This window comes from Rutidosis leptorrhynchoides, chromosome 3 (assembly GCF_046630445.1).
Source record: "Rutidosis leptorrhynchoides isolate AG116_Rl617_1_P2 chromosome 3, CSIRO_AGI_Rlap_v1, whole genome shotgun sequence".
NCBI lineage: Eukaryota > Viridiplantae > Streptophyta > Magnoliopsida > Asterales > Asteraceae > Rutidosis > Rutidosis leptorrhynchoides.
The window spans coordinates 413,732,524-413,804,612 of NC_092335.1; the positions used below are offsets into that span (position 1 = coordinate 413,732,524).

The following is a 72,089-nucleotide window of genomic DNA, read 5'->3' on the forward strand; positions in this document are numbered from 1 at the left end:
ACATGTATTGGTAGTGTGTAAGTGTCATATTTTTAGATTATCATTTCTGATAATCTAGGTGGTGTCCTTTTAACCTTGTTGATAAAATAAAGGTTATGATTTATTTTAAAAACGAATGCAGTCTTTGAAAAACGCCTCATATAGAGGTCAAAACCTCGCAACGAAATCAATTTATATGGAACGTTTATAATCAATATGAATGGGACATTTCAGTTGGTATCAGAGCGTTGGTCTTAGAGAACCAGAAAATTGCATTAGTGTGTCTTACCGAGTTTGTTAGGATGCATTAGTAAGTCTGGACTTCGACCGTGTTTTCTTTAAAAACGATTGCTTAACATTTTTTTTTTTTAGAAACTATATATTATTAACATGTAAATATTATGTGATATATTAATCTCTTAACGTGTTTGATATTGTGTGATAGATGTCTACCTCTAGTACAAATCCTATCGACTCACCTAATAATAATGAAGAGTCGAATATATTTTGGGAAGATTCACAAATTCCCGAGGAGGAACCGGAAGAGGAGGAACCGGAAGAGGAGGAACCGGAAGAAGAGGAATCAAAAGAAGAAGAGGTTTCAGAGGATGAAATATTAATACCTACAGTAAAACGATTAAATAAAAGAAAATCCTCAACCAATGGACCAAAGTTAAAAATGGTCAATGGTGTTTCCGCCAAGGAAGCAAAATATTGGGAAAATTACCAATTATCTGATGAATCGGATCCTGACGAGGATTCCGATGATGTTATAGAAATTACCTCGACCCAATTTGAAAAAGCAAAAGAAAATAATAAGGGAAAGGGAATCAAAATAGAGAAACCTGATTCCAACCCCGATGAACTTTATATGTATCGGCAACATCCGTATTTCCTAAAATGTAACAATAACCCGAGAACCTCTAAACCACCAGGTTTTTCTAAACCATTATGGAAAACGACGGCTCGTATTAGAGAAACACCATATATCCCTAGAAAATTAGGAAAACGAACCAAGTCCGAAGAAGAAGAAATCAGTGATTCAGATTAGAGGGTTGTAATCATGTTGTGTATTGTAGTGTGCTTGTATTTTTATGTTCTATGTAAAATTGCTTGTATTGTTTGTTAATTAATTTTTTTTACGAATCTAATCCTTGTCTATTTTTTCAGTATAAAAACACAAAATGGACGTTAAGGGTAGACAACCGAATATTTTAGAAGACCTACCAGAGGATATGATTGATGAAATCTTGTCTAGAGTCATTCAGAATTCATCAGCACAATTAGTTATGGCGAAATTAACTTGTCAAACATTTGAAAGACTTTCCAAAAATGCCTTAGTTTATAAAAGGCTTTCCTTTGATAGGTGAGGTATATCACATTGGGGAGATCGTAAGTTACGTCGTGTTTTCTTTAAATCGTTAAATGCGGGGATCCCAAATGCAATTTTACGCTACGGGTTAAGAACCTATTTTGACTCAACATATCTCAACATAGGATTTCGTGAATTAGAAAGAGCTTCTAACATGCAACATAAAGAAGCATGTTATGCTTACGGTTTGGTGATGTTCGCTTCTTACCAAAGTGAGAAAAAGAACATCGGATTACAACTTTTAAATAAAACCTTCCCACAAGTGACGGACTCGGTAGTTGAGGTGAGAAACAAGGTTTTTAGATTATTACGGGGCTGTTGGACATTACGAAACCCTCATCCTTTTGACGACATTACAAGATGCTGCCTAGCCAATGGTCATAACGGTTACTTTCTACAAGACCAAGGATGGGAAGTCGTCTTAGTAAAACCAGAATGCATGACTTGTTTCTGGACTTATGAATTACGTGTCTTTATTTCTTTTACTGAACGACTTGCGTATTAACTAGAATTGCCTTTATAGCTGGCGAGTAGCAATGTTATTATATGCTATATTTCATCCTATATGTATAATAGCGGTATTGTAAGTTTGTAATATATTGTATAAAGTTTGAACGCGAAATATTATTGTAATAAGTTTTTCATATAGAATCGTAGTAGTTGAATTGTATAATAGCTACTAAGTATGAACTTAACGGGTAGGTACTACCCGAATTAAAACTATAAAATGCTAATATAAAGAAAATGCTTTTATAAATGAGTTCATACTATGCTACGAAATTCTATTGACTACTCTTAAAATTCTATACGATTAACTCAATTCTTTTGGCTATTTTTGAATGAAATGGCACCGACGACTCGTCAGAACTAGAACATGAGTGAGGAAGACTTCCGTGTTTTCCTTGCTGCGAACATAGCCGCAGTACAATCCAAAATGCAAAATAATAACAATAACTCTGGATCTAGCAGTGGAACTAATTTCACAAGAAATCGTGTAGGATGCTCCTACAAAGAATTCACTGCCTGCAAACCTTTGAAATTTGATGGAACCGAAGGACCAATTGGATTGAAACGGTGGACCGAGAAGGTCAAATCGGTGTTTGCCATAAGTAAGTGTACTGAAGAGAACAGAGTAAAGTACGCTACGCATACCTTCATAGGTACGTCGTTAACATGGTGGAATACCTATCTCGAGCAGGTAGGACAAGATGTTGCTTACGCACTACCGTGGTCAGCATTCAAGCAATTGATGAACGAGTAGTATCGTCCCAGAAACGGGGTCAATAAGCTCAAGGTAGAGCTTAGAGGATTACGAACGCAAGGTTTCGATATCACCACGTACGAACGACGATTCACAGAATTATGCCTATTGTGTCCCAGAACGTTCGAAGACGAAGAAGAGAAGATCGACGCATTTGTAAAAGGGTTACCGAAAAGGATTCAAGAAGATGTGAGTTCACACGAGCCCGCCTCCATACAAAAGGCAAGTCGAATGGCTCACAAATTAGTGAACCAGATCGAAGGAAGGATTAAAGAGCAGGTGACCGAAGAGGCTAACATGAAACAAGTCAAGAGAAAGTGGGAAGAAATCAATGACAAGAGTCACCAATATAACAACAACAATCACAACCACAATCGCAATAACTATCCCAACAACCGCAACATCAATCACAATAACAACTTCAACAAATGTCCCAACAACAACTACAATAACCGTCCCAACAATAACAACAACAACAACAACAACAACAATAATAACAATCCCAACAACAATCTCAATAACAACAATGACAACAAAAATTAAAAAATAGGCATGCCAAAAATGTGAAGAGCGTCACCAGGGGTTCTGCACGACATTTTGTAACAGGTGTAAAAGAAATGGTCATAGCACGAAGAAGTGCGAGATCTACGGACCAATGCATAACAGAACTAAAAGAACAAATAATGTCGGAACAAATAACACCGCCATAGTTTGTTTTGGATGTGGAAAACCGGGCCACTTTAGTAGAAATTTCCCGAATCAGGGGAATACTAATGGGCAGGGCCGAGGAAGAGTTTTCAATATTAATACGGCAGAAGCACATGAAGACCCGGAGCTTGTTACGGGTACGTTTCTTATTGACGATAAATCTGCTTATGTTTTATTTGATTCGGGTGCGGATAGAAGCTATATGAGTAGAGATTTTTGTGCTAAATTAAGTTGCCCATTGACACCTTTGGATAGTAAATTTTTACTCGAATTAGCAAACGGTAAATTAATTTCAGCAGATAATATATGTCGGGATAGAGAAATTAAACTGGGGGATGAAACGTTTAAAATTTATTTAATACCAGTCGAGTTAGGGAGTTTTGATGTAATAATTGGCATGGACTGGTTGAAAAAGTTGAGAGCAGAGGTAGTTTCTTACAAAAATGCGATTCGCATTATGCGTGAAAAATGAAAACCTTTAATGGTGTACGGAGAAAAGAACAACGCGAAATTAAATCTTATTAGTAGTTTGAAGGCGCAAAAACTAATAAGAAAAGGTTGTTACGTCATTCTAGCACACATCGAGGAAGTTAAACCTGAAGAAAAGAACATCAGTGATGTTCCCGTCGCAAAAGAATTTCCCGATGTATTTTCGAAAGAATTACTGGGATTACCACCACATCGATCCGTTGAATGTCAAATAGACCTTGTACCAGGAGCTGCACCAATAGCTCGTGCCCCATACAGACTCGCACCCAGCGAAATGAAGGAACTTCAGAACCAATTACAAGAACTTTTAGAGCGTGGTTTCATTCGACCAAGCACATCACCGTGGGGAGCTCCTGTTTTGTTTGTTAAGAAGAAGGATGGTACATTTAGGTTGTGTATCGACTACCGAGAGTTGAACAAACTTACCATCAAGAACCGCTACCCACTACCGAGAATCGAAAAATTATTTGATCAACTACAAGGCTCGTCGGTTTATTCGAAGATTGATTTACGTTCTGGGTATCATCGAATGCGGGTGAAGGAGGATGATATTCTAAAGACTGCTTTTAGGACGCGTTACGGTCATTACGAGTTTATGGTTATGCCGTTTGGGTTGACTAACGCACCAGCTGTGTTCATGGACCTCATGAACCGAGTGTGTGGACCATACCTTGACAAGTTTGTCATTGTTTTTATCGATGACATACTTATTTACTCAAAAAATGACCAGGAGCATGAAGAACATCTGAGAAAAGTGTTAAGAGTTGTTGAGGAAAGAAAAATTGTACGCTAAGTTCTCAAAGTTTGCATTTTGGTTGGAAGAAGTTCAATTCCTCGGCCACATAGTGAACAAAGAAGGTATTCAGGTGGATCCGGCAAAGATTGAAACCGTTGAAAAGTGGGAAACCCCAAAAACTCCGAAGCATATACGCCAATTTTTAGGACTGGCTGGTTACTACAGAAGGTTCATCCAAGATTTTTCCAAAATAGCAAAACCCTTGACTGCATTAACGCATAAAGGGAAAAAGTTTGAATGGAAGGATGAGCAGGAGAAAGCGTTTCAATTGTTGAAGAAAAAGTTAACTACGGCACCTATATTGTCATTGCCTGAGGGGAATGATGATTTTGTGATATATTGTAACGCCTCAAAGCAAGGTCTCGGTTGTGTATTAATGCAACAAACGAAGGTAATTTCTTATGCGTCCAGACAATTGAAGATTCACGAGCAAAATTATACGACTCGCGATTTGGAATTGGGCGCTGTTGTTTTTGCATTAAAGACTTGGAGACACTACTTATATGGGGTCAAAAGTATTATATATAACGACCACAAAAGTCTCCAACATATATTTAATCAGAAACAACTGAACATGAGGCAACATAGGTGGATTGAATTGTTAAATGATTACGATTTTGAGATTCGTTACCACCCGGGGAAGGCAAATGTGGTAGCTGATGCTTTGAGTAGAAAGGACAGAGAACCTATGCGAGTAAAAGCTATGAATATAATTATTCGTACTAACATTACTACTCAAATAAAGGAGGCACAGCAGGGAGTTGTAAAAGAAGGAAAGTTGAAGAATGAAATACCCAAAGGATCAGAGAAACATCTTATTATTCGGGAAGACGGAACCCGGTATAGGGCTGAAAGAATTTGGGTACCAAAGTTTGGAAATGTGAGAGAAATGGTACTTAAGGAAGCACATAAAATCAGATACTCAATATATCCCGGAGCGGGAAAGATGTACAAAGATCTCAAGAAACACTTTTGGTGGTCGGGTATGAAAGCCGACATCGCTAAATACGTAGGAGAATGTTTGACGTGTTCTAAGGTCAAAGCTGAACATCAGAAACCATCAGGACTACTTCAACAACCTGAAATCCCGGAATGGAAATGGGAAAACATTACTATGGATTTCATTACTAAATTGCCAAGGACTGCAAGTGGTTATGATACAATTTGGGTAATAGTCGATCGTCTTACCATATCAGCACACTTTCTGCCAATAAGAGAAGATGATAAAATGGAGAAGTTGGCGCGATTATACTTAAAGGAAGTTGTCTCCAGACATGGAATACCAGCCTATATTATCTCAGATAGGGATGACAGATTTGTTTCAAGATTTTGGCAGACATTGCAACAAGCATTGGGGACTCGTCTAGATATGAGTACTGCTTATCATCCACAAACTGATGGGCAAAGTGAAAGGACGATACAGACCCTTGAAGACATGCTACGAGCATGTGTTATCAATTTCGGAAACAGTTGGGATCGACACCTACCGTTAGCAGAATTTTCCTACAACAACAGTTACCATTCGAGTATTGAGATGGCGTCGTTTGAAGCACTTTATGGTAGAAAGTGCAGGTCTCCGATTTTTTGGAGTGAAGTGGGGGATAGACAGATTACGGGTCCAGAGATAATTCAAGAAACTGCCGAGAAAATCATCCAGATTCAACAACGATTGAAAACTGCCCAAAGTCGACAAAAGAGTTACGCGGACATTAAAATAAAAGATATAGAATTTGAGACTGGAGAGATGGTCATGCTTAAGGTTTCACCTTGGAAAGGCGTTGTTCGATTTGGTAAACGGGGGAAACTAAATCCAAGGTACATTGGACCATTCAAGATTATAGATAGTGTCTGACCAGTAGCTTACCGACTTGACTTACCGCAACAACTCGTCAGGGTACCTAATACTTTTCATGTCTTGAATTTGAAGAAATGTTTTGCTACAGAAGATCTCACCATTCCATTAGGCGAGATTACAATTAAGGAAAAACTATAATTCATTGAAGAACCCATCAAAATAATGGATCGTGAGGTTAAAAGACTTAAGCAAAACAAGATGCCAATTGTTAAGGTTTGATGGAATGCTCGTAGAGGACCCGAATTCATCTGGGAGCGTGAAGATCAGATGAAGCTGAAATACCCTCACCTATTTCCAGAAGATGCGTCAACACCTTCAACAGCTTAAAATTTCGGGATGAAATTTATTTAAAGGGTAGGTACTGTAGTGACCCGAATCTTTCCATGTTTATATATTAATTAAAAACTATATTTTCATGATTAAATGTTTCCAACATGTTAAGCAATAAAACTTGTTAAGACTTGATTAATTGAAATGAGTTTCATTTGCTCCCTTTTTAAATGCTTTTGCAATATATATATTTTTGGGACTGAGAATACATGCGCTTTTATAAATGTTTTATGAAATAGACACAAGTAATTGAAACTACATTATATGGGTGAATGATCAAAGCCGAATATGCCCCTTTTGCTTGGTATCCTAAGCATTAGTAAACCGATCTACTAATTGACGCGAATCCTAAAGATAGATCTATTGGGCCTAACGAACCCCATCCAAAGTACCGGATGCTTGTACTTCGAATTCGTTTTTATCATGTCCGAAGGATTTCCCAGAATGATAGGGGATATTCTTATATGCATCTTGTTAATGTCGGTTACCATGTGTTCACCATATGAATGATTTTTATCTCTATGTATGGGATGTATATTGAAATATGAAATCTTGTGGTCTATTATTATGATTTGATAAATATATAGGTTAAACCTATAACTCACCAACATTTTTGTTGACGTTTAAAGCATGTTTATTCGCAGGTGATTATTAAGAGCTTCCGCTGTTGCATGCTAAAATATGGACACGATATGGTGTCAGCATGCTTGTATAATATTGTTTAAAACTGCATTCCAGATTTACTTTGTTGTAACATATTAATATTGTAAACCAACATGTATTGGTAGTGTGTAAGTGTGATATTTTTAGATTATCATTTCTGATAATCTAGGTGGTGTCCTTTTAACCCTGTAGATAAAATAAAGGTTATGATTTGTTTTAAAAACGAATGCAGTCTTTGAAAAACGTCTCATATAGAGGTCAAAATCTCGCAACGAAATCAATTAATATGGAACGTTTATAATCAATATGAATGGGACATTTCAAACTCGGTATTGGAATGTGTCTGATTGTTCGAGCATTTCCCTTCGTGCGTCCATTTTACGCATTTATGACATTTTTCAAGATGTCTTGCTCTTCTTTTTGCTGCGGATAATGATTTTCCTCTACCGAAATGTATCTTATTATGATTGTTCCTGAGTTCTTTTCTCACTTTGTCACCTTTTCCTCTTATTACTGACACCAGGTCACTCGGGAGGGTGCTATTATTACGTTTAGCAATCAAAGCGTGTATAGTAGACCATGGTTCAAATCAAAGGAATTCTTCATCTCGTAAAACCTAACAAAAATAAAAAATTCAGAATGGGGGGAGAAGACTAGTTCTTTAGGATCTGCTAGGGAAAGACCATTCGGATTCCAATCTCGAGAACTACACAAAAAAAGAAAATCCAACTCTAGACAAAATAATTTCTTAGAATATTTGAATCTCCCCACACTTAGGTAGCTGTGGTGTTGAAATTGTGATTAACTTCATCTCCGAATACGCATCGGCGTATTATTCCATCGGGACATCTCTTAGAATATTTGTATGGTTGATTCATTTAGAACTTCTAATTCAGGGTTTTCAAGGCTAGAAAGATGATCAACGGCGAGATTTTCTGCTCCATTTTTATCTCTGATTTCAATATCGAACTCTTGTAAGAGTAAGATCCAACGGATTAATCGTGGTTTAGCATCTTGTTTCGAAAATAGGTATCTAAGAGCATAATGATCATATAGACCACCGTTTTGGCTAGAACGAGATATGAACGAAAATTGTCAAAAGCAAAGACAATAGCAAGAAGTTCTTTTTCAGTAGTTGTGTAATTCGTTTGTGCTCCTTGTAATGTCTTACTAGCGTAATATATAGGTTGAAATCATTTTTCAATCCTTTGACCTAAAATGGCTCCCATTGCAAAATCACTTGCATCGCACATGAGTTCAAATGGTAGATTCCAATTTGAAGTTATCATGATCGGCGCATTAGTGAGTTTTTCTTTAAGAATATTAAAAGATTTGATGCATTCATCCGAAAAGATGAATGGAGCATACTTTTCTAGGAGTTTCTTCATAGGAGTGGCAATTTTAGAAAAATCTTTTATGAAACGTCGGTAAAAACCGGAATGCCCTAGAAAACTCCTAACTCCTCTAACATTGGTGGGATGCGGAAGTTTAGCAATTACATCTACTTTAGCTCTATCCACTTCAATTCCTTCACTTGAAATTTTATGTCCAAGAACGATGCCTTCTTTAACCATGTTATGGCATTTCTCCCAATTAAGTACTAGATTTGATTTTTCGCATCTAATAAGCATTAGTTCAAGATTAACTAGACATGTTTCAAAAGTATCACCGAAGACTGAAAAGTCATCCATGAAAACTTCCATGCATTCCTCTATCATGTCGTGAAAAATCGCCATCATGCACCTTTGAAAGGTTGCAGGGGCGTTGCAAAGTCCAAATGGCATGCGTTTGTAAGCAAAAGTACCATAAGGGCACGTGAAGGTGGTTTTTTCTTAGTTCTCGGGTGCGATTGGAATTTGAAAGTATCCGGAGAAACCGTCAAGAAAATAATAGTAACTGTTCCCAGCTAACCTTTCCAACATTTGATCAATGAAATGTAAGGGAAAGTGATCTTTTCTGGTGGCGTCATTTAATTTTCTATAATCAATACAAACACGCCATCCTGTTACAGTCCTAGTAGGAATAAGCTCATCTTTTTCATTTGTGATGACAGTGATGCCACCCTTCTTAGGTACGCATTGAACTGGGCTCACCCATGGACTATCAGAGATTGGATAAATTAAACCTGCATCAAGCAGTTTAATAATTTCTTTCTTAACAACATCTTGCATATTTGGATTTAGTCTTCGTTGGCGTTGCACATACATTTTATGACCTTCTTCCATAAGGATTTTATGTGTGCAATACGAAGAACTTATACCTTTAATGTCATGAATCTTCCATGCAATAGCTGGTTTATGAGCTTTTAGCATAGAAATGAGTTGAGATTTTTCATTTTTTGTAAGAGAAGTCTAGATTATTACAGGTAATTCAGATTCACTATGTAAATAAGCGTATTCCAAATGGTTTGGAAGTGGCTTTAACTCTAATATCGGTGGTTCTTCTATCGATGATTTGTATCGATATCCGTCTTCCTCTTTCAGTACTTAAAGTTCTTCTACTATTGGTTCGTATTCATTAGCCATGAGTGTGGCTAACATTTCAGCTTCATCAATTGGTTCAGTTCCTTCTCCTAAAGAACATTCTCATGTTCCTTGTAATTCTGGAAATTCTTGTAACAATTCTTCTTGTGAATCTATAGTTTGAACATAATAACATGTATCATCTGTAGATTGCAGTTGTTGCATGGCTCTATCAACAGAAAAAGTAACACTCTCGTTCTCTATACTTAGGGTTAGTTTCTTACCAAACACGTCTATTATTGCTTTAGCCGTGTTTAAGAATGGTCTTCCTAATATAAGAGGAACTCGAGAATCTTCTTCCATGTCTAGAATAATAAAGTCTACTGGAAATACTAAAGTACCAACTTTAACTAGCATATTCTCCATTATCCCTATAGGATATTTTACTAATAGATCGGCTAGTTGTATGCTTATTCATGTTGATTTTAATTCTCCGAGGTTTAGTTTAGCGTATAATGAATACGTCATTAAATTTATACTAGCACCTAAATCTTCCAATACTTCTATTGAACTAAGACTACCCAGAAAATATGGAATTGTGAAACTTCCTGGATCTGATAATTTTTCGGGTATCTTATTCAACAACACTGCAGAACAATTAGCATTCATAGTGATAGCCGAGAGTTCTTCCATTTTCTTTCTATTTATGATTAGATCTTTTAGGAATTTAGCATATCTTGGCATTCCTGAAATCACATCAATGAAAGGAAGATTGACATTTATTTGTTTAAACATATCCAAGAATTTGGATTGCTCGGCTTCAAGTCTTTCTTTTCTCATTTTACTCAGGTAAGGAAGCGGTGGTTGGTATGGTTTAACATAAGGCTTTGCCTTAACTGTGTTATCTTCGTTAACCTTTTCAACTACCGGTTCTTTTTCCTTCTCTTGCTCAGGCTGTGGTGCCTGTGTAGTAGGAATAGAGTCATCAGAACTTACAGGTATTTCAGGTGGGTTAAGTGTCATACCACTTCATGTAGTAATGGCTTTAGCTGTTTCATTTCAGGGGTTAGCATTTGTATCGCTAGGTAGACTCCCCGGTTATCTTTCACTTATTAACCTGGCTAGGTTACTTACTTCTTGTTCCAGATTTTGGATTGAAGCTTGTTAATTTCTAAATGCTTGAGCATTTTGTTCATTAGTTTGTTTCTGAGATGTAAATAACTGGTTTTGAGATTCCATTTGTAGTGACCCGAACTTTTCCATGTTTATATAAATATTAAATGAAATTGTTATTTACATGATTAAGTGTTTCCAACATGTTAAGCAATCAAACTTGTTAAGACTTGATTAATTGAAATAGGTTTCATATAGACAATTGACCACCCAAGTTGACCGGTGATTCACGAACGTTAAAACTTGTAAAAACTATACGATGACATATATATGGTTATACATATAGTTAACATGATTTTATTATAATTATGTATCTCATTAGGTATTTTAACAATGAGTTATATACATAAAAATGAGACTATTAATTTAAGAAACTCGAAAACGATATATATAACGATTATCGTTATAACAACGTCTTACTAGGTACATATGAATCATATTAAGATATTGATACACTTGGTTAATTATGTTAAATGATAAGTAAATATATTATTAAGTGTATTAACAATGAAATACATATGTAAAAATAAGACTACTAACTTAATGATTTCGAAACGAGACATATATGTAACGATTATCGTTGTAATGACATTTAACTTTATATATCATACTAAGATATATTATATATCATAATATCATGATAATATAACAATTTAACATCTCATTTGTAATAATAAATAATGGGTTAACAACATTCAACAAGATCGTTAACCTAAAGGTTTCAAAACAACATTTACATGTAACGACTAACGATGACTTAACGACTCAGTTAAAATGTATATACATGTAGTGTTTTAATATGTATTCATACACTTTTGAAAGACTTCAAGACACTTATCAAAATACTTCTACTTAACAAAAATGCTTACAATTACATCCTCGTTCAGTTTCATCAACAATTCTACTCGTATGCACCCGTATTCGTACTCGTACAATACACAGCTTTTAGATGTATGTACTATTAGTATATACACTCCAATGATCAGCTCTTAGCAGCCCATGTGAGTCACCTAACACATGTGGGAAACATCATTTGGCAACTAGCATGAAATATCTCATAAAATTACAAAAATATGAGTAATCATTCATGACTTATTTACATGAAAACAAAATTACATATCCTTTATATCTAATCCATACACCAACGACCAAAAAAACCTACAAAAACTTTCATTCTTCAATTTTATTCATCTAATTGATCTCTCTCAAGTTCTATCTTCAAGTTCTAAGTGTTCTTCATAAATTCCAAAAGTTCTAGTTTCATAAAATCAAGAATACTTCCAAGATTGCAAGTTTACTTCCAAGTTTTCTAAATCCATTCCAAGTAATCATCCAAGATCAAGAAACCTTTGTTACTTACAGTAGGTTATCTTTCTAATACAAGGTAATAATCATATTGAAGCTTTAATTCAATTTCTATAACTATAACAATCTTATTTCGAGTGAAAATCTTACTTGAAATTGTTTTCGTGTCATGATTCTGCTTCAAGAACTTTCAAGCCATCCAAGGATCCTTTGAAGCTAGATCTATTTTTCTCATTTCCAGTAGGTTTATCCAAGGAACTTAAGGTAGTAATGATGTTCATAACATCATTCAATTCATACATATAAAGCTATCTTATTCGAAGGTTTAAACTTGTAATCACTAGAACATAGTTTAGTTAATTCTAAACTTGTTCGCAAACAAAAGTTAATCCTTCTAACTTGAATCTTAAAATAAACTAAACACATGTTCTATATCTATATGATATGCTAACTTAATGATTTAAAACCTGGAAACACGAAAAACACCGTAAAACCGGATTTACGCCGTCGTAGTAACACCGCGGGCTGTTTTGGGTTAGTTAATTAAAAACTATGATAAACTTTGATTTAAAAGTTGTTATTCTGAGAAAATGATTTTTATTATGAACATGAAACTATATCCAAAAATTATGGTTAAACTCAAAGTGGAAGTATGTTTTCTAAAATGGTCATCTAGACGTCGTTCTTTCGACTGAAATGACTACCTTTACAAAAATGACTTGTAACTTATTTTTCCGACTATAAACCTATACTTTTTCTGTTTAGATTCATAAAATATAGTTCAATATGAAACCATAGCAATTTGATTCACTCAAAACGGATTTAAAATGAAGAAGTTATGGGTAAAACAAGATTGGATAATTTTTCTCATTTTAGCTACGTGAAAATTGGTAACAAATCTATTCCAACCATAACTTAATCAAATTGTATTGTATATTATGTAATCTTGAGATACCATAGACACGTATACAATGTTTCGACCTATCATGTCGACACATATATATATATTTCGGAACAACCATAGACACTCTATATGTGAATGTTGGAGTTAGCTATACAGGGTTGAGGTTGATTCCAAAATATATATAGTTTGAGTTGTGATCAATACTGAGATACGTATACACTGGGTCGTGGATTGATTCAAGATTATATTTATCGATTTATTTCAGTACATCTAACTGTGGACAACTAGTTGTAGGTTACTAACGAGGACAGCTGACTTAATAAACTTAAAACATCAAAATATATTAAAAGTGTTGTAAATATATTTTGAACATACTTTGATATATATGTATATATTGTTATAGGTTCGTGAATCAACCAGTGGCCAAGTCTTACTTCCCGACGAAGTAAAAATCTGTGAAAGTGAGTTATAGTCCCACTTTTAAAATCTAATATTTTTGAGATGAGAATACATGCAGGTTTTATAAATGATTTACAAAATAGACACAAGTACGTGAAACTACATTCTATGGTTGAATTATCGAAATCGAATATGCCCCTTTTTATTAAGTCTTGTAATCTAAGAATTAGGGAACAGACACCCTAATTGACGCGAATCCTAAAGATAGATCTATTGGGCCTAACAAACCGCATCCAAAGTACCGGATGCTTTAGTACTTCGAAATTTATATCATATCCGAAGGGTGTCCCGGAATGATGGGGATATTCATATATATGCATCTTGTTAATGTCGGTTACCAGGTGTTCACCATATGAATGATTTTTATCTCTATGTATGGGATGTGTATTGAAATATGAAATCTTGTGGTCTATTGTTACGATTTGATATATATATGTTAAACCTATAACTCACCAACATTTTGTTGACGTTTAAAGCATGTTTATTCTCAGGTGAATACTAAGAGCTTCCGCTGTTGCATACTAAAATAAGGACAAGATTTGGAGTCCATGTTTGTATGATATTGTGTAAAAACTGCATTCAAGAAACTGATTTCGATGCAACATATTTGTATTGTAAACCATTATGTAATGGTCGTGTGTAAACAGGATATTTTAGATTATCATTATTTGATAATCTACGTAAAGCTTTTTTGAACCTTTATTTATGAAATAAAGGTTATGGTTTGTTTTAAAAATGAATGCAGTCTTTGAAAAACGTCTCATATAGAGGTCAAAACCTCGCAACGAAATCAATTAATATGGAACGTTTTTAATCAATAAGAACGGGACATTTCAGTTGGTATCCGAGCGTTGGTCTTAGAGAACCAGAATTTTGCATTAGTGTGTCTTATCGAGTTTGTTAGGATGCATTAGTGAGTCTGGACTTCGACCGTGTTTACTTGAAAAATGATTGCTTAACAAATTTTGTTGGAAACTATATATTTTTAACATGTGAATATTATGTGATATATTAATCTCTTAACGCGTTTGATATTATGTGATAGATGTCTATCTCTAGAACAAGTCCCATTGACTCACCTAATAATAATGAAGAGTCAAATGTAAATTGGAATGATTCGTGGACTGATTCACAAGTTCCCGAAGAGGAACCGGAAGAAGAGTCGGAACCGGAAGAAGAATCGGAACCGGAAGAAGAATCGGAACCGGATGAAGAAATAGAACCGGTGGGGGAAATAATAAAACGGTTAAGTAAAAGAAAATCCTCAACCAACCGACCAAGGTTAATTATGGTCAATGGTGTTTCCGCCAAGGAAGCAAAATATTGGGAGAATTACCAATTCTCCGATGAATCGGATTCCGACGAGAATTTCGATGATGTTATAGAAATTACCCCAACTGAATTTAAAAAGGCAAAAGAAAATAATAAGGGAAAGGGCATAAAAATAGAGAAATCTAATTCCAACCCCGATGAACTTTATATGTATCGTCAACCCCCGAAGTCCTTAAGTTGTAACAATGACCCGGGAACCTCTAAACCACCAGGTTTTTCTAAACCAATGTGGAAAACGATGGCTCGTATTAGGGGAACATCATATATCCCTAGAAACTTGGCAAAACGAACCAAAACCGAAGAAGAAGAAACAAGCGAGTCGGAATAAGATAGTTGTATTCTTGTGGTGTAATATATGTAATATAGTGTGCTTATGTTTTATGATATATGTAAAAATTGCTTGTATTAATAAGTATTTTTTTTTTATGAATCTAACTCTTGTCTATTTTATAGTATAAAAACACAAAATGGATAGACAACCCAATATTTTAAGAGACCTACCCGGAGACATGATTGATGAAATCTTGTCTAGAGTCGGTCAGAATTCTTCGGCACAACTATTTAAGGCGAGATCAGTTTGTAAGATATTCGAAGAACGTTCTAAGAATGCCTTGGTTTATAAAAGGCTTTCGTTCGAAAGATGGGGGATATCACATTGGGAAATCCATAAGTTACGATGTGTTTACTTTGACGTATATATTTCGGGGAACCCAAATGCTATTTTACGCAATGGGTTAAGAAATTATTTTGACTCAATATATCCGAATATTGGACTTCGTGATTTAGAAAAAGCGGCTAACATGCAACATAAAGAAGCATGTTATGCTTACGGATTAGTAATGTTCGCTTCTCACCAAAGTGAGAATAAGAACATCGGGCTACAACTATTAAACAAAACGTTCCCACAAGTGACGGAGTCGGTAATTGGGGTAAGAAATGAGGTTTTTAGATTGTTACGGGACTGTTGGACATTACGTAACCCTCGTCCCTTTGACGAGGTTACAACACGCTATCTTATCAACGGCCATAACGGTTATGTTCCACAAGACCAAGGATGGGAAGTAATCCTAGTAAAACCAGAATGCATGACTTGTTTCTGGACGTATGAATTACGTGTCTTTATTGCCTTTGCTGAACGACTTGTGTACTAGCTAGAATTATCTTCACAACCATCTTGTATCAAATTTATTTTGTGCTATATTTCATGCTATATGTAAAATAAGCGGTATTGTAAGTTTGTAAAATATTGTGTAAAAGTTTGAACGCGAAATATTATTATAATCAGTTTTTCATATAGAATTGTAGTAGTTGAATTGTATATTAGCTACTAAGTATGAACTTAACGGGTAGGTACTACCCGAATTTAAACTTATAAAACGCTAATATGAAGAAAAATCTTTTATAAATGAGTTCATATTATGCTACGAAATACTATTAACTACTCTTAATATTCTGTATGATTAACTTGTTCCATTTGACTATTTTGAAGGAAATGGCACCGACTACTCGACACACCGTGAATATGAATGAAGAGGAATTCCGTACTTTTCTAGCTTCAAACATAGCCGCAGTACAGGCTACGCTACATACCAACAATAACCTTGGATCTAGCAGTACAGGAAATCGTGTAGGATGCACCTACAAAGAATTCACTGCCTACAAACCTTTGGAATTTGATGGAACCGAAGGACCGATCGGATTGAAACGGTGGACCGAGAAGGTCGAATTGGTGTTTTCCATAAGTAAGTGTACTGAAGAGGACAAAGTGAAGTACGCTACGCATACCTTCACAGGTTCTGCGTTAACATGGTGGAATACCTATCTAGAGCAAGTGGGACAAGATGATGCGTACGCACTACCGTGGTCAGCATTCAAGCACTTGATGAACGAGAAGTACCGTCCCAGAACCGAGGTCAATAAGCTCAAGACAGAACTTAGAGGGTTACGAACCCAAGGATTTGATATTACCACGTACGAAAGACGATTCACAGAATTGTGCCTATTGTGTCCGGGAGCATTCGAAGATGAGGAAGAGAAGATCGACGCGTTTGTGAAAGGATTACCGGAAAGAATCCAAGAAGATATAAGTTCACACGAGCCCGCCTCCATACAACAGGCATGTAGAATGGCTCACAAACTAGTGAACCAGATTGAAGAAAGAATTAAAGAACAGACTGCTGAAGAGGCCAATATGAAGCAAGTCAAAAGAAAGTGGGAGGAAAACGGTGATAAGAATCACCAATACAACAACAACAGCAATTACAACAATAATCACAACAATTATCCTAACAATCGCAACATCAATCGCAACTACAACAAATGGCCCAACAACAATAACAACAACAACAACAGCAACTACAACAATCATCCCAACAACAATAATTACCGCAACAACAACAACAATCAGAAGAAGCTATGCCAAAGGTGTGAAAAGTATCACTTGGGGTTCTGCACCAAATTTTGCAACAAGTGTAAAAGAAATGGTCATAGCGCGGCGAAGTGTGAGGTCTATGGACCAGGGGTTAACAGAACGAAAGGAACAAATGGTGTCGGAACGAGTAATGGCGGAGCAAGTAGTGTCGGAGCAAGTTATGCCAATGTAGTTTGTTATAAATGTGGAAAATCGGGCCACATTATTAGAAATTTCCCGAACCAGGAGAACACGAATGGACAAGGCCGCATAAGAGTTTTCAATATTAATGCGGCAGAGGCACAGGAAGACCCGGAGCTTGTTACGGGTACGTTTCTTATTGACAATAAATCTGCTTACGTTTTATTTGATTCGGGTGCGGATAGAAGCTATATGAGTAGAGATTTTTGTGCTAAATTAAGTTGTCCATTGACGCCTTTGGATAGTAAATTTTTACTCGAATTAGCAAATGGTAAATTAATTTCAGCAGATAATATATGTCGGACTCGAGAAATTAAACTGGTTAGCGAAACATTTAAGATTGATTTGATACCAGTAGAGTTAGGGAGTTTTGATGTGATAATCGGTATGGACTGGTTGAAAGAAGTGAAAGCAGAGATCGTTTGTTACAAAAATGCAATTCGCATTATACGAGAAAAAGGAAAACCCTTAATGGTGTACGGAGAAAAGGGCAACACGAAGCTACATCTTATTAGTAATTTGAAGGCACAAAAACTAATAAGAAAAGGTTGCTATGCTGTTCTAGCACACGTCGAGAAAGTACAAACTGAAGAAAAGAGCATCAATGATGTTCCCATTGCAAAAGAATTTCCCGATGTATTTCCGAAAGAATTACCGGGATTACCCCCACATCGATCCGTTGAATTTCAAATAGATCTTGTACCAGGAGCTGCACCAATAGCTCATGCTCCTTACAGACTCGCACCCAGCGAGATGAAAGAACTGCAAAGCCAATTACAAGAACTTTTAGAGCGTGGTTTCATTCGATCAAGCACATCACCGTGGGGAGCTCCTGTTTTGTTTGTCAAGAAGAAAGATGGTACATTCAGGTTGTGTATCGACTACCGAGAGTTGAACAAACTTACCATCAAGAACCGCTACCCACTACCGAGAATCGACGACTTATTTGATCAACTACAAGGCTCATCTGTTTATTCAAAGATTGACTTACGTTCCGGGTATCATCAAATGCGGGTGAAAGAAGATGATATTCCAAAGACTGCTTTCAGAACACGTTACAGTCATTACGAGTTTATGGTCATGCCGTTTGGTTTAACTAATGCACCAGCTGTGTTCATGGACCTTATGAACCGAGTGTGTGGACCATACCTTGACAAGTTTGTCATTATTTTCATTGATGACATACTTATTTACTCAAAGAATGACCAAGAACACGGTGAACATTTGAGAAAGGTGTTAGAAGTATTGAGGAAGGAAGAATTGTACGCTAAGTTTTCAAAGTGTGCATTTTGGTTGGAAGAAGTTCAATTCCTCGGTCACATAGTGAACAAAGAAGGTATTAAGGTGGATCCGGCAAAGATAGAAACTGTTGAAAAGTGGGAAACCCCGAAAACTCCAAAACACATACGCCAGTTTTTAGGACTAGCTGGTTACTACATAAGGTTCATCCAAGACTTTTCCAGAATAGCAAAACCCTTGACTGCATTAACGCATAAAGGGAAGAAATTTGAATGGAATGATGAACAAGAGAAAGCGTTTCAGTTATTGAAGAAAAAGCTAACTACGGCACCTATATTGTCATTGCCTGAAGGAAATGATGATTTTGTGATTTATTATGACGCATCAAAGCAAGGTCTCGGTTGTGTATTAATGCAACGAACGAAGGTGATTGCTTATGCGTCTAGACAATTGAAGATTCACGAACAAAATTATACGACGCATGATTTGGAATTAGGAGCGGTTGTTTTTGCATTAAAGACTTGGAGGCACTACTTATATGGGGTCAAAAGTATTATATATACTGACCACAAAAGTCTTCAACACATATTTAATCAGAAACAACTGAATATGAGGCAGCGTAGGTGGATTGAATTATTGAATGATTACGACTTTGAGATTCGTTACCACCCAGGGAAGGCAAATGTGGTAGCCGATGCCTTGAGCAGGAAGGACAGAGAACCCATTCGAGTAAAATCTATGAATATAATGATTCATAATAACCTTACTACTCAAATAAAGGAGGCGCAACAAGGAGTTTTAAAAGAGGGAAATTTAAAGGATGAAATACCCAAAGGATCGGAGAAGCATCTTAATATTCGGGAAGATGGAACCCGGTATAGGGCTGAAAGGATTTGGGTACCAAAATTTGGAGATATGAGAGAAATGGTACTTAGAGAAGCTCATAAAACCAGATACTCAATACATCCTGGAATGGGGAAGATGTACAAGGATCTCAAGAAACATTTTTGGTGGCCAGGTATGAAAGCCGATGTTGCTAAATACGTAGGAGAATGTTTGACGTGTTCTAAGGTCAAAGCTGAGCATCAGAAACCATCAGTTCTACTTCAACAACCCGAAATCCTGGAAAGGAAATGGGAAAACATTACCATGGATTTCATCACTAAATTGCCAAGGACTGCAAGCGGTTTTGATACTATTTGGGTAATAGTTGATCGTCTCACCAAATCAGCACACTTCCTGCCAATAAGAGAAGATGACAAGATAGAGAAGTTAGCACGACTGTATTTGAAGGAAGTCATCTCCAGACATGGAATACCAATCTCTATTATCTCTGATAGGGATGGCAGATTTATTTCAAGATTCTGGCAGACATTACAGCAAGCATTGGGAACTCGTCTAGACATGAGTACTGCCTATCATCCACAAATTGATGGGCAGAGCGAAAGGACGATACAAACGCTTGAAGACGTGCTACGAGCTTGTGTTATTGATTTCGGAAACAGTTGGGATCGACATCTACCGTTAGCAGAATTTTCCTACAACAACAGCTACCATTCAAGCATTGAGATGGCGCCGTTTGAAGTACTTTATGGTAGAAAGTGCAGGTCTCCGATTTATTGGAGTGAAGTGGGGGATAGATATATTACGGGTCCGGAGATAATACAAGAAACTACCGAGAAAATCATCCAAATTCAACAAAGATTGAAAACCGCCCAGAGTTGACAAAAGAGCTACGCGGACAGTAAAAGAAAAGATATAGAGTTTGAAATTGGAGAAATGGTCATGCTTAAGGTTTCACCTTGGAAAGGCGTTGTTCGATTTGGTAAACGGGGGAAACTAAATCCAAGGTACATTGGACCATTCAAGATTATAGATCGTGTCGGACCAGTAGCTTACCAACTGGAGCTACCTCAACAACTCGCGGCTGTACATAACACTTTCCACGTCTCAAATTTGAAAAAAAAAATTTGCTAAAGAAGATCTCACTATTCCGTTGGACGAAATCCAAATCAATGAAAAACTTCAATTCATTGAAGAACCCGTCGAAATAATGGATCATGAGGTTAAGAGACTTAAACAAAACAAGATACCGATTGTTAAGGTTCGATGGAATGCTCGTAGAGGACCCGAGTTCACCTGGGAGAGTGAAGATCAGATGAAGAAGAAATATCCGCATTTATTTCCAGAAGATACGTCAACACCTCCAACTGCTTAAAATTTCGGGACGAAATTTATTTAACGGGTAGGTACTGTAGTGACCCGAACTTTTCCATGTTTATATAAATATTAAATGAAATTGTTATTTACATGATTAAGTGTTTCCAACATGTTAAGCAATCAAACTTGTTAAGACTTGATTAATTGAAATAGGTTTCATATAGACAATTGACCACCCAAGTTGACCGGTGATTCACGAACGTTAAAACTTGTAAAAACTATACGATGACATATATATGGTTATATATATAGTTAACATGATTTTATTATAAGTATATATCTCATTAGGTATTTTAACAATGAGTTATATACATAAAAATGAGACTATTAATTTAAGAAACTCGAAAACGATATATATAACGATTATCGTTATAACAACGTCTTACTAGGTACATATGAATCATATTAAGATATTGATACACTTGGTTAATTATGTTAAATGATAATTAAATATATTATTAAGTGTATTAACAATGAAATACATATGTAAAAATAAGACTACTAAGTTAATGATTTCGAAACGAGACATATATGTAACGATTATCGTTGTAACGACATTTAACTGTATATATATCATACTAAGATATATTATATATCATAATATCATGATAATATAACAATTTAACATCTCATTTGTTATAATAAATAATGGGTTAACAACATTCAACAAGATCGTTAACCTAAAGGTTTCAAAACAACATTTACATGTAACGACTAACGATGACTTAACGACTCAGTTAAAATGTATATACATGTAGTGTTTTAATATGTATTCATACACTTTTGAAAGACTTCAAGACACTTATCAAAATACTTCTACTTAACAAAAATGCTTACAATTACATCCTCGTTCAGTTTCATCAACAATTCTACTCGTATGCACCCGTATTCGTACTCGTACAATACACAGCTTTTAGATGTATGTACTATTGGTATATACACTCTAATGATCAGCTCTTAGTAGCCCATTTGAGTCACCTAACACATGTGGGAACCATCATTTGGGAACTAGCATGAAATATCTCATAAAATTACAAAAATATGAGTAATCATTCATGACTTATTTACATGAAAACAAAATTACATATCCTTTATATCTAATCCATACACCAACGACCAAAAACACCTACAAAAACTTTCATTCTTCAATTTTCTTCATCTAATTGATCTCTCTCAAGTTCTATCCTCAAGTTCTAAGTGTTCTTCATAAATTCCAAAAGTTCTAGTTTCAGAAAATCAAGAATACTTCCAAGATTGCAAGTTTACTTCCAAGTTTTCTAAATCCATTCCAAGTAATCATCCAAGATCAAGAAACCTTTGTTACTTACAGTAGGTTATCTTTCTAATACAAGGTAATAATCATATTGAAACTTTAATTCAATTTCTATAACTATAAGAATCTTATTTCGAGTGGAAATCTTACTTGAAATTGTTTTCGTGTCATGATTCTGCTTCAAGAACTTTCAAGCCATCCAAGGATCCTTTGAAGCTAGATCTATTTTTCTCATTTTCAGTAGGTTTATCCAAGGAACTTAAGGTAGTAATGATGTTCATAACATCATTCGATTCATACATATAAAGCTATCTTATTCGAAGGTTTAAACTTGTAATCACTAGAACATAGTTTAGTTAATTCTAAACTTGTTCGCAAACAAAAGTTAATCCTTCTAACTTGACTTTTAAAATCAACTAAACACATGTTCTATATCTATATTATATGCTAACTTAATGATTTAAAACCTGTAAACACGAAAAACACCGTAAAACCGGATTTACGCCGTCGTAGTAACACCGCGGGCTGTTTTGGGTTAGTTAATTAAAAACTATGATAAACTTTGATTTAAAAGTTGTTATTCTGAGAAAATGATTTTTATTATGAACATGAAACTATATCCAAAAATTATGGTTAAACTCAAAGTGGAAGTATGTTTTCTAAAATGGTCATCTAGACGTCGTTCTTTCGACTGAAATGACTACCTTTACAAAAATGACTTGTAACTTATTTTTTAGACTATAAACCTATACTTTTTCTGTTTAGATTCATAAAATATAGTTCAATATGAAACCATAGCAATTTGATTCACTCAAAACGGATTTAAAATGAAGAAGTTATGGGTAAAACAAGATTGGATAATTTTTCTCATTTTAGCTATGTGAAAATTGGTAACAAATCTATTCCAACCATAACTTAATCAACTTGTATTGTATATTATGTAATCTTGAGATACCATAGACACGTATACAATGTTTCGACCTATCATGTCGACACATCTATATATATTTCGGAACAACCATAGACACTCTATATGTGAATGTTGGAGTTAGCTATACAGGGTTGAGGTTGATTCCAAAATATATATAGTTTGAGTTGTGATCAATACTGAGATACGTATACACTGGGTCGTGGATTGATTCAAGATTATATTTATCGATTTATTTCAGTACATCTAACTGTGGACAACTAGTTGTAGGTTACTAACGAGGACAGCTGACTTAATAAACTTAAAACATCAAAATATATTAAAAGTGTTGTAAATATATTTTGAACATACTTTGATATATATGTATATATTGTTATAGGTTCGTGAATCAACCAGTGGCCAAGTCTTACTTCCCGACAAAGTAAAAATCTGTGAAAGTGAGTTATAGTCCCACTTTTAAAATCTAATATTTTTGGGATGAGAATACATGCAGGTTTTATAAATGATTTACAAAATAGACACAAGTACGTGAAACTACATTCTATGGTTGAATTATCGAAATAGAATATGCCCCTTTTTATTAAGTCTGGTAATCTAAGAATTAGGGAACAGACACCCTAATTGACGCGAATCCTAAAGATAGATCTATTGGGCCTAACAAACCCCATCCAAAGTACCGGATGCTTTAGTACTTCGAAATTTATATCATATCCGAAGGGTGTCCCGGAATGATGGGGATATTCATATATATGCATCTTGTTAATGTCGGTTACCAGGTGTTCACAATATGAATGATTTTTATCTCTATGTATGGGATGTGTATTGAAATATGAAATCTTGTGGTCTATTGTTACGATTTGATATATATAGGTTAAACCTATAACTCACCAACATTTTTGTTGACGTTTAAAGCATGTTTATTCTCAGGTGAATACTAAGAGCTTCCGCTGTTGCATACTAAAATAAGGACAAGATTTGGAGTCCATGTTTGTATGATATTGTGTAAAAACTGCATTCAAGAAACTGATTTCGATGTAACATATTTGTATTGTAAACCATTATGTAATGGTCGTGTGTAAACAGGATATTTTAGATTATCATTATTTGATAATCTACGTAAAGCTTTTTAAACCTTTACTTATGAAATAAAGGTTATGGTTTGTTTTAAAAATGAATGCAGTCTTTGAAAAACGTCTCATATAGAGGTCAAAACCTCGCAACAAAATCAATTAATATGGAACGTTTTTAATCAATAAGAACGGGACATTTCACCATTAGCTTTGCCATCATTTCGTCAAGGTTTGTCTTTTTCTCATCGGGTTGAGGCGGTTTATTAAAATAACCAGGTCTTTGCTGATTGTAAGTATTGTTGGATACTTGTTGATTGCTAGGACCTTATTGGTTGTTTTGCTGAGCATTTGGATTGTACGGAATGTTTTGATTTCGATTGTAGTTTGGCCTTGGCGGTTGATAATTATTTTGATAATTATTTTTTGGCCTTTGGTTCATGTATGAAACATTCTCTCTTTGCTCCATTGTTTGTTCAACACTGAGACAATCTTTTGCAAATGTGGTCCTCTACACTGCTCACAACTAATGCGTATTGCGTGAATATCTTTAGTCATCTTTTCCATTCATCTCTCGAAAGCATCTAGCTTTGCGGAAATGGAATCAAAGTCATGGCTAGAATCGGCTCTAGCCGCTTTAGATGAACGAAAAATATCTTTTTTGTGATGCCACTTATGTGAGTAAGATGCTGTATTATCAATAATTTTCTGAGCCTCGGTTGCGGTTTTCTTCATAATGAAACCACCAGCTGCTGTGTCGATGTCTTTTCGTGCAGCGACGTCGACTCCTTTGTAAAATATTTGAACTATTTAATAAGTATCTAGACCGTGTTGAGGACATCCTCTCAACATTTTTCCGAATCTTGTCCATGCCTCATATAACGTTTCATTTGGCTTTTGTGCGAATGTGGAAATTTCTCCTTGAAGTCTCACGGCTTTAGATGCCGGAAAGAATCTTTTAAGAAATTTCTCAACTAAAACATCCCATGAATCAATCGCTCCTTCGGGTAGCGATTCTAACCAATCTTTGGCTTCTCCCTTTAAAGTCCAGAGGAACAACATGAGAATGATCTGTTCATCCTCAATTTCTCTGATTTTGAATAGAGTACAGATCCTATTAAAGGTTCGAAGATGTTCGTTTGGATTCTCTTTTGGCGTACCACTAAATTGGCACTGTTTAGTTACCATGTGTAGGATTTGTCCTTTGATTTCTTAATCTGACGCATTAACGTCTGGTTGAATAATTGCATGACCTTGGCCAGTGCGTGTAGCTTTCATTCGATCCTCCATGCTTTGAGGTTCTGTTTCTTCCATATCTGAATTTGTTGAATCTGAATCACTAGAAGATTCTGATTTAACGGTTTCTTCTTTGATAATCTCTAGATGAATAATTTGTGGATCAGGAGGAATGATTAGTCGTTCAGGATCTCTGAATTGTCCTTGAATATCCTCCGGGTCCTCAATTGTACAGTCGGGTTCAAAAAATGGATTATTGGAAATTTGAGTTGGAGTACTTGTTCGACTATATGATGATTCTAAAGAAATATCAATGGCGACTATATTGGCTAGATGTCTTGATCGAGTTACAGGTGGTGAACTGATGTCGTAGGGGGTGTATACAAAATAGTATTATTGTTAGTGCGAAATACTATTAAATATGCTACAATTTTACACAAGATATTTATTTATTTATAGAATGGATATACTTAAACCTTGCTACAACACTTGTAAGCAGTGTACCTAATCGTAGAGTAGTGTAGTTTTTAGCAAGTCCGGTTCGTTCCACAGGGAGCTAGTGAAGTTTAACGCTATATTTTTACACACAATATTTGTAAAAAATACAAAAAAATATATATGTACTAGTAGTATTATTATTATAAAAGGGGGGTTTTTTACCGTTTAATGACCGGTTTGTCGATTCTATATTTTAAGCGTAAAGATAAATGACGATAATTAAAGTGCGTAAAATAATGACAATAAATAAAATGACAGTAAATAAAATTGCGAGTAATAAAATGACAGTAAATAAAGATACGATGAGAAATATAATAAAAGAATTATGCTTATTTAAACTTCCGTAATCATGATGTTTGACGTGTTGATTTTAATTTATTACCATGGGTTAATTATCCTTTGTCCTGGTTTATTTGATACGTCTATCTGGTTTTTGTCCATAATAGTCCATCGGTCATAAATATAAAGTGCGAGTATCCTCGTCAAATTACCCTTATACCCGAAGTCAAATATTCCAACTGATTAAGGATTTAAACTGTGACGCAGTTATCACTTCTGTCAACAATTACACCAGTTATCACTGTATGTAATCCACCCCTGTTTTAATTAGTTTATGAATATTAATTCATCCACTTGATCAGAATGAATAATCAATTACCCAACTCAATTGATTAATTAAATGATTATAACAGATTCCATATGAACGTCACTAAATAGGACAACCATAATCATTATTAATTATTAGGTTAATTAATTTGAAGATAGGTTCGACAGACTCCAATGAGTTGTCACTCAATTAGACAATACCCCCCATCTATTAATAGTCAATAGTCCAATTTCCACAAGTGTCGTTCTTTTGTCCAAACCCCAATTATGGTACAAAGCCCAATTATCCAATTTTAGTAATTAGCCCAACATCATGATTACTTCGTTTTAAATAAGCATAATAATAACTTAGCTACGAGACATTAATATAAAAAGGTTGAACATAACTTACAATGATTAAAAATAGCGTAGCGTTACACGGACAGAATTTCGACTTACATACTCAAAAGATCTCTATCATAAATCTTATTATTATCATAATTTAAAATTAAAATTAAGATTATTGTTATATCTGATTACATTAACATTATGATAGAGAATTATAAATATAGATATTGATATTTGATATAGAAAAGTAAGAAAAAGATAGAAAAAAATGATCGAAGAAAAAAAAAAGTCGTCCCAAATTTTGATCGTAAATCATCGCTTTTATAGCGAAATTAGAAATTGAATTTTCATTTACGACCCCTGAACTATGCTCAATTAACAACTTTTTATTATTTAATATTATTCTTATTATGAATTATTTAAATATTATATTTTATTCTTGTGCATAGTTGACTCGTAATTTTTACACCGTTGCGTCGAGCGCTGAAAGTTGGTTCATGCCTCGGTTCCGGATTTTCGAACGCCCTTTCGTACAATTTTATATCGTGTACTTTGCGTTTTATAACTTGTACTCTTGTCATTTTTAGACGTTCTTCATCAATAATTTGAACCTTTTTGATTGTATCTTGTACTTTTGAGCTTTTTGGACCTTTGCGTCTTCAAATCTTCGTTTTCGCCTTTTGTCTTCGCACTTATTTAAAATAAACGAATATTACTCGAAAATGGAACAATTGCAACTAAAATCTTGTCTTTCTTGGGGGATTTTGCTATGAAATATATGTTCCTTTTTAGCCTTATCAATATCCCCACACTTGAGCGTTGCTTGTCCTCAAGCAATACAGTCTTGAAATAATATAATACATCACACGAATCACTTCTTTATTCTTCACACTTTGTACATCAGTGATTTTGATAGAGCGGTATAAACAATGATATTAACAATAGAACCATGGTTAAAGGTGGGTGTGTCATCCACAGTTGCCTCGGGTTTAGGTCAACGACACTTGCAATCAAATAGCCGATTTACTTTCGGTTTCCAAAGCAAAGTGCACATTTGAAAGGCGGTTTACAGTCCCACATGACTATAAAAATTTAGATCCTTTAGGAAATAGGATCTTTATGAAAACATTTGATCTTTTGAAAATTCAATCTAGCTTTTACCCTAGATAAGTTTTCTGATTTGATCCACCATTGGTGTTGCAAAATATATTTGTGGATCAATATTTTGGCTAAAAACATTTAGGTTCGTGTAATCCACTGCTATCCCGGTATCGGAAAGCACACATCCAGTTTACTTGTTCCGTATATTACCTTTCGGCAAACTACCGTCCGGTTGTAAAGGAAAGCGATGAACAAGAAACTGTTAAGGCAATGTCTAATGACATGCTTTTGGTTATGGTTTTTTAACGTGTCGGATGCTAGAACTATCCTTGGTAGGAGCGATAGTAAAGATCATCCTATGATTTTTCGGTCTGGCACAAGGTCCTGTCTCCGACCATGCTATGCAACCACCGTTCTTACGGTTGACACCCGATTTGGTTCAGGTGACCTAATGAATTCCAGGTGAATTCCTAGGATTTTACGTTCAATGGTAATGAACGCATTGAAAATGGATTTTCAGAAAACAAATCGGTTTGCAATTTTGATCAAAATATTTTCTCGTTCAAGCTCGAGTTTAGATATCATTGAATTTCATGAGTTTGAATTCTCAATCTTTAAGGTCAATCTCTAGGATTGAGTAATATCAGTCTTAAAAGCTGATTTTTAATCTTTAAGGAGATTATCCTTTCTGGGGATCTGATTCATTAGTCTTATCAAGCTAATTTGCACGGTGCCCCCCCATTGTACGAGATAAATCCTTCTCATGGTTAGGATAAATCTGACCACATGGCGACCCTGTTTGATGCTGAGGTCCGTGGATTTCCTGCTGATTTTAGAGATGACTTTTCTAGATTTTTCGTCAACCTACAGCTGGTCTAGACGACAACTTCATGACCTAAATCAAGAAGCGCGTTTCTTTTTCGGAAGACTTTACTTCCTTTTAATGATGGAATTGATTCATCGTGTAGATCCATCTTTCTTACAGTAAATCGGGTAAAACTGATTAAAATCGTCCAAAGCAAAAGTACCTGCAATAATCTTGTACAAAAATATGTGATATATGTTTTAAATTGAATAACTTGGTACATTCTTCCCACACTTAGTTTCTTTCTTTGCCTTTTTATTTTCTTCTATTTCATTTTAAATGAATTCAAGCGTTTTAGGGTGTTTCTCAATTTATGTCCTTTTCGAGGTAACGATAATTTCGGTATTATCACCTAGTTTTCATCGTTCATAAATATGTATAAACATGATTTTGAGTTCATTTAATTGAAAATTTTTCAAATTTTCACAAAATTTGGCAAATAAACTAAGTATAAACCTGAGAGAATTTATAACCCTTCCCCACACTTAAGATCATGCAATGTCCTCATTTGCATGAAATCAGACTATAATTTAAATTCATGAGGGTGATTAGCGTAGAAAAGTGATTAAAAATACCGAGTTTGCAAACATATTGTTATTTCACATTTGATTTTTTGCGTCTTGTCAAAATCAGTAGCTTTTGCTGAACTTCATGACAGTCTTTGAAAGTGCGCTGTTTTTACCCTGTTTTGTACATAACATAAAATACAAACATATATACATATTTTTGAAGTTTGGTATATAACCCCACGTTCAAAAATTTATAAAACATAGTATTTTTTGGCATACTTTAAATCAATAAAATTAAAAATAATGATAACAAAATTTTTCGTCCCGCCCTCGGGTAAAGTAATTTCGGCTTAATGACCTAGTCTTCAACTCACGACGAATTTTAGAAATCATTTTTTTCAACTTAATGAATTAAAGTAAATTTTGTTTTTTAAAATTCACACAAAACTTAAATTAAAAAAAACATATTAATTTTATATAAAACCTACTAAATAAAAAGATTCAGAATGGAGGGAGAAAACTAATTCTTTAGTGTCTGCTAGCGGAAAAGACCAATCGGGTTCCATTCTCGGAACTACACGAGAACAGAACAACTAACTCTAGATAGCATTTTCTTTTTAGAACATTTGAATCTCCCCACACTTAGGTAGCCGTGGTGTCAAAATTGTGATTAACTTCATCGTTAATTTCTCTTGGTCCATAATCAACTTGCATATCCGTGACTTTTTCTTTAAGCCAGTGCCCGACTTCTTCCGTAATATCCCATAATTCAACTAGCTTCGCCCTTTCTTTAGGCGACAGATTGGATACTAACCGGTTACATAACTTAAAGTTCCCCTTACTTCTAGCATCAATAGCCCGTTTAAAAAGTTTCTTCATTGAACTGTTAATAACGGGGTCATTTAATTTCGTATCAATAACGGGGTTCTTTGTTATCATGTCATCATTAGGTGTTACTTCATTTTCCCCACACTTAGGCGTTTTATTATTATTAAGTATTACCGTTGGAGTTGGTAAAACCACATGGTTCTTACCAATTGTATTTACTGGTTCAACGGTTTTGGCTGGTGGAGATTTAGACTTTCGAATCATAAAGGTGATCGATTTGTCACCACTTTTAAGTGTCATTCTTCCATTTCCTACATCAAATAACGCCTTGGTGGACGCTAAGAATGGCCGACCTAAAATTAGAGGAATGTTTGGGTCCTCTTCTATGTCAATGACAATAAATTCGACTAGAAAGGTTAAATTGCCTACTTGAACGGGTAGGTTGTCAGCAATTCCAACTGGGTGCTTAATGGTTTGATCAAAGAGTCGAACACTCATATCCGTTGGACTTAACTTACCTACACCTAATCTTTTATATAATGAAAGAGGCATAACACTTACACTTGCACCTAAATCTGCTAGTGCATCATACATGACACAATCACTAAGTAGACAAGGAACAATAAATTCACCCGGATCACCTATCCTAGGAGGAGGTTTTGGTGGAACTGTCTTCACCGGGTTTACTTCTACGGCTTTTGTTTCTTGTACTTTCTTATTCTTTTTCTTCTTCTTTCCAGAGGTATCACAAACTTTATTACCTATTACTTGCTCATACTCAACTCCTTTTCTTGGAAACGGGATGGGTGGTCTGTATGGTGCCACCACTGGCTTTACATACTCGGGTGATGGTGGTGGTGTAACTTCTTCATTGTTACTTACATCTAAAACCTTCCCATCTTCTGATGCTGGTTTTTCAGAATTTGTTGAAACCATATTAACATTTTCATTCCGAGGATTTACTTCAGTATTACTCGGTAGCTTTCCTTGTTTACTTTCACTCATCATGCTAGCAAGAGTACCTACGTGTTTTTCTAGATTCAAAATGGAAGCTTGTTGAGTTCTTAATGACTGATCAAACCTCTCATTCGTTTGGGTTTGAGATGTAATAAATTGTGTTTGAGATTCAACTAGCTTGAATACCACGTCTTCCATATTTGACTTTTTCTCTTCAGTTTGTTGTGGTGTTTTATACAAGCCATGTCTTTGTTGATTGAAAGTGTTGGTTTGAGTTGGTTGGTTATTTGGACCTTGTTGGTTGTACGAGTTATTGTTTGGTCCATTTGGATTGTAAAGAATGTTTTGATTTCGATTTAAGTTTAGCCTTGGCGGTTGATAATTATTTTGATAATTATTTCCTGGCCTTTGGTTCATATAGAAAACATTCTCTCGTTGTTCCATGGTTGGTTCAATGTGACAATCTTTCAATAAGTGTGGTCCACCGCATTGCTCACAACTGATTCGTATTGCGTGAATATCTTTATTCATCTTTTCCATTCGTCTTTCGAAAGCATCTATTTTTGCGGAAACGGAATCAAAGTCATGGCTAGAATCAGCTCTAGCCGCTTTAGATGATCGAAAGATATCTTTTTCTTGGTGCCACTCATGAGAGTGGGAGGCTGTGTTATCAATAATTTTGTAAGCTTCAGTTGCGGTTTTCTTCATAATGGAACCACCGGCTGTTATGTCGATGTCTTTTCGTGTAGCAACGTTGACACCTTGGTAGAATATTTGTACTATTTGGTAAGTGTCTAAACCGTGTTGAGGACATCCTCTCAACATCCTTCCGAATCTTGTCCACGCCTCATATAATGTTTCATTTGGCTTTTGCGCGAACGTAACAATTTCTCCTTGAAGTCTCACGGCTTTGGATGCCGGAAAGAATTGTTTAAGAAATTTTTCAACTAAATCATCCCATGTAGTAATCGCCCCTTCAGGTAACGATTCTAACCAATCTTTGGCTTCTCCCTTTAAAGTCCAGGGAAATAACATGAGATAGATTTGTTCGTCTTCCACTTCTCGGATTTTGAATAGTGTACAAATTCTATTGAACGTACGAAGGTGTTCATTCGGATCTTCATTCGGCGCACCACTGAATTGGCATTGATTAGTCACCATATGTATAATTTGTCCTTTAATTTCATAATCTGGAGCATTAACGTTTGGTTGAGTAATTGCATGACCTTGGCCAGTGCGTTTAGCCCTCATTCAGTCTTCCATACTTAGAGGTTCTAGATTTTCCATGATTGGAAGTGTTGTATCCGAATCACTAGAGGTTTCTAATTTAATGGTTTCTTCCTCAACAATCTCTGTTTGAATGATTGGTGGTTCTGGAGGAATAATTAGTGGATCAGGGTCTTGGAATTGTCCTTGAATATCCTCCGAGTTCTTAGTTGTGAAGTCGGGTTCAAAAATTGGATTATCGGAAATTTGAATTGGAGTACTTGGTCGACTAGATGACGATTCTAAAGAAAAATCAACGGCGGCGATATTTGTTAAACGATGTCTTGATCGAGTTACAGGTGGTGAACGTATGAAAGGTGGTGAACGTTTTGCTCGGTGCATTCACAGAATATCCTATTAGTTATAAAAATAAGAAAAACTTATATAAGTTGTCTAATTAATAGACTTTTCTGATTTTGCTCACGTTTCGAATAGCCAAAAGATGCAGCAGAGGGGCAGCATTCGTTTGGTCTCAATATAATTGAGTACTGTTTGGCTCCAATAACCCGGTCCACGTACAAATCCAACTATTACTACGAACCAGAAAATTTTGATGTCTATCAATTTAACCACTTAAAATAAATTTTCGTAATTTTAAGAAATTTAGAGAAGAAGTAGAAAAAAATCTAAGTCCTAAAAACTAGAATGGCGAGAAATAAGAGAGAAAAAGAGTGCGCGTCGAAAAGTGTCGAAAAATGAAAAAGACGAAGAGTGGTTTGTAAACACGCGGTTAATCCAACCTTATAACGATCACTATCTTAAAATTAAAGCTACAAATGGAGATCACTAATTGGAATTGTAATTGATACATAGGTAAACGCGTCGAAAAATAAAAATAAGAAAATAGCGCGAAAAATGGCGTCGCAAAATTCTAAAGCACCTAAAACTTAGTCTAAGGAATAAGCACTTAAGGGATTTTACGGCAAAGCCTAAAAATCTAAAAATGAAAATAACTATGGCAAAACTAAACTTAATACTAAAAGTTGTGACTGAGTCTAAAAATCTAAAGGTAATAAAACTTAAAATAATTTTTTTTTTTACGTTTTTTTTTTTTTTTTTTGCGTTTTTTTCTTTTTTTTTGCGTTTTTTTTTTTTACGTTTTTTTTTTTTTTATTTTACGTTTTTTTTTTTTACGTTTTTGTTTTTTTTTTTGCGTTTTTTTTTTTTTTTTTATATTTTTGCAAATATAAATTAAAAATATAGCGTTTTAGTGCTCCCCGGCAGCGGCGCCAAAAACTTGATGTCGTAGGGGGTGTATACAAAATAGTATTATTTTTAGTGCGAAATACTATTAAATATGCTACAATTTTACACAAGATATTTATTTATTTATAGAATGGATATACTTAAACCTTGCTACAACACTTGTAAGCAGTGTACCTAATCGTAGAGTAGTGTAGTTTTTAGTAAGTCCGGTTCGTTCCACAGGGAGCTAGTGAAGTTTAACGCTATATTTTTACACACAATATTTGTAAAAAATACAAAAAAATATATATGTACTAGTAGTATTATTATTATAAAAGGGGGGTTTTTTACCGTTTAATGACCGGTTTGTCGATTCTATATTTTAAGCGTAAAGATAAATGACGATAATTAAAGTGCGTAAAATAATGACAATAAATAAAATGACAGTAAATAAAATTGCGAGTAATAAAATGACAGTAAATAAAGATACGATGAGAAATATAATAAAAGAATTATGCTTATTTAAACTTCCGTAATCATGATGTTTGACGTGTTGATTTTAATTTATTACCATGGGTTAATTGTCCTTTGTCCTGGTTTATTTGATACGTCTATCTGGTTTTTGTCCATAATAGTCCATCGGTCATAAATATAAAGTGCGAGTATCCTCGTCAAATTACCCTTATACCCGAAGTCAAATATTCCAACTGATTAAGGATTTAAACTGTGACGCAGTTATCACTTCTGTCAACAATTACACCAGTTATCACTGTATGTAATCCACCCCTGTTTTAATTAGTTTATGAATATTAATTCATCCACTTGATCAGAATGAATAATCAATTACCCAACTCAATTGATTAATTAAATGATTATAACAGATTCCATATGAACGTCACTAAATAGGACAACCATAATCATTATTAATTATTAGGTTAATTAATTTGAAGATAGGTTCGACAGACTCCAATGAGTTGTCACTCAATTAGACAATACCCCCCATCTATTAATAGTCAATAGTCCAATTTCCACAAGTGTCGTTCTTTTGTCCAAACCCCAATTATGGTACAAAGCCCAATTATCCAATTTTAGTAATTAGCCCAACATCATGATTACTTCGTTTTAAATAAGCATAATAATAACTTAGCTACGAGACATTAATATAAAAAGGTTGAACATAACTTACAATGATTAAAAATAGCGTAGCGTTACACGGACAGAATTTCGACTTACATACTCAAAAGATCTCTATCATAAATCTTATTATTATCATAATTTAAAATTAAAATTAAGATTATTGTTATATCTGATTACATTAACATTATGATAGAGAATTATAAATATAGATATTGATATTTGATATAGAAAAGTAAGAAAAAGATAGAAAAAAATGATCGAAGAAAAAAAAAGTCGTCCCAAATTTTGATCGTAAATCATCGCTTTTATAGCGAAATTAGAAATTGAATTTTCATTTACGACCCCTGAACTATGCTCAATTAACAACTTTTTATTATTTAATATTATTCTTATTATGAATTATTTAAATATTATATTTTATTCTTGTGCATAGTTGACTCGTAATTTTTACACCGTTGCGTCGAGCGCTGAAAGTTGGTTCATGCCTCGGTTCCGGATTTTCGAACGCCCTTTCGTACAATTTTATATCGTGTACTTTGCGTTTTGTAACTTGTACTCTTGTCATTTTTAGACGTTCTTAATCAATAATTTGAACCTTTTTGATTGTATCTTGTACTTTTGAGCTTTTTGGACCTTTGCGTCTTCAAATCTTCGTTTTTGCCTTTTGTCTTCGCACTTATTTAAAATAAACGAATATTACTCGAAAATGGAACAATTGCAACTAAAATCTTGTCTTTCTTGGGGGATTTTGCTATGAAATATATGTTCCTTTTTAGCCTTATCAATATCCCCACACTTGAGCGTTGCTTGTCCTCAAGCAATACAGTCTTGAAATAATATAATACATCACACGAATCACTTCTTTATTCTTCACACTTTGTACATCAGTGATTTTGATAGAGCGGTATAAACAATGATATTAACAATAGAACCATGGTTAAAGGTGGGTGTGTCATCCACAGTTGCCTCGGGTTTAGGTCAACGACACTTGCAATCAAATAGCCGATTTACTTTCGGTTTTCAAAGCAAAGTGCACATTTGAAAGGCGGTTTACAGTCCCACATGACTATAAAAATTTAGATCCTTTAGGAAATAGGATCTTTATGAAAACATTTGATCTTTTGAAAATTCAATCTAGCTTTTACCCTAGATAAGTTTTCTGATTTGATCCACCATTGGTGTTGCAAAATATATTTGTGGATCAATATTTTGGCTAAAAACATTTAGGTTCGTGTAATCCACTGCTATCCCGGTATCGGAAAGCACACATCCAGTTTACTTGTTCCGTATATTACCTTTCGGCAAACTACCGTCCGGTTGTAAAGGAAAGCGATGAACAAGAAACTGTTAAGGCAATGTCTAATGACATGCTTTTGGTTATGGTTTTTTAACGTGTCGGATGCTAGAACTATCCTTGGTAGGAGCGATAGTAAAGATCATCCTATGATTTTTCGGTCTGGCACAAGGTCCTGTCTCCGACCATGCTATGCAACCACCGTTCTTACGGTTGACACCCGATTTGGTTCATGTGACCTAATGAATTCCAGGTGAATTCCTAGGATTTTACGTTCAATGGTAATGAACGCATTGAAAATGGATTTTCAGAAAACAAATCGGTTTGCAATTTTGATCAAAATATTTTCTCGTTCAAGCTCGAGTTTAGATATCATTGAATTCCATGAGTTTGAATTCTCAATCTTTAAGGTCAATCTCTAGGATTGAGTAATATCAGTCTTAAAAGCTGATTTTTAATCTTTAAGGAGATTATCCTTTCTGGGGATCTGATTCATTAGTCTTATCAAGCTAATTTGCACGGTGCCCCCCCATTGTACGAGATAAATCCTTCTCATGGTTAGGATAAATCTGACCACATGGCGACCCTGTTTGATGCTGAGGTCCGTGGATTTCCTGCTGATTTTAGAGATGACTTTTCTAGATTTTTCGTCAACCTACAGCTGGTCTAGACGACAACTTCATGACCTAAATCAAGAAGCGCGTTTCTTTTTCGGAAGACTTTACTTCCTTTTAATGATGGAATTGATTCATCGTGTAGATCCATCTTTCTTACAGTAAATCGGGTAAAACTGATTAAAATCGTCCAAAGCAAAAGTACCTGCAATAATCTTGTACAAAAATATGTGATATATGTTTTAAATTGAATAACTTGGTACATTCTTCCCACACTTAGTTTCTTTCTTTGCCTTTTTATTTTCTTCTATTTCATTTTAAATGAATTCAAGCGTTTTAGGGTGTTTCTCAATTTATGTCCTTTTCGAGGTAACGATAATTTCGGTATTATCACCTAGTTTTCATCGTTCATAAATATGTATAAACATGATTTTGAGTTCATTTAATTGAAAATTTTTCAAATTTTCACAAAATTTGGCAAATAAACTAAGTATAAACCTGAGAGAATTTATAACCCTTCCCCACACTTAAGATCATGCAATGTCCTCATTTGCATGAAATCAGACTATAATTTAAATTCATGAGGGTGATTAGCGTAGAAAAGTGATTAAAAATACCGAGTTTGCAAACATATTGTTATTTCACATTTGATTTTTTGCGTCTTGTCAAAATCAGTAGCTTTTGCTGAACTTCATGACAGTCTTTGAAAGTGCGCTGTTTTTACCCTGTTTTGTACATAACATAAAATACAAACATATATACATATTTTTGAAGTTTGGTATATAACCCCACGTTCAAAAATTTATAAAACATAGTATTTTTTGGCATACTTTAAATCAATAAAATTAAAAATAATGATAACAAAATTTTTCGTCCCGCCCTCGGGTAAAGTAATTTCGGCTTAATGACCTAGTCTTCAACTCACGACGAATTTTAGAAATCATTTTTTTCAACTTAATGAATTAAAGTAAATTTTGTTTTTTAAAATTCACACAAAACTTAAATTAAAAAAAACATATTAATTTTATATAAAACCTACTAAATAAAAAGATTCAGAATGGAGGGAGAAAACTAGTTCTTTAGTGTCTGCTAGCGGAAAAGACCAATCGGGTTCCATTCTCGGAACTACACGAGAACAGAACAACTAACTCTAGATAGCATTTTCTTTTTAGAACATTTGAATCTCCCCACACTTAGGTAGCCGTGGTGTCAAAATTGTGATTAACTTCATCGTTAATTTCTCTTGGTCCATAATCAACTTGCATATCCGTGACTTTTTCTTTAAGCCAGTGCCCGACTTCTTCCGTAATATCCCATAATTCAACTAGCTTCGCCCTTTCTTTAGGCGACAGATTGGATACTAACCGGTTACATAACTTAAAGTTCCCCTTACTTCTAGCATCAATAGCCCGTTTAAAAAGTTTCTTCATTGAACTGTTAATAACGGGGTCATTTAATTTCGTATCAATAACGGGGTTCTTTGTTATCATGTCATCATTAGGTGTTACTTCATTTTCCCCACACTTAGGCGTTTTATTATTATTAAGTATTACCGTTGGAGTTGGTAAAACCACATGGTTCTTACCAATTGTATTTACTGGTTCAACGGTTTTGGCTGGTGGAGATTTAGACTTTCGAATCATAAAGGTGATCGATTTGTCACCACTTTTAAGTGTCATTCTTCCATTTCCTACATCAAATAACGCCTTGGTGGACGCTAAGAATGGCCGACCTAAAATTAGAGGAATGTTTGGGTCCTCTTCTATGTCAATGACAATAAATTCGACTAGAAAGGTTAAATTGCCTACTTGAACGGGTAGGTTGTCAGCAATTCCAACTGGGTGCTTAATGGTTTGATCAAAGAGTCGAACACTCATATCCGTTGGACTTAACTTACCTACACCTAATCTCTTATATAATGAAAGAGGCATAACACTTACACTTGCACCTAAATCTGCTAGTGCATCATACATGACACAATCACTAAGTAGACAAGGAACAATAAATTCACCCGGATCACCTATCCTAGGAGGAGGTTTTGGTGGAACTGTCTTCACCGGGTTTACTTCTACGGCTTTTGTTTCTTGTACTTTCTTATTCTTTTTCTTCTTCTTTCCAGAGGTATCACAAACTTTATTACCTATTACTTGCTCATACTCAACTCCTTTTCTTGGAAACGGGATGGGTGGTCTGTATGGTGCCACCACTGGCTTTACATACTCGGGTGGTGGTGGTGGTGTAACTTCTTCATTGTTACTTACATCTAAAACCTTCCCATCTTCTGATGCTGGTTTTTCAGAATTTGTTGAAACCATATTAACATTTTCATTCCGAGGATTTACTTCAGTATTACTCGGTAGCTTTCCTTGTTTACTTTCACTCATCATGCTAGCAAGAGTACCTACGTGTTTTTCTAGATTCAAAATGGAAGCTTGTTGAGTTCTTAATGACTGATCAAACCTCTCATTCGTTTGGGTTTGAGATGTAATAAATTGTGTTTGAGATTCAACTAGCTTGAATACCACGTCTTCCATATTTGACTTTTTCTCTTCAGTTTGTTGTGGTGGTTTATACAAGCCATGTCTTTGTTGATTGAAAGTGTTGGTTTGAGTTGGTTGGTTATTTGGACCTTGTTGGTTGTACGAGTTATTGTTTGGTCCATTTGGATTGTAAAGAATGTTTTGATTTCGATTTAAGTTTAGCCTTGGCGGTTGATAATTATTTTGATAATTATTTCCTGGCCTTTGGTTCATATAGAAAACATTCTCTCGTTGTTCCATGGTTGGTTCAATGTGACAATCTTTCAATAAGTGTGGTCCACCGCATTGCTCACAACTGATTCGTATTGCGTGAATATCTTTATTCATCTTTTCCATTCGTCTTTCGAAAGCATCTATTTTTGCGGAAACGGAATCAAAGTCATGGCTAGAATCAGCTCTAGCCGCTTTAGATGATCGAAAGATATCTTTTTCTTGGTGCCACTCATGAGAGTGGGAGGCTGTGTTATCAATAATTTTGTAAGCTTCAGTTGCGGTTTTCTTCATAATGGAACCACCGGCTGTTATGTCGATGTCTTTTCGTGTAGCAACGTTGACACCTTGGTAGAATATTTGTACTATTTGGTAAGTGTCTAAACCGTGTTGAGGACATCCTCTCAACATCCTTCCGAATCTTGTCCACGCCTCATATAATGTTTCATTTGGCTTTTGCGCGAACGTAACAATTTCTCCTTGAAGTCTCACGGCTTTGGATGCCGGAAAGAATTGTTTAAGAAATTTTTCAACTAAATCATCCCATGTAGTAATCGCCCCTTCAGGTAACGATTCTAACCAATCTTTGGCTTCTCCCTTTAAAGTCCAGGGAAATAACATGAGATAGATTTGTTCGTCTTCCACTTCTCGGATTTTGAATAGTGTACAAATTCTATTGAACGTACGAAGGTGTTCATTCGGATCTTCATTCGGCGCACCACTGAATTGGCATTGATTAGTCACCATATGTAGAATTTGTCCTTTAATTTCATAATCTGGAGCATTAACGTTTGGTTGAGTAATTGCATGACCTTGGCCAGTGCGTTTAGCCCTCATTCGGTCTTCCATACTTAGAGGTTCTAGATTTTCCATGATTGGAAGTGTTGTATCCGAATCACTAGAGGTTTCTAATTTAATGGTTTCTTCCTCAACAATCTCTGTTTGAATGATTGGTGGTTCTGGAGGAATAATTAGTGGATCAGGGTCTTGGAATTGTCCTTGAATATCCTCCGAGTTCTTAGTTGTGAAGTCGGGTTCAAAAATTGGATTATCGGAAATTTGAATTGGAGTACTTGGTCGACTAGATGACGATTCTAAAGAAAAATCAACGGCGGCGATATTTGTTAAACGATGTCTTGATCGAGTTACAGGTGGTGAACGTATGAAAGGTGGTGAACGTTTTGCTCGGTGCATTCACAGAATATCCTATTAGTTATAAAAATAAGAAAAACTTATATAAGTTGTCTAATTAATAGACTTTTCTGATTTTGCCCACGTTTCGAATAGCCAAAAGATGCAGCAGAGGGGCAGGATTCGTTTGGTCTCAATATAATTGAGTACTGTTTGGCTCCAATAACCCGGTCCACGTACAAATCCAACTATTACTACGAACCAGAAAATTTTGATGTCTATCAATTTAACCACTTAAAATAAATTTTCGTAATTTTAAGAAATTTAGAGAAGAAGTAGAAAAAAATCTAAGTCCTAAAAACTAGAATGGCGAGAAATAAGAGAGAAAAAGAGTGCGCGTCGAAAAGTGTCGAAAAATGAAAAAGACGAAGAGTGGTTTGTAAACACGCGGTTAATCCAACCTTATAACGATCACTATCTTAAAATTAAAGCTACAAATGGAGATCACTAATTGGAATTGTAATTGATACATAGGTAAACGCGTCGAAAAATAAAAATAAGAAAATAGCGCGAAAAATGGCGTCGCAAAATTCTAAAGCACCTAAAACTTAGTCTAAGGAATAAGCACTTAAGGGATTTTACGGCAAAGCCTAAAAATCTAAAAATGAAAATAACTATGGCAAAACTAAACTTAATACTAAAAGTTGTGACTGAGTCTAAAAATCTAAAGGTAATAAAACTTAAAATAATTTTTTTTTTTTACGTTTTTTTTTTTTGCGTTTTTTTTTTTTTTACGTTTTTTTTTTTTTTTTTTTACGTTTTTTTTTTTTATTTTACGTTTTTTTTTTTACGTTTTTTTTTTTTTTTATTTTATATTTTTGCAAATATAAATTAAAAATATAGCGTTTTAGTGCTCCCCGGCAGCGGCGCCAAAAACTTGATGTCGTAGGGGGTGTATACAAAATAGTATTATTTTTAGTGCGAAATACTATTAAATATGCTACAATTTTACACAAGATATTTATTTATTTATAGAATGGATATACTTAAACCTTGCTACAATACTTGTAAGCAGTGTACCTAATCGTAGAGTAGTGTAGTTTTTAGTAAGTCCGGTTCGTTCCACAGGGAGCTAGTGAAGTTTAACGCTATATTTTTACACACAATATTTGTAAAAAATACAAAAAAATATATATGTACTAGTAGTATTATTATTATAAAAGGGGGGGTTTTTTACCGTTTAATGACCGGTTTGTCGATTCTATATTTTAAGCGTAAAGATAAATGACGATAATTAAAGTGCGTAAAATAATGACAATAAATAAAATGACAGTAAATAAAATTGCGAGTAATAAAATGACAGTAAATAAAGATACGATGAGAAATATAATAAAAGAATTATGCTTATTTAAACTTCCGTAATCATGATGTTTGACGTGTTGATTTTAATTTATTACCATGGGTTAATTGTCCTTTGTCCTGGTTTATTTGATACGTCTATCTGGTTTTTGTCCATAATAGTCCATCGGTCATAAATATAAAGTGCGAGTATCCTCGTCAAATTACCCTTATACCCGAAGTCAAATATTCCAACTGATTAAGGATTTAAACTGTGACGCAGTTATCACTTCTGTCAACAATTACACCAGTTATCACTGTATGTAATCCACCCCTGTTTTAATTAGTTTATGAATATTAATTCATCCACTTGATCAGAATGAATAATCAATTACCCAACTCAATTGATTAATTAAATGATTATAACAGATTCCATATGAACGTCACTAAATAGGACAACCATAATCATTATTAATTATTAGGTTAATTAATTTGAAGATAGGTTCGACAGACTCCAATGAGTTGTCACTCAATTAGACAATACCCCCCATCTATTAATAGTCAATAGTCCAATTTCCACAAGTGTCGTTCTTTTGTCCAAACCCCAATTATGGTACAAAGCCCAATTATCCAATTTTAGTAATTAGCCCAACATCATGATTACTTCGTTTTAAATAAGCATAATAATAACTTAGCTACGAGACATTAATATAAAAAGGTTGAACATAACTTACAATGATTAAAAATAGCGTAGCGTTACACGGACAGAATTTCGACTTACATACTCAAAAGATCTCTATCATAAATCTTATTATTATCATAATTTAAAATTAAAATTAAGATTATTGTTATATCTGATTACATTAACATTATGATAGAGAATTATAAATATAGATATTGATATTTGATATAGAAAAGTAAGAAAAAGATAGAAAAAAATGATCGAAGAAAAAAAAAAGTCGTCCCAAATTTTGATCGTAAATCATCGCTTTTATAGCGAAATTAGAAATTGAATTTTCATTTACGACCCCTGAACTATGCTCAATTAACAACTTTTTATTATTTAATATTATTCTTATTATGAATTATTTAAATATTATATTTTATTCTTGTGCATAGTTGACTCGTAATTTTTACACCGTTGCGTCGAGCGCTGAAAGTTGGTTCATGCCTCGGTTCCGGATTTTCGAACGCCCTTTCGTACAATTTTATATCGTGTACTTTGCGTTTTGTAACTTGTACTCTTGTCATTTTTAGACGTTCTTCATCAATAATTTGAACCTTTTTGATTGTATCTTGTACTTTTGAGCTTTTTGGACCTTTGCGTCTTCAAATCTTCGTTTTCGCCTTTTGTCTTCGCACTTATTTAAAATAAACGAATATTACTCGAAAATGGAACAATTGCAACTAAAATCTTGTCTTTCTTGGGGGATTTTGCTATGAAATATATGTTCCTTTTTAGCCTTATCATGAACGTATGAAAGGTGGTGAACGTTTTGCTCGGTGCATTCACTGAATATCATATTAGTTATAAAAATAAAAATTATATAAGTTATCAAATTAATAGACTTTTCTGATTTTTTCCACGTTTCGAATAGCCAATAGATGCAGCAGGTAGCTAGAACCCTTTAAATCGGAAGCCCACAACTCACCGCTAACAAATCCAACTATTACTACGAACCAGAAAATTTGGATGTCTATCAATTTAATTGCTTAAAATTATTTTTCGTCGAAAATTAAAGAAAATAAAGAAAATTCTAGGTCCTAAAAACTAGAGCGTAGAAATGAAAAAGAAAAAGCGCTTCAAAAAATAAGAAGTCGAAAAACAAACGTCGAAAAACAAAAAGTCGAAAAAAATATTAATAAGAAAGTAAACGTCGAAACTTAAAAGTCTAAAAACTAAAAATTAAAAAGTTGCGCCTAAAAGTATTAAAGCTTCAAAGGAATTCTAAATCCAAAACGGCAATTACTTAAAAAGCACTAAAATCTATAAACTGCGTCGTAAAATTCTAAAGCGCCTAAATCTTAATCTAAAGAAAAAGCACTTAAGGGATTTTACGGCAAAGCCTAAAAATCTAGAAATGTGAAATAACTACGGCAAAAACTAACTTAAAGCTAATTACGAACGACAATTATACAAATTACGAATTAAACGATAAAAAAAATACAAAATACAAAAAGAAACTATGTTGATAAGAATACAATTTTATAAAAATATTATTTTTATATTATTATTTTATAAAAATATTATTCTATGTATTTAATAATAATATTTAAACTTAATATTACAATTTAAATATAAAAACTAGAATTAAAAACTAATTAATAAACTTGAACCCTAATTAAATCTTAACCTTAAATAATATAATTAAACCCTAATCCGTATTTAATGCAGTCCAAGGTTCAGCCTGTCAGACCAGCTCCTTAACTGCGGTATCCCGTGCCAGAAAGGCTCCGCGACTGTTGAGATATGCAGTCTCAGATGATTGCAGGCTCAAATTCGTAAGTTCAGTTTTTTATATATATATATTTTTTATAGAAAACAAATTGTAATTTAAATAAAACTTATATTTTAAAAAAATTACTTATTAGTTTTTATAACTTTTAACAAAAGAAATAAAAAAATAAACTTTTTAATTTAAACACTTAAAATATATATATATATATATATATATATATATATATATATATATATATATATATATATATATATATATATATATATATATATATATATATATATATATATATATATATTATGTTTTTATATTTTTAATTTTTTTTACACTTATAATAAATATATTTTTACAAAAATAGCTTAAAAAATAAATTTTTTATAGCGTTTTATGGCGGCCCCCGGCAGCGGCGCCAAAAACTTGATGTGCCAGCGGAGGGGTACGAAATACTATTATTATTACTACGAAATACTATTAAATACGATACAATTTATACAAGTTATTTATTTATTTATTGAATGGATATACCTAAACTTTGCTACAACACTTATAGGCAGTGTACCTAATCGTAGAGTAGTGTAGTTTTTAGTAAGTCCGGTTCGTTTCACAGGGATCAGCTGAGTTTACACTATATTTTTATTTTTATATTTATATATATACATATATATATATATACATATATATATATATACATATATATATACATATATATATATATATATATATATATATATATATATATATATATATATATATATATATATATATATATATATATATATATATATATATATATATATATAGTATTATTATTATAAAGGGGGGTTTTTACCGTTTAATGACTGGTTTGTCTATTTTGAGACTTATATCACAGTTAAAACCTAATGAAAAATATTAAATATAAATATAACTTATTTTAAAGCGTAAAGTAAATGATGATAAATAAAAGCGCGATAATTAAAAAGTGCGATAAAATGAAAGTACGATAAATAAAATGACGGTATATAAAAATACGATGAGATATAAAATAAAGGAATTATGCTTATTTAAACTTCCGTAATCATGATGTTTGACGTTTTGATTTTAATTTATTACCATGGGTTAATTGTCATTTGTCCTGGATTATTCGATACGTCTATCTGGTTTTTGTCCATAACAGTCCATCGGCCATAATTATAAAGTGCGAGTATCCTCGTCAAATTACCCTTATACCCGAAGTCAAATATTTCAACTAATTGGGGACTTAAACTGTAACAAGGTCTTAATACTTTGTTAATGATTACACCAGGTTATCGACTGTGTGTAATCCAAGGTTTTAATACTTTGTTAACAATTACACCAATTTTCCTTGTATGTAATCCACCCATGTTTTAATGAGTCCATTGGCTATTAGTCCATCCCCGTGTCCGGTCAAATGAACAATTATTAGTACTTATAAATATCCCGCCCATCGTATCCGATCGAGTGTATGTGGTTATTTATAAACACGTCAAATTGTAAATCTCTATATTAAATTAACGAACTATCATTCAGTTAAACAATTATAAAGCCCATTAATAGCCCATAGTCCAATTTCCACAAGTGTCGGTCTTTTGTCCAAACCCCAATTATGGTCCAAAATCCAATAAATCCGTCTTAATATTTAGTCCAACATCACGATTACTTTGGCTTAAATAAGCATAATAATAACTTAGCTACGAGACATTAATTTAAAAAGGTTGAACATAACTTACAATGAGTATTAATTGCGTAGTATTACACTGACAGAGTTTCAACTTACAAAACCTTAAAACATTCGTTACAATAACCTTATTATTATTATTAACTTAATATTAAAAATTATAATTAAAATATAAATATAAATATAAATATAAACTGAGAGAAGAGATTGAAGATGGTGTAATATGATCGTCGAATTGCATGTCCTTTTATAGGGGGATTTGGGTCCTGGTGTGCTCTGCGACTGCGGTACTTTTCTGCCTGAAGGGCTCCGCGACTGCGGAGCTTCGATTTCCAGCTCACACATAAATTGGATCCTAGCTTGTCGACGTTAATTTTTTAATATATAAATATAATATATATATAATTTACATAATTAATTATATATTATATTATATTTATGTGCATAGTTGATTTGTAATTTTAGCTCCATTGAGTCGCTCGTTGATAGTGGGTTCATGTCTCGGTTCCGGATTTTCGAACGTCCTTTCGTACGCTTAGATATCTTGTACTTTGCGTTTCACGGCTTGTACTCTTGTAATTTTTAGACGCTTCTCATTAATAATTTGAACCACTTGGATTGTATCTTGTACATTTGAGCTTTTTGGTCATTTGCTTCTTCAAATCGTCGAATCTGTCTTTTGTCTTCACCTTTTATTATTTAAACGAATATTACTTGGAATTAGAACAATTGCAACTAAAAGCTTGTCTTTCTGGAAGGATAATGCTATGAAATATATGTTCGTTTTTAGCATTATCATATCGCCAAGAACATGATTCTCAAGCCATCGATCCTTCCAAAAGAGCGTTTTGTCTCCCAAACCTACCACTTTCACAAACGAGCTAGAGAAAGAGAAGTTTAAGCTATCTATTTGTTTGCCAATTTTTCGAATTTTATTCCAAATCACCCTTTTGCCAAAATTATGGTTTTCAAGAACTTGACCCAATCCCCCATCCATCCCGTAGATGTTTTTTATCACCTTAACCCAAAATGCCTCATTTTCAACCCGAAACCGCCATTCCCATTTTCCCAACAAAGCCAAGTTTTTGGCTTTGAGGGATCCGATGTTTAACCCCCCGTTTTCATAGGGGAGTAAAATGGTGTCCCACTTTACCCATGAGATTTTTGAAATCTCACCCGACCCGTCCCAAAAAAATTTACGACGCAAACCTTCAAGCATGTTGATGACACACGATGGAGCACATAATAGGGAGAAGGCATACAACGGAAGGCTACTAAGTACCGATTTGATTAATGTAAGTCGGCCTCCAAATCATTTTCGCTTTCCAATCCACTAACCTAGAGTGAAACTTTTCGATGTAGGATTCCCAATCACGTAACTTGTTCATTTTTTGCCCTATAGGTAATCCTAGATATGAGCACGGGAAAGAACCAACCCAACATCCTATTCGATCCACCATCCTTTCAATTGCATCCTTATTCACCCCAATTCTATAAAGACAACTTTTTGAGAAGTTTACCTTTAATCCCGAAAATATTTCGAAAAATTTTAGAAGCTTTGAGAGGTTACTTACATTTCTTTTGCTCCATTCACCAAAAAATAACGTATCATCGGCATATTGTAAGTGCGATATAACAACATTATCATTCCCGATCTCCAAGCCTCTATATAGGTTCGTTTCCGTTGCGTGCTTCGTGAGGATGTTTAGGCCTTCCACGGCCATTATGAAGAGGTAAGGAGATAACGGATCTCCTTGTCGGACACCTTTTTTAAGTGTGAATTCCTTTGTTGGCGAGCCGTTAACCAGTACCGAAACGATGCCGATTCTAAACAAGACTTGATCCAAGTTCTCCATTTTTTTTCGAATCCCATAGCTTTCATTACATAAAACAAGAAGTCCCAGTTAACACTATCGAAAGCTTTCTCGAAATCTGCTTTAAATAACAAGCATATCCTTTTATGGATTTTCACATAATCCACCACTTCATTTGCTACAAGGATCCCATCGAGAATGTACCGACCCTTAATGAAAGCGCTTCGTTCTTCCCCAATAACCTTATCAATGACTTTTTGGAGTCTATTCGCGAGCAATTTCGAGATTATTTTGTAGTAGCTTCCTATGAGGCTAATGGGTCGATACTCACCGAGATTAATGGGATCATTTATCTTAGGGATTAACGTGATGAACGAGGCATTACATCCTTTATATATGGATCCATTCGTCCAGAACCACTCGATAGCTGCTTTAAGGTCATCCTTTATGAGCCAGAAAAATTTCTTATAAAAACTTAGATTAAACCGTCCGGACCCGGGGCCTTGTTAGATTCACTTTCTTTTATTGCATCCCATAGTTCGATATCTGAAAATGGCTCTTCAAGCATCTGAGAGTCTGATGTGCTGATGCGATTAAATAGAAGTGCTGCCATTGAAGAATAATCTGGCACCTGCTCACGTTTATCTTCAAAAATTTTACCGTAGAACTCGTAAATCGCATTCTTGATTTCACTTGGATTTTCGTTCCAGATACCATCGGTGTGTAGTCCTCTTATGTTGCAGTTATTATTCTTTCGTCTGATCGAAGCATGAAAAAATGAGGTATTATCTTCACCCTCTGCTACCCATTTTATACGTGCCTTTTGACGTATCATGTCAGCTTTTTCATTCTCTTTTTTCAACCATTGTGCTCTATTATTTAACCGTGTAACCCTCTCCTCCTCAGTGATATTCCCAGCATCTGCTTTTAGTTCTAACACAGTTGTCTCCTTTTTAAGTGTTTCAATCTCCACATCAATTAAACCATACTTTCTTTTGCTCCATTCCCTTAGTGCGACTTTAACGTTTTTGAGCCTATCTCGAAAAACACAGTCAAGCTTGGTCCCATAAACCGGTTTCTTCCATGCTTCAGTGATTACTTTCTCAACCTCCTTAGAATCAAGCCAGACATCGAACATCTTAAAAGGCTTGGGCCCAAAGTCTTCGTTTTTATCTCTGAGTATTATCGGACAGTGGTCCGAGGTGTGCCTGTCAAGGCTTATGGCAGAGATATCACCCCACGACTGCATGAATTCATCCGATACAAGAAAACGATCGAGCTTACTCATCTTGACTCCATCATCACTAATCCGTGTCTAGCATTTTCCTAAGTGGAACCTCGATTAATTTTGCAGACTCAATAAAATTGTTGAAGATCATTGCTCGTCTTTCGTGGAATACACTGTTATGCCTCTCGTTACTTGATCTTACTTTATTAAAATATCCCCCCAATGATTCAATCCACATCCGGGAAGTTCATTAAACGTTCTAAACTATCCCAGATTTTTTTTTTTTTTTGGAGTCTTTATGCGGACCATAGACATTAACCACAATCGTTTCTTTATTCTTTCCTTTCCATCTCCCTTTAATGGCCAAGTAAAATTGCTTCTCAACAACTTCATTCACGACTAAGATATTCGGATCCCAGATAGTTTGCATTATCCCTGATTTACCGACATTAGGTTTTTGGATGTAGCATAAGTTTGGTGAACCCCATAACCTTTCGACCCATTTATCCTCTAGTGTATTGCATCTCGTTTCTTGGAGCATAACGATATCAGGCAATTCATTTAACTTCATTAATATAAAATTCATACCAATCGTTCATATTTGAATTGTAATTATATATGTATATAGCGAAATCATTTTCCACATCAACCTACGGGTCATGTCTCATAGAGTTATATACTCCCTTCGTCCCAATTTAATATTCCAAAGACAAAAAACACACAGTTTAAGAAAAAGTGACTGTCACGTGTACTTTTGGTCTATTTTCTTTATACTTTCCAGTTTTACTCATTAATTTTTACTTATACTTTTGTCTTACTTAAATAAAGCAAGGGTATAAAAGTACTTTAACCAATTATTCTTTTCTATTTATGAAAGTGGACTATTAATTTGAGACGGACGGAAAAGGAAAGGTGGACTATTGATATGGGACGGAGGGAGTATTTAATTACAAAATACATGATCGTTTCATTAATTCGTTAGTCTATGTTAGATATACGGAGTATAAAAATAAGTCAAACATAAAAAAAAAAAAAATAAAAAAAAAAGAATTCGTATAAAAATATAATACACCTAAAAAGATATCATTTCTAATGGGGATGATTCTCACACACACTTTTTTGATCCTCACACACCAATTGAGTATTATTAGAAGAGCAAAATGTTAAAATAAGTGTGTGAGGATCAAAAAAGTGTGTGTGAGAATCATCCCCCATTTCTAATAAGTATATCAGCATAGGGAAAAGAACAGTAACCGAGGGTATTTAGGTAACTTCATCCGCTTCTCCTCTCTGTAGTACGTAGTATATCACACCACCACCTACCAACCAACCATTAATCAGTAATCACTATCGCCCATTCAATATCACCACACCCACAGCTGATACCACAGCTCATTCAACATTGGATTTTTGGTATTTCACCTGCTACATAGTTATATCGCTTCTTCACCCCCTTTGTCTCCACCAGCTGCAGTTTGACAAAAATTAGGGTTCATCCCATCGCTTCTTCTCCCCTTTGTCTCCACCAGCAGAGTCTGACAAAAATTAGGGTTCGCCCCATTTAATCACCCGATTTCGTCGCTTCTTCACCCCTTCGTCTCTACCAGCTGCAGTCTGACAAAAATTAGGGTTCACCCCATCGCTTCTTCACCCCTTTGTCTCCACCAGCTGCAGTCTGACAAAAATTAGGGCTTACCCTATTTAATCAGCCGATTTCGTCAACCGCTGCTTCAATTACAAAAAAAATACGGTTTTCCCCAGGTTTGTCTGGTTAAGATCTCTCAGATTAGAGTTCAAACAAGACGTTAAAACAATTGAAGTGTTCATGTCTTCTATCGTTCGACTTCATTCGTCGTATTGTTTTGTTATTTGTTATTCCTATTTGAGGAGTTTGTGTACGTGTTATTATGTTTTTTTCAGCTACCGGAGTTTTTAACTGTTGACCTGATGCAGGCTCATATTCTATAAATTGATGATTATATATTTTCTGCTCAATTTTCTGAATTTTTTTTTTTTTTTTTGAAAAAATATTAGAAAGTTATCTAGCGGAAGTTGACTCTCTGAGGTTGCTCAATTAGTTCATCTTGTGTAATTTAATACAATTTTGTTAGCTTTTAGGTAAAATGTTTAGGATTTGGTTATAGTATGACAATTTTAATTGTGTATATTTTTTGATGGTTTGTTTACAGAGTCATATTAGTGGTTTGGTAACACAACTACAAGAGTTACAAAATAGGAACTTGGAATTGGATAAAGAGAATAAGAAACTTAGCTCCGAGGTTTGGAATTCTCTAATTTGTAGTAGATTATCTTTGGGTTGTTTACATTGCAAGTAATGGTGTTAACGCCTATTATGATATTATTTGTGATTTAGCTTCGTTCTAATGAAGTGGACAGTGATATGCTTGAAGCGTCCGAACGTCTTACTGTGTCAAATAGTTTGAACCTGATGTGATAGTAATAATGTGATAAAAGTTGTAATTTTATGGGTCAAAATTGAAGCATAACCTAAATTCTACCTATATTGACCCTCATATCGATGTTTGGTATTGTTTTCTCACCTGCACTATGTACTGCGTATTTCACCATAATACGATTCTTATATAACTGCCGTGACAACAACTGCTTCTAAGGATGGTGATGATGGTGGTGTTGCTGCTCAACTAAGAACAACAAATTACAATACCCAATATGAAGCAAGCACTACAGAAGACAACATTTCAAACACCTGACAATCTAATCGCTACGTGTAACATATAACATTGCTGGGGCAATCACTTGAACAACCAATGTTACAAGTTAGCACGGTAGGCCACAAAAAAAAAAAAAAAAAAAAAAAAAAAAAAAAAGTGTCACCAATTGGTATCATCTTACAAGTATAGGAGCACTATATAGATGTAAAGATAATATACTTCTGGAAATGGCTAGATGGGTAGTTATAGAATAACATCTTACACTATTTGTAACTAGACTATAGTTAGTTTAATAATAATTGGAGTTCAATAATGCATAATTTGTGTTTCAAGTTAATTGGTACTCCGTATTACAGTTATGTAACGAATGTAATAACCTATATTTGCTTTTATAGTTTGCGCAATAGTACATTCATTTTGTTTTTTATCAACCAAATGGTTTGCCATAATTAAAGTTATGGTTTTGTGTTTGTTTTTAGCATTTGGAGTGTTTGATATTCAGCGTTCTTATTTTGACTCATTCTATATATTAGATCTCATAAAATCAGTCTGCAAACACATGGCAGAAACATAAATGCGAAGAAAACTCAAAACAAAACAAAAACACCAGTTCATGATGATTCCATCCATTTGTCATTTGCGGGACACAAAACCTCATTGATCATCTGAACCCAAATTAGCAACAGATCGACCTCCAGTACATGTATCTGTTCCACAATTAAAACTTTTCACTTGCCCGTCAAGTTCAGCTGAATCCAATAAGCAATGATAATGCATGTATCAAGCTCAACAATTTCCAGCTCACCATATTCAACATAATCGAATACTATAAACATTACTCCATTTGACAATTAAGAGTGCAAACATAACGATTTTATGTACTCCAATCAATATATGTTTATTTGCAAAACGTAAAAAATAGTTTTAACAGATACAAAATGAAATCATATTAATTTTATTTAGAAGCATACTTACATAAAATGAAAATATTCTACTGAAATCTACATTAAGAAGCTAATAGAGTATGTAGATATATACATGTTACATATCGTTGTGTCTGAGTTATCGATCACAGCTATATGTAGCAGAAACTTTCAAGCATAGTGGTATCTTTTACAGATGTAAAACCATAAGACTGAAGCCGCCATTTAGTCCCAACAATACGCAGACCTTTTAACCGAAAGATGCTCAGAGGAAGTCGATTTATGCCACTACCTTGTATGTTCAACTCTGTCAAACTTTCTAATACCCCTATTTCCTCAGGCAGTTTCTCAACTAAAAAACAATGTGTTAGATGGAGATATTTTAAACGTTCCATCTTACAGATACTGTTTGGAATACCACGTAGATATACACAATCTGTTATGATTAGCTCCTCTAAACATTCTAATAGGCCAAGATCGTCAGGCAGCTTCTCGATAAGCCAACATGATTTTAAACGAAGAGATTTCAGTTGTTTTAACATACAAAGGCTATCTGGAAGATTCTTAATTTCTTTTGTAGAAAAAGTTAACTCCTCGAGATTCGGAGTCAGCCCAAGGCTAAGGTTCCTCAACTTGGAAAGACTAAGTTTCATATATTTCAGATTTGGACATTCGTTGGGCATGTGAAGTTCTACCAACTCACATCCTTCAAGACTTAATGTCTCGAGATCCGAAATCAGCCCGAGGTCAAGTATCTTCAACTTTGAACATGCAAGGATAATGGACTTGAGCTTCGGGTATCTGTAGGGCATGTGAAGTTCCACCAAATCACATCCTTCAAGACTTAATGTCTCGAGATCCGAAATCGGCCCAAGGTCAAGTTTATTCAACTTTGAGCATTCACGAAGGATAATGTAACTGAGCTTAGGGTATCTGTGGGGCATGTGAAGTTCTAACAAATGAAAACAACTACCAAGATTTAATGACTCAAGATTCGGAATTCGCCCAAGGGTAAGCTTCCTCAATTTGGAAAAACCAAGGTTGAGATATTTCAGATTTGGACATTCTTTGGGCATGTGAAATTCTGCCAAATCACATCCTCCAAGACTTAATGTCTCGAGATATGAAATCAGCCCGAGGTCAAGGATCCTCATATTTTTCGATCGAAGGATAATGGATTTGAGCTTTGGGCATTGAAAAGGAATGTGAAGTTCTACCAAATCATAACATCCCTCAACGTTTAACGTCTCGAGATCTAGAATCGGCCCAAGGTTAAGAATCCTCAAGGTTGAGTGCGTGAGGTTGAGGAACTTGAGTTTTGGAAATCCATTGGGAATATTAAACTCTATTATATTTTTACAATCTGAAAGATCTAATGTCTCGAGGTTAGGAATGAACTCAAAGTCAAAGGTCACCAAATTTGACCCTTTGAGGTTAAGGAATCTGAGCTTGTTAAGAACCTGTGATGGAAAAAGAAACATAATTAAAAAAGAAAAGATGAAGAAGATGAATATTGGTGTACTATGTACATATAACATTTAGATATCATGCATAACAATTAATCAACCACATCATCTTACCTTTCTTTCTCCATCTTCCCAAAGTCGTACAATATTGCTTCCAGGCATTTCCAGTTTAACAAGATTATCTGCTGTAAATTTTCTGGATAACAAGCATTCAAAGGGGAACATATGCCATTCCAGATATTGTAAACTGTTTGGTAAGTATGGACCACATTTGCCAATATAATCATAAGACTGGTTAAGGATAAGAAATTTAAGTTGATAATCATAATCAAAATAATGCTTAAGGCAAAGAAATCTAAGTTTCTTCATGTTTTGAAGACCGCTCATTAATATTTTGGGTTCAATTTCCATATATCCAAGTTGGATGCCTCTTGTTGCTTCCATACCCTGTAATAAGAAAGTGATTATTGTAAAATTTAGTTGTATCATGACAACCATTATTTAATTACCTTGTCATTCTCCAATATATCTTTAATTTCCTCTTCAATCCACAATCGACTATGTCTCCAAGGCTCATCAGGGTGTAAGCGACGAACTAAATTTTTGCCCATTTCTTCAATATGGTCATGCATGTTCAAGCAATTATATTTAGAAATAGTAATGAGTGATTTTTGCTCAAGAACTCTTAAACCAATTCTAGCATTATACCCTTGACTTTCAAGTGCTTTAATCGCGTCGTCTTTCTCCCAATCTTTAAGTAAGCACACAACATCAAGGAATATTTCTTTGTAGTCATCTTCTAAACCTATATAGCTTATTTCCAGTTGCTCAAGAGTATCCCTTAATGGAATTCTTTTTAGCCTTTCCAACGTATCTATCCACTCAAGGTTATCTTTACCACCAAGAAATGAACCCAAAACCTTGATCGTTAGGGGAAGACCATCTGCATAACGTACAACTTGTTCTGATAGGTCTTCATAACCTTGAATTGGATTCTCTCCCCCAAAGGCATACCTACTGAAAAGACAAATTGCTTCCTTTTTCAATAACAGATTGACATCAAGAATAGTTAACTTCACTCCGCGTATGTTGAGCACATCCTCATCTCTTGTTGTAACGATAATTCTACTCCCCGGCTTAAACGAATTAGGCTCAATTGCTAACTCATTAAGCTGATTAATGTGATCCACATCATCTAGAACAACAAGAACCTTTCTACTAGGCATCATTCTTTTCATCTTATTTTTCCCGTCATAAACATCGTTTACGGTTATGCTTTGATTTTTTGACACGTCCAAAAGGATCTGTTTCTGCACAGATTTCAAACTGGAAGCTTTTGAAACTTCCCTTACATTCGCAACAAAGCTTTGACCTTCAAAAGTATGAGATATTTGATCATAAACTGCTCTGGCCAAAGTTGTCTTCCCACCACCTCCCATCCCTTTGATACCTATCACACGGAAATCATCGATACCAATTTCTAAACTTGATACAACACCGTCAACCCTTGACTTCATGCCTATTAAATTTTCGTCTGCGCTTGACCAAATGGGAGGTAACTCAAGTGATATCTTTTCAACAATTTGTCTGATAAATTCAGCCTCGTGCCTGTACGTTTAAGGAGAGTAAATTATCAACTTATGCTGCTCAAAATCCCTACATGATCAATCAGCTCATATCTAAATCTTTAAATTAAATTATATAATATAAATATAATGTACGTATGAATGAATTATTAATTACCCATTAGCAGTGGTCTTTAACTCCAACCCAGCAAGATCAGCTGCTTCTTTCAGAGCCCCTCTCCATTTCCCAGCAGCTTCCGAATTTACGTGTTTTGCAAAAGCTTCTCCAACAGCGCCAATCTGTTTGCGGACTTCGGTGGGTTCCACGTCATAGAAGACAGGGTATGCGATCTGGTCTGCTGCCTTTTGGCACTCCATAATCTTGACAAGCTCATCCAAACACCAAGATGAAGACGCATAATTCTTTGAGAAAACAATTATGTATAATTTCGAGTTTTCTATCGAATTGATAAGCTCATCACTTATCTTTCTGCCCTGCCTTATCTCCTTATCATCCTTGTAGATCAGAATTCCTTTGTCCTTAAGAGCTGAATAAAGATGATCTACAAAGGTCTTACGCGTATCTTCACCTCTAAAGCTAATAAACACATCATACCTAAAGCACTTTTGAACGAACGAAGTTGAAGAAGATGCCATAAATAAAGGTATCCTTGCAGGTTCCCTAATTATTTTCTTTTGATAACATTAAAAAAGACTGTTAAAGAAGAAAAATCCCTAGGCAAAACAATCGATGAAGGAAGCCGAACTAAGAAAACTCTTCATTGATGATCCTGCAGCTACCAATTTGACCGCCTGAACAATAATTTTTAAAAAAGTTCTTATTAATACATTTATGATTCCAGAGCTCTCAATATTAGCTACATGGAAAGGCATTATAAGCTCAAAAACTTTGTGAATCAAAAGCAAAAACTTCTACTATTAGTTACAATCACTATCACATAAGTTTAAACTAGATATTACACTTTTTTTATTAGATGGATGCAAAAACAAGAAGCTTCACACACAGGAAAACTAGAATCAGTTACATTTTTTTTTTTTTTTTTTTTTTTTGTCAAACTTGAACACAATGACCTAAAGATACTGAGACTATAGAAACAAGGAAAGAATAATCAATTTATATATAGCAACAAAAAAAAGTATCATCAACAATCAGAGCTTTGACAATTAGGCTAAAAAGAAAAAATAATAAACTTACGATTATAAACTTAAGCAAATAACAATAATTAATTTGACCATCTATATTCCTTTGAACATATGATCTTGAAGAAGAGGCCATTATCAAAAGCATAACTTGAAAATACGTAGTTAATTTTGATGATTCCATTTGATTTTGATTTGAGAATAAAAGGATGGCAGGTGAAATTGCAAAGAAACTTTAAAAAAGACAATGGTCCCTACCTCATGTGCTTTTTTGAACAACTTTCTGTATTTCTTTGATTTTGATCATCATCATATCATATTACATTACAAATTACAATTACAATATTTAATATTATAGTATTACTTTTACACAGGGATGATTCTCACACACACTTTTTTGATCCTCACACACTAATTGAGTATTATTAGAAGATTAAAAGGTTAAAATAGGTGTGTGAGGATCAAAAAAGTGTGTGTGAGAATCATCCCCTTTTACATATTCTGCATTATATATTAAATATTACAGTAAATATTAATTAATCTTATCTTATTAGAGTATTATATTATATTTTTGTTTTTTCGCATAATATAATATCTCTGATTGTCTTTTTTATTAAAGTAAAAAAGAAGAGGAAGCTACCATGAAATTGCAATTACTTTCCTTTCTTTTTGTATGGGATTAATAAAATTAATAACAGGAAACTACCCAAACTAATCAATTCTTTGAGAATCAAAGAATTAGCAGCGGTGAAATAAAGTAACCTGGTCCGCTACATTTGTGTTGATTTGAGTGCCAAAATCCCAAATTCCTGATTTCTTAATACATGAAATATGCTTGCTCGTGTGTCCTGATTACAATCATGTATAAGAATGGAAGATAATCAGCCACTACAAGTAAATTCCACATAATTTAATCACATGGCCACACCTACACAGGCATATCTGACTTCGCAACACAAGATACTTCACTATATGATTTAAATTTTAAAATTTTTACACAACTGTGAAAGAACTTTATAATTTATTTTGTTTAATTACTTTTTCAGTTTTTTGTGATAATGAAACGACCCCGAACCGTTTAATTAAAAACCGACTAATTTTTTTTATTTTTTATTTTAGATCCCACTATGTGATCTCAACTGTCCCACTATGAGATCTTGTTCTGATCTAGATTCATGAAAATCACCCCCTCAATCCCATTCTGGGATCTTTCAATCCCATTCCGGGATCTAACCCTGAAAGGGAAATTTTTACCCAAATTAACACTTTGTGACCCGTTTCCAAAATACCATATCGAAACCGGTTACTTAACCAAGACATAGTTCATTACAAAAACATTTAAACCCACATTTTGAACATGTTTAATTGTTCGCATTCAACACCAAATTTCAACGACCCATTACTCACAACAAGTGATAAATATGACCCAATTTGTATTTTAACCAAAAACAACACTAGTAACATGAGCAGGATTCTTGGAATATCACTATCCCACCCAAGCACCTACCAAAGGCATATAGCATAAGCACAAACAAGTCTCAGCCACATCAAATCAAGCTTAATCTGCATCGCAAAAGCATTTCATGCATAATTTAACTAATCATCTATCTTATCCATTCTTGCTCAATCCGAAACCTATAAAAAAAAATTAAACAACAACGAGTAAGCGAAACAGTTAGTGAATACAACACATATATATGTGTATGCATACCGTCAACCACAATCAATACATCTCGTGCCTCAACCAAGGATAACTCATGTCATCCCGAGGTTTGACCAAATCATCATGATACAAACCCCCTCAGCATCCCGGATGCCGGCTCCAGAAGTGCCCTGTACTGAACACTAATATAGAGACTTCCAACAATACATCAAAGTGCCAATTTGGACACTCTAGTGTGCCACGTACCGAACACACCTAGAGGCCCCACCTGCATCACGGATGCATGACCTCAACTTAACGCATCACGTAAAGTAGGTAACCAATGTCCCGAGGACCCTTTATATTTCGACTTACCTATCATTCAGCCATCCACAGTCTCACGGGGCGTTAAAGGACCCCCGCCTTCCCCACTATGCATACATATACATATCCATTGTACTCACCTTGGTTGAGAGATTATTAATACAAAGCACAATTAAGCAATGAGTCTATGCAAGACTTTCAACTTCAACAAAGCACGGTCCATAATGAACTTCCAAGCAAATCAACCTAACATACAAGCATACACATATACACATCACAAAATAATCATCTTGTCTCTCAAGAACAACTATCTAGGGTTCATCATTAAACCCTCAATCACATCTCTAGCTTCTTTTGACTAAGCCCATTTATAACTATAAGTTTTCCCATATCACCAACTCAATTTGACCTACAAAACCAATTTTGATTTCTTTAATAAAACACAAGACTTAATATTCATAAGTTTTTTTAAATTCTTTACTAAACTCAGTTTTATCAAAATTCATCACATTAGGTTAACAAGACTAACCATACTAGGGTTCGCCTGTTTTAATCCACTAAACCCATTTAGTCAAACAAAGTCAAATGCACTTAGGGTCTATCTTTGAAACTCCATAAAACACACTTTCTTACATTTCACTTAATTAACAAAATCATCATAATTTGTGATCTTAGGTTCACTTTCTCTAACGACTAGCCAACTCACATTTATACATAAAATCCATTTTGACACTTAACCATTATCAAGACATTTATACATAAGTATTTCAAACCCATCACAATCCTTTCAATTCACTAATTTCCATTTAAAGGTTCTAATAAACATGGTTTAGTCAAATTCTAACATAGTAAGTTTATCAATTACATACAAGTTCCATTTTACCCATGCTCACCATCATCCCCAAATTTTTAATCTATGAACCCTGATGTGTGCGAGGTGTAGTACGTAATACTATTAATTACAATACAATTTTACACAAGTTATTTATTTATTTATAGAATGGGATATACCTAAACCTTGCTACAACACTTATAGGCAGTGTACCTAATCGTAGAGTAGTGTAATTTTTAGTAAGTCCGGTTCGTTCCACAGGGAGCTAGCTGAGTTTAACGCTATATTTATTTTAAACTATATTTGTACAAATATATATATATATATATATACATATATATATATATATATATATATATATATATATATATATATATATATATATAAGTAATATTATTATTATTATAAAAGGGGATTTTACCGTTTAATGACCGGTTTGTCGATTTTACGTCTTAAGTCTCAATTAAAACCTAATGTAAAATATTAAATATAAATATGACTTAAATTAAAGCGTAAAGTAAAAGTGCGATAAATAAAATTGCGATAAATAAAATTGCGATAAATAAAAGTGCGATGAGATATAAAATAAAGGAATTATGCTTATTTAAATATATATATATATATATATATATATATATATATATATATATATATATATATATATATATATATATATATATATATTGAGAGAGTGAGGGAGATCAGTGAAGAAGGTGTAATTATTTCGTCTGTAAAACGCTTTAGTTTATAGTTGTGGCCTGACTCCTTGGCTCATGCGATCGCATGAGATTTCTTCATGCTGGCCATGCGATCGCATGGCCGCAATTCACTGGTCACCAAGCAATAAAAACGTGGGCTGCTCGTTTAAATATAATATATAATATAATATATATAATTTTATATAATTTTATATATATTATATTGTATTCTTGTGCATAGTTGACTCGTAATTTTAGGTCCGTTGCGTCGCGCGTTGATAGTTGATTCATCTCCCGGTTCCGGATTTTCAAACGTCCTTTCGTACGATTTAATATTTTGTACTTTGCGTTTCGCGGCTCGTACTCTTGTAACTTTTAGACGTTTCTCAGCAATAATTTGAACCACTTGGATTGTACTTTTTATCGTTTTGGTCTTTTGCGTCTTTAAATCGTCGAATCTGTCTTTTGTCTTCACCTTTTATTATTTAAACGAATATCACTTGTAAATAGAACAATTGCAACTAAAAGCTTGTCTTTCTGGAAGGATAATGCTATGAAATATATGTTCGTTTTTAGCATTATCAAATATTCCCACACTTGAGCGTTGCTTGTCCTCAAGCAATATAGAACTTGAATATAACTTTACTAGAATCACTTCTTTATTCTTCACACTTTGTACATCAGTGATTTTAATACGGCGGTATGAACAATGGTAGTAACATTGTGGTTTACAGTCTCTCATGACTATAAAAATTTAGATCCTTCAGGAAATTGGATCTTTATGAAAACATTTGATCTTTTGAAAATTCATTCTAGCTTTTACCCTAGATAAGTTTTCTGATTTGACCCATCATTGGTGTTGCAAAATATTTGTGTGGATCAATATTTTGGCTAAAACTTTTAGGTTCGTGTAATCCACTGCTATCCCTGTATCGAAAAGCACACATCCAGTTTACTTGTTCCGTATATTACCTTTCGATAAACTACCATCCGGTTGTAAAGGAAAGCGATGAATAAGAAACTGTTAAGGCAATGTTTAATGACATGCAGTTTATTCATGGTCCACAATGTGTCGGATGCAATTACTATCTTTTGTAGGAGCAATAGCAAAGATCACCCTATAATTTTTCGGTCTGGCACAAGGTCCTATCTTTGACCATGCTATGCAACCACCGTTCTTACGGTTGACACCCGATTTGGTTCAGGTGACCTAATGAATTCCATGTGAATTCCTAGAATTTTACGTTCAATGGTAATGAACGCATTGAAAATAGGTTTTCAGAAAACAAATCGGTTTGTAATTTTGATCAAAATATTTTCTCGTTCAAGCTCGAGTTTAGATATCATCGAATTCCATGAGTTTGAATTCTCAATCTTTAAGGTCAATCTGAAGGATTGAGTAATATCAGGCTTAAAAGCTGATTTTTGATCTTTTAAGGAGATTATCCTTTTCTGGGGGTCTGATTCATTAGTCTTATCAAGCTAATTTGCACAGCGCCCTCCCCATTTTACGAGACAGATCCTCTCATGGTTAGGATAAGTCTGACCACTTGGCGACCCTGTTTAATGCTGAGGTCCGTAGATTTCCTGCTGATTTTAGTGATGACTTTTCTAGATTTTTCGTCAACCTACAGCTGGTCTGGACGACAACTTCCTGACCTAAATCAAGAAGCGCGTGTCTTTTTCGGAAGACTTTACTTCCTTTTAATGATGGAATTGATTCATCGTGTAGATCCATCTTTCTTTCAAATATATTACAGTAAATCGGGTAAAACTGATTAGTTTAGTCCAAAACAAAAGTACCTGCAATAAGCTTGTACAAATATATGTGATATATGTTTTAAAGAACTTGGTAAATTCTTCCCACACTTAGCTTTTATTTATTTTTTTTTGCCTTTTTATTCTCCTCTATTCTATTTTTAAATGAATTCTAGCATTTTGGGTTGTTTCTAAATTTATGTCCTTTTCTAGGTAACAATAATTTCGGTATTAATACCTAGTTTTATCGTTCATAAATATGTATAAACATGATTTTGAATTCATTTAGTTGAAAAATTTTCAAATTTTCACAAAATTTGGCAATTGAACTAAGTGTATAAATTAAGATCTTGCAATGCCCTCATTTGCAAGAAATCAGTAACAATTTAAATTATTGAGGGTGATTAGCATAGAAAAATGATTAAATTTTTTACCAAAGTATCCAAACATATTGTTGTTTGTTTGAATGATAAATGGTGCACATCATTTGTTCATTCCATCAGTTGTTATTTCACAAATATTTTGCATCTTGCCGTCAAAATTAGTTGCTTTTGCTGAACTTAATGCCAGTCTTTGAAAATGCACTGTTTTACCCTGTTGTGTACAATTGACAATATACATACAATACAAATATACACATGCATGGTAATTTAAAATGGGACTTAATATCCCACTTTCAAATTATAAATATGAAATATTAGTAACACCATAATAAAAATGTCAAAATTACATAAAAGTATCAAAATATCAAATATTTAAACAATAATAGATAAAAATGATAAAAGATAAGAAATCACCAATGGAACTGTATCAATCTGGATAGGGATTCCAGTTCATGTCATCGCTCGCGTTTCATGGTTGGTGATAGGTGTCCTGATAGGCTTGGTTGGGGTCGTACAGAGTAAAGGGCGGTCGCATATCTGTCTGATGTGCTGGATAGTAAGCAGGTCGAGTCGGAACGTAGTTATTTGGTACCTGATATGATAGCTGGCTCATGATTTGGTGCTGATGATAAGTCCATCTATCATGCTGGCGTTGCCAAGATTGTTCGTACTCATTCGCGGCTTGTCACTGCTCATACTGACGATGCCTAGCCTGGTTATTCATTTCCACTTCATCTATATACTGAAAAACGTCAGTATAACTATCCCTAATGACATCCCTAATGTCATCTGCTTCCTCCTTCTCCTCATCCGAACCCCTCTCTACCTGTGGATGGGTGCCCTGATATGGTATTGGCATATTATGCCTCTGTTTTAGTACCTTTGCACCTTGATAAACCTGCAAACCTATAGTATCGGTTTGTTCCTCAACCACCATCATTGAACCCACGTGTTTTCTATATACACCTAAATACTCTCCAATGAGAGTAACAAAAATTCCTCCTCCTATTATTCCCCCTTCCTGTATACCTTCCACAACTTTGGACAAATAATAACCAACACAGTAGGGGATATTAACAAAGCCTCTAGTGTCTCGAATGCACTTAAGGTAGAATAAATCGTTTAGGGTCACTTTCTCCTTGTTTCTACCTCTTTGTGTAATCGAATTAGCTAAAAATCTATGTATTATACGAAGCTCTGCTCTATTAATATCTAAATAGGAGTGTCTTCCTCCCCGTGTAAATATAGTAAAATTTTACATACGCCTCCATATGGCGTTAGCGTCAAAACCTCTATCTACTCTATCACCGTGATAAATTAAAGCTGTACAATAAGGTGATAATAATTCAGTGGGGGTGTAAATCTGTAAAGCCCTAGCCATGTCCAGCATGGACATCCTGTACATCGTACCTCCAAGTAAAAACCTAAGAAAACTCTTATCGTCTAACCTATCTACATCCTTATTTAAGGCTATAGTACTCATTAACTCAACACATCACTCCTTATATACATGCCTACGAGTGGTAAATAAACGTTCACAGTCGGGAAAAGAAGAGTTTCCATACCTTTGGATTAATTGCTGCCTAACTGAGTTAGCTAGGTTAACCCTTTCCAAAGGCTCCCAATATATTACCCTTGGTACTTCCACATTTTTGGTCCAAAGCTTAAATTTGTTACTTTGGTATGTCGGGTAATCTCTCCAACTTCTATCAAACCTTAGATTGGGGTGTAACTCCTGTTCATGAATTCTTGAGTGTTCTATTACATGGTGAACCGGAAATATTATGTAGGCCGTAAAAAATTGTGGTTCCGGTTCATAGTATGGCACGTGTTGATCATAATGTTGTTGTTCCTGTTGTGGCTCAGGTGGCATCTCTGGCTGTAGTTCTTGTTCAGGTTGCCTAGACGATGATGCACCATCAGTATCGGTATTTCTCTGCAAAACACATTAAACACAAAATTTGTGCATCCAAATATGCATTAGTGTTAGCAGAATAACAACTTAAAACAATTACAATAACATGCTTAATCCATATTAAACTTATACTCATTTTCATATTTTTTACAATTCTACACTTTTTCAAATAAGCATATATGAAAATGTATACAATGTTCATAAGCATTCAACTCAAATAACATGTCAAATAATCATTACTAGCAATTAAACAAGTTTCAAATGGCATTTATATCAAATTAATCAAGTTCATGAATTTTAGACTTAAAAAGTCCACTTTGATGCTCAAAAATCATGTTTATGATCAAAGTTTTGATCATTTAGCTACCTAAACATGTTACACTACTTAATTTAGCACTAATTCATAATAAAAATCGGCCATAACCTGTTTATATCAAAAAGCCCCAAATCGCTCAAGAACACAAACCCTAGATTTCTAATTTTTTTGAAGTTTAAGGCTTCAAATCATGATAAATAGCATCAATCTAGGTTATACAAGCATAATATACTAACAATTTAACTCTAATTACACTAGAAATTATCAAAATCAAATTAGGACAAATAGTTGTAATTATCAAAAAATTTAGGAAATTTATGAGTTTAGGGGTGAAATTTTTACCTTTTTGCTCCCAAATTCGAAGAAAGGCATGTTTACAGTGGATTGTAGGACGAAATTTCGTGAATTTTGGTGAAAAATTGGAGATTTTAGAGTGATTTGTGTGTGTGTGTGTTCGTGTATTTGTGTGTGTATGTGGAGACAGAAGCACAGCTCGTGGCCTTTTGTTCCTGACTAGATTTTCCAGCCCATGCGATCGCATGGGTTGGCTGTGTAAACCCCATGCGATCGCATGGGGTATTATTTTATTTTATTTTATTTTTTATATATAAAACCTTTAACTTCTTAAAACAAATAAGTGATTTATTTAAAATTTTGTTTTCCTTTTTAGATTGAGGGTGTTTTACCTAGTTCGTCTCTCGACAAAATTTTAAGATTTGTCATTTTAAAACGTTGTTTTTAAAAGCAAAGATTTTTGGGTTTTTTTTAATGTTTTTGGCATACTTTATATCAATAAAATTAAAAATAATGATAATAAAATTTCTCGTCCCGCCCTCGGGTAAAGCAATTTCGGTTCAACGACCTAGTCTTCAACTCACGACGAATTTTAGAAATCATTTTTTTAACTTAATGTAATAAAGTACATTTTTTTTTTAAATTCACACCAAACTTAAATTTAAAATGTGCATATTAATAAAAGTTCATATAAGTATTATTATTTTTTATATAAATTAAATTTACAATCTTATATTTAAAAATAATATAATTATATAATAGTTTTAAAAATTTACAATAATAATTTAATATTTATATATTAAATTTAAAAACAAGGTAAAAATAAAATTAAAATCTTTTTGGTCTTTTATCCCACTTTAATCAATCAAATATTATCAAAAATATACGTCCCTCTTTTGGGTAAAGTAATTTCGGCTATATTACCTAGTTTTACTCCTGACGAATTTCTGAAATATGTTTGTATTGATTGATTAAAGATATTTATACCTTATGAATAAACGGTAAATTGGCAGTGATGCATTAAATTTTTGTATATGATATCAATAATTTCGGTTTCGCATACCTAATTTTATTGAATATCAATTTAATACTTTATAGCGAACGATTCAATGTTTATTATCAAAAGGTTAAAAGCAATAAATAAAAATAAAAACTGTACATACTTACCTGTGAGATAGAATTCTCAGAGACCTGCTTTAGTCGATTCATAGGAGAGTCGTTCGATTTGGTTTTCCATAGCTACATAAGCGTAACCTCGATTTTTCAATAACTTTTCTTCTAAACATATGAACGGTCCTTCTCTGCATAAGGTAACGAACTCGGTATTGGAATGTGTTTGATTGTTCGAACATTTACCTTCGTGTGACCATTTTCCGCATTTATGACATCTTTCAAGGTGTCGTGCTCTTCTTTTTGTTGCGAATTTTGATTTTCCTTTACCAAAATGTGTCTTATTATGATCTTTCCTGAGTTCTTTCCTTACTTCGTCCATTGTGCCTCTTATGAATGATACCACTTCACTTGGGAAGTTGTTATTATTACGTTTAGTAATCATAGCGTGTAGTAGTAGACCATGGTTCAAATCAAAGGAATTCTTCATCTCGTAAAACCTAAAAGAAATAAAAATTCAGAATGGGGGGAGAAGACTAGTTCTTTAGGGTCTGCTAGGGAAAGACCAATCGGATTCCATTCTCGGAAACTACACGAAAACAGAAAATCTAACTCTAACAGAAATTCATATTACCCTTAAAAGATTCGAATCTTCCCACACTTAGTTAGCTGTGGTGTCGAAATTGTGATTAACTTCATCTTCAACTTCCATTGGATTTTCTATGTAATGTTTAACTCTGTGACCATTAACTTTAAATTCAATCCCATTTGAATTTATTAACTCTACTGTTCCGTACGGGAAAACTCTTTTGACTATGAATGGTCCAGACCATCTTGATTTCAATTTTCCAGGAAATAGCTTGAATCGTGAATTGAAAAGAAGAACTTTGTCTCCTTCTTTAAATTCTTTTGAACTTCTGATTCTTTTATCATGCCATTTCTTCATTCGTTCCTTATAGATTAACGAATTTTCATATGCCTCATATCTTAATTCTTCTAATTCGTTTAATTGACTTAACTGTAGGCGTCCGGCTTCATGCAAATCAAGATTACATGTCTTCAAAGCCCAAAATGCTTTGTGCTCAATTTCTACTGGAAGGTGACATGCTTTTTCGTAAACGAGTTTAAAAGGTGTGGTACCAATTGGAGTTTTGTAGGCTGTTCTAAAAGCCCAGAGTGCATCTTCCAATTTCATGGACCATTCCTTCGGATTTGATCCTACGGTTTTCTCTAGAATACGTTTTAAAGCTCGGTTGGTATTTTTAACTTGTCCACTTGTTTGTGGATGATAAGCGGTTAAGATTTTATGAGTTACTCCATATCTTTTGAGAACTTTCTCAAGTTGATTATTACAAAAATGAGTTCCCCGATCACTTATTAAAGCTTTCGGTGTTCCAAATCTAGCAAAAAGACATTTTAAGAAATTGACTACAACTCGTGCATCGTTAGTTGGGAGAGCTTGTGCTTCTGCCCATTTAGATACATAATCAATGGCTACGAGAATGTAGAGATTATTATGAGATTTTGGAAATGGACCCATAAAGTCAATACCCCAAACGTCAAATACTTCACATACTTGAATGACATTTTGTGGCATTTCATCACATTGACTTATTTTTCCGGCCCTGTGACAAGCATCACAGGATTTACAAAGAAGGTGTACGTCCTTGAAAATTGTAGGCCAAAAGAATCCAGCGTCATAGACTTTTCTTGCTGTGAGTTGAGGCCCATAATGCCCTCCTGTTGGTCCTGTGTGACAATGGTTTAAGATTTGACTAGCTTCATCTCCGAATACACATCAGTGTATTATTCCATCGGGACAACTTTTAAACAAATGTGGATCTTCCCAAAAATAGTGTTTTATATCACTAAAGAATTTCTTTCGTTTTTGGTACGACAACCCTTTTTCAAGGAATTCACATACTAAGTAGTTTGCAAAGTCTGCAAACCATGGGATTTCATCATAATCGATTTTCAAGAGATATTCATCAGAAAAGTTATTTTGTAATGCCGATTCATTTAGAACTTCTAATTCAGGATTTTCAAGACGAGAAAGATGATCACCGGCGAGATTTTCTGCTCCCTTTTTGTCTCGGATTTCAATATCGAACTCTTGTAAGAGTAAGATCCAACGAATTAATCGTGGTTTAATATCTTGTTTTGAAAATAGGTATCTAAGAGCAGAATGGTCGGTATAGACCACCGTTTTTGCTAGAACGAGATATGAACGAAATTTGTCAAAAGCAAAGACAATAACAAGGAGTTCTTTTTCAGTAGTTGTGTAATTCGTTTGTGCTCCTTGTAACGTCTTACTTGCGTAATAGATAGGTTGAAATCGTTTTTCAATTCTTTGACCTAAAATGGCTCCCATTGCAAAATCACTTGCATCGCACATGAGTTCAAATGGTAGATTCCAATTTGGAGTTATCATGATCGGTTCATTAGTGAGTTTTTCTTTAAGAATATTAAAAGATTTGACGCATTCATCTGAAAAGATAAATGGAGCATCTTTTTCTAGGAGTTTATTCATAGAAGTAGCATTTTAGAAAAGTCTTTTATGAAACGTCGGTAAAAACCGGCATGCCCTAGAAAACTCCTAACTCCTCTAACATTGGTGGGATGCGGAAGTTTAGCAATTACATCTACTTTAGCTCTATCCACTTCAATTCCTTCTTTTGAAATTTTATGCCCAAGAATGATGCCTTCTTTAACCATGAAATGGCATTTCTCCCAATTAAGTACTAGATTTGATTTCTCGCATCTAATAAGCATTTGTTCAAGATTAACTAGACATGATTCAAAAGTATCACCGAAGACTGAAAAGTTATCCATGAAAACTTCCATGCATTCTTCTATCATGTCGTGAAAAATTGCCATCATGCACCTTTGAAAGGTTGCAGGGGTGTTGCAAAGTCCAAATGGCATGCGTTTATAAGCAAAAGTACCATAAGGGCACGTGAATGTGGTTTTCTCTTGGTCCTCGGGTGCGATTGGAATTTGAAAGTATCCAGTGAAACCGTCAAGAAAACAATAGTAACTATTCTCGGCTAACCTTTCTAACATTTGATCAATGAAAGGTAAGGGAAAGTGATCTTTTCTGGTGGCGTCATTTAATTTTCTATAATCAATACAAACACACCATCCTGTTACAGTCCTAGTAGGAATAAGCTCATCTTTTTCATTTGTGATGACAGTGATGCCACCCTTCTTAGGTACGCATTGAACTGGGCTTACCCATGGACTATCAGAGATTGGATAAATTAATCCTGCATCTAGCAGTTTAATAATTTCTTTCTTAACAACATCTTGCATATTAGGATTTAGTCTTCGTTGGCATTGCACATATGTTTTATGACCTTCTTCCATAAGGATTTTATGTGTGCAATACGAAGGACTTATTCCTTTAATGTCATGAATCTTCCATGCAATAGCTGGTTTATGAGCTTTTAGCACGGAAATGAGTCGAGATTTTTCATTTTGCGTAAGAGAAGACGATATTATTACAGGTAATTCAGATTCACCATGTAAATAAGCGTATTCTAAATGGAATGGAAGTGGCTTTAACTCTAATATCGGCGGTTCTTCTATCGATAATTTGTATCGATATCTGTCTTCCTCTTTTAACATTCGAAGTTCTTCTATTGTTGGTTCGTATTCATTAGCCATGAGTGCAGCTAACATTTCAGCTTCATCAATTGGTTCAGTTCCTTCTCCTAAAGAACATTCTCCTGTTCCTTGTAATTCTGGAAATTCTTGTAACAATTCTGCATGGGAATCTATAGTTTGAATATAATAACATGTATCATCTGCAGATTGCAGTTGTTGCATGGCTCTATCAACTGAAATGGTAACACTCTCGTCCTCTATACTTAGGGTCAGTTTTTTACCGAACACGTCTATTATTGCTTTAGCCGTGTTTAAGAATGGTCTTCCTAATATGAGAGGAACTCGAGAATCTTCTTCCATATCCAGAATAACAAAATCTACTGGAAATACTAAAGTACCAACTTTAACTAGCATGTTCTCCATTATCCCTCTAGGATATTTTATTGATCGATCGGCTAGTTGTATGCTTATTCGTGTTGGTTTCAATTCTCCAAGGTCTAGTTTAGCGTATAGTGAATATGACATTAAATTTATACTAGTACCTAAGTCTGCCAATGCTTCTATTGAATTAAGACTACCCAGAAAACATGGAATTGTGAAACTTCCTGGATCAGATAATTTTTCTGGTATCTTATTCAACAGCACTGCAGAACAATTAGCATTCATTGTAACAGCCGAGAGTTCTTCCATTTTCTTTCTATTTGTAATTAGATCTTTCAAGAATTTAGCATATCTTGGCATTCCTGAAATCACATCAATGAAAGGAAGATTTACATTTATTTGTTTAAACATATCCAAGAATTTGGATTGTTCGGCTTCAAGTCTTTCTTTTCTCATTTTACTCGGGTAAGGAAGCGGTGGTTGGTATGGTTTAACATAAGGTTTATCCTTAACTGTGTTATCTTCATTAACCTTTTCAACTACTGGTTCTGTTTCCTTCTCTTGCTCAGGCTGTGGTTCTTGTGTAGTAGGAATAGAGTCATCAGAAATTACAGGCATTTCAGGCGATTTAAGTGTACTACCACTTCTTGTGGTAATGGCTTTAGCTGTTTCATTTCGGGGGTTAGCATTTGTATATCTAGGTAGACTCCCCGGTTTTCTTTCTCCAATTAACCTCGCTAGGTTACTTACTTCTTGTTCCAGATTTTGAATAGAAGCTTGTTGATTTCTAAATGCTTGAGCATTTTGTTCATTAGTTTATTTCTGAGATGTGAAAAATTGAGTTTGAGATTCAACTAGCTTCGACATCATATCTTCTAAATTTGGCTTTTTATCATCGGTTTGTGGTGGTTTATTTGGAAAAATAGGTCTTTGCTGGTTGTAAATATTGTTAAATACTTGTTGATTGCTAGGACCTTGTTGGTTGTTGTATGGAATATTTCTCTTATAATTATGATTTTGATTATAGTTTGGTCTTGGCGGTTGATAATTATTCTGATAATTATTTCCAGGCCTTTGATTCATGTATGAAACATTCTCTCTTTGTTCCATTGTTTGTTCAATACTGAGACAATCTTTTATCAAATGTGGTCCTCCACACTGCTCACAACTAATTCGTATAGCGCGAATATCTTTCGTCATCTTTTCTATTCGTCTCTCGAAAGCATCTAACTTTGCGGAAATGGAATGAAAGTCATGGCTAGAATCAGCTCTAGCCGCTTTAGATGAATGAATAATATCTTTTTCCTGATGCCACTCATGTGAGTGGGAGGCAGTGTTATCAATAATCTTGTGAGCTTCAGTTGCGGTTTTCTTCAAAATGGAACCACCAGCTGCTATGTCGATGTCTTTTCGTGTAGTAATGTCGCATCCTTGGTAGAATATTTGTACTATTTGATAAGTGTCTAAGCCATGCTGAGGATATCCTCTCAACAACTTTCCAAATCTTATCCACGCCTCATATAATGTTTCATTTGGCTTTTGCGCGAATGTAACAATTTCTCCTTGAAGTCTCACGGCTTTAGATGCCGGAAAGAATCTTTTAAGAAATTTCTCAACTAAAACATCCCATGTATCAATCGCTCCTTCAGATAACGATTCTAACCAATCTTTGGCTTCTCCCTTTAAAGTCTAGGGAAATAACATAGATAGATCTGTTCATCCTCAACTTCTCTGATTTTAAATAGAGTACAGATTCTATTAAAGGTTCGAAGATG

At 34.3% G+C, this 72,089-nt stretch overlaps 3 protein-coding genes and 1 non-coding gene across 6 annotated transcripts; 1 reads left to right on the plus strand and 3 right to left on the minus strand.

The window, feature by feature from the left end:
• The first annotated feature begins 25,249 nt into the window (after positions 1-25,249).
• LOC139903781 (small nucleolar RNA R71) lies at positions 25,250-25,356 on the plus strand. The gene has a single exon (XR_011778573.1). It is a non-coding gene; the product is annotated as a small nucleolar RNA R71 (small nucleolar RNA).
• A 22,123-nt stretch (positions 25,357-47,479) lies between these two features.
• Positions 47,480-48,061, minus strand: LOC139901403 (uncharacterized mitochondrial protein AtMg01250-like). Its single transcript, XM_071884122.1, has one exon. It carries the CDS (start codon positions 48,059-48,061, stop codon positions 47,480-47,482), a length of 582 nt encoding a protein of 193 aa, XP_071740223.1.
• A 433-nt stretch (positions 48,062-48,494) lies between these two features.
• Positions 48,495-49,818, minus strand: LOC139901404 (uncharacterized). The gene is made up of 2 exons (XM_071884123.1): positions 49,567-49,818; positions 48,495-49,262 (listed from the first exon to the last, which is right to left on the minus strand). Exons 1-2 carry the CDS (start codon positions 49,816-49,818, stop codon positions 48,495-48,497), a joined length of 1,020 nt encoding a protein of 339 aa, XP_071740224.1.
• Positions 49,819-52,500: 2,682 nt separating this feature from the next.
• On the minus strand, positions 52,501-57,900 carry LOC139902832 (TMV resistance protein N-like). Of its 3 annotated transcripts, none has more exons than XM_071885480.1 (6): positions 57,818-57,900; positions 56,073-56,707; positions 54,839-55,937; positions 54,444-54,776; positions 52,979-54,323; positions 52,501-52,647 (listed from the first exon to the last, which is right to left on the minus strand). In XM_071885480.1, exons 2-5 carry the CDS (start codon positions 56,549-56,551, stop codon positions 53,016-53,018), a joined length of 3,219 nt encoding a protein of 1,072 aa, XP_071741581.1. In that variant the 5' UTR covers positions 56,552-56,707; positions 57,818-57,900; the 3' UTR covers positions 52,501-52,647; positions 52,979-53,015. The 3 variants fall into 3 exon arrangements, with proteins under 3 accessions (XP_071741581.1, XP_071741579.1, XP_071741580.1); XM_071885478.1 differs by lacking the exon at positions 57,818-57,900 and adding an exon at positions 57,111-57,217; XM_071885479.1 differs by lacking the exons at positions 52,501-52,647; positions 57,818-57,900 and adding an exon at positions 57,111-57,217 and having other exon boundaries at positions 52,872-54,323.
• Between the last annotated feature and the right edge of the window lie 14,189 nt (positions 57,901-72,089).

What these genes read in the sequence shown, in the direction of transcription:
- LOC139901404 (XM_071884123.1), bottom strand. Translation starts at nt 49,818, where the DNA reads ATGAAGTTAAATGAATTGCCTGATATCGTTATGCTCCAAGAAACGAGA. An exon ending in AGAATAAAGAAACGATTGTG is followed by an intron (nt 49,263 to 49,566) that starts GTTAATGTCTAT and finishes GAATTCATGCAG; the next exon opens with TCGTGGGGTGATATCTCTGC.
- LOC139902832 (XM_071885480.1), bottom strand. Translation starts at nt 56,551, where the DNA reads ATGGCATCTTCTTCAACTTCGTTCGTTCAAAAGTGCTTTAGGTATGAT. An exon ending in ATATATTGGAGAATGACAAG is followed by an intron (nt 54,777 to 54,838) that starts GTAATTAAATAA and finishes TTCTTATTACAG; the next exon opens with GGTATGGAAGCAACAAGAGG. An exon ending in GGGAAGATGGAGAAAGAAAG is followed by an intron (nt 54,324 to 54,443) that starts GTAAGATGATGT and finishes TTTCCATCACAG; the next exon opens with GTTCTTAACAAGCTCAGATT.
- LOC139901403 (XM_071884122.1), bottom strand. Translation starts at nt 48,061, where the DNA reads ATGGAGAACTTGGATCAAGTCTTGTTTAGAATCGGCATCGTTTCGGTA.